The sequence below is a fragment of the Humulus lupulus genome, chromosome 2 (genome assembly GCF_963169125.1).
Source record: "Humulus lupulus chromosome 2, drHumLupu1.1, whole genome shotgun sequence".
NCBI lineage: Eukaryota > Viridiplantae > Streptophyta > Magnoliopsida > Rosales > Cannabaceae > Humulus > Humulus lupulus.
The window spans coordinates 271133582-271205670 of record NC_084794.1 but is presented as its reverse complement, the minus strand read 5'-3'; the positions used below and the strand labels follow the sequence as shown (position 1 = coordinate 271205670).

The 72089-nt window shown below is 34.7% G+C and overlaps 4 protein-coding genes across 8 annotated transcripts; 2 read left to right on the top strand and 2 right to left on the bottom strand.

Annotated features, from left to right (window-relative positions):
• Positions 1 to 23007: 23007 nt before the first annotated feature.
• Positions 23008 to 29759, top strand: LOC133819412 (kinesin-like protein KIN-13A). Of its 4 annotated transcripts, none has more exons than XM_062252669.1 (15): positions 23008 to 23262; positions 23358 to 23416; positions 23536 to 23819; positions 24278 to 24499; positions 24970 to 25158; positions 25281 to 25385; positions 25491 to 25568; positions 25749 to 25830; positions 26013 to 26175; positions 26646 to 26975; positions 27724 to 27942; positions 28040 to 28727; positions 28856 to 28921; positions 29050 to 29251; positions 29394 to 29759. In XM_062252669.1, the coding sequence occupies exons 3-14, from the start codon at positions 23592 to 23594 to the stop codon at positions 29230 to 29232; spliced, it is 2553 nt and encodes an 850-aa protein (XP_062108653.1). In that variant the 5' UTR covers positions 23008 to 23262; positions 23358 to 23416; positions 23536 to 23591; the 3' UTR covers positions 29233 to 29251; positions 29394 to 29759. The 4 variants fall into 4 exon arrangements, with proteins under 4 accessions (XP_062108653.1, XP_062108652.1, XP_062108654.1 ...); XM_062252668.1 differs by having other exon boundaries at positions 29050 to 29277; XM_062252670.1 differs by having other exon boundaries at positions 23008 to 23220; positions 29050 to 29759.
• A 108-nt stretch (positions 29760 to 29867) lies between these two features.
• Positions 29868 to 33627, bottom strand: LOC133819414 (ubiquitin-like-specific protease ESD4). Of its 2 annotated transcripts, XM_062252671.1 has the most exons (9): positions 32337 to 33612; positions 32178 to 32257; positions 32005 to 32098; positions 31761 to 31859; positions 31415 to 31504; positions 31202 to 31321; positions 30755 to 30858; positions 30556 to 30628; positions 29868 to 30381 (listed from the first exon to the last, which is right to left on the bottom strand). In XM_062252671.1, exons 1-9 carry the CDS (start codon positions 33105 to 33107, stop codon positions 30319 to 30321), a joined length of 1494 nt encoding a protein of 497 aa, XP_062108655.1. In that variant the 5' UTR covers positions 33108 to 33612; the 3' UTR covers positions 29868 to 30318. The 2 variants fall into 2 exon arrangements, 1 of the variants encoding a protein (XP_062108655.1); XR_009886337.1 differs by lacking the exon at positions 29868 to 30381 and having other exon boundaries at positions 30555 to 30628; positions 31020 to 31321; positions 32337 to 33627.
• A 1822-nt stretch (positions 33628 to 35449) lies between these two features.
• Positions 35450 to 40721, bottom strand: LOC133819411 (uncharacterized). The gene is made up of 12 exons (XM_062252666.1): positions 40324 to 40721; positions 39658 to 39841; positions 39506 to 39574; positions 39322 to 39420; positions 38960 to 39039; positions 38042 to 38867; positions 36931 to 37628; positions 36598 to 36682; positions 36348 to 36399; positions 36200 to 36249; positions 35995 to 36042; positions 35450 to 35898 (listed from the first exon to the last, which is right to left on the bottom strand). Exons 1-12 carry the CDS (start codon positions 40575 to 40577, stop codon positions 35722 to 35724), a joined length of 2622 nt encoding a protein of 873 aa, XP_062108650.1. The 5' UTR covers positions 40578 to 40721; the 3' UTR covers positions 35450 to 35721.
• A 21297-nt stretch (positions 40722 to 62018) lies between these two features.
• On the top strand, positions 62019 to 65904 carry LOC133819410 (pentatricopeptide repeat-containing protein At3g06920). The gene is made up of 3 exons (XM_062252665.1): positions 62019 to 62156; positions 62619 to 62699; positions 62802 to 65904. The coding sequence occupies exons 2-3, from the start codon at positions 62651 to 62653 to the stop codon at positions 65480 to 65482; spliced, it is 2730 nt and encodes a 909-aa protein (XP_062108649.1). The 5' UTR covers positions 62019 to 62156; positions 62619 to 62650; the 3' UTR covers positions 65483 to 65904.
• The last annotated feature ends 6185 nt before the right edge of the window (positions 65905 to 72089 follow it).

Sequence of the window (72089 nt, the reverse complement as noted above, 5' to 3'; positions counted from 1 at the left end):
GGTAGGAAATTGTGTCTTCCTAAAGAATCACCATGGAGAGAGGTGATGAGTAAAGGCAAGTTGAGCCTAGATTAGTATGACAGTTTGAGTCCTAGATAGGACTGATTAGATTATCGTTTGTTGGACCATGGTTTTGGTTTTGATAGTTGTACATTGTGTTATGTATTTCCCTGCAGTGGACATGGGTTGAAAGAACTCATGAGTTGAGTTGTGAGGTTCTGAGGAACCAAGTATACCTTGATTTAAGGTATGTTGCAGAAACAATGAGGTCAAGTGAATGACCTGGGAAACTGGAATCGATTGTGCAGAATTCTTGTTCCGGGCTGTTCAGATAAATTTCGAGGACGAAATTTCTATAAGGAGGGGATAGTTGTAATGCCCCAAATTTCCTAATAAGGTTTAGGACCTTGATTAGGAGGCCGGGAGGGCCATAATTGATTTATTATGATATTTAATGATTATATGCATGTTTATACGAATTATATTATTTTATGATGATGAATGCATGCATATGGGCTTATATTTTAAATGCAAGGGCATTTTGGTAATTTGGCCACTGTGGGCGTAATTGTATATTTTGGGTGCATGGTTGAGATTAAATATAATTTTACCACATTGTATGTGGATTGGTTCGAGCTTTTCGACATGAGACGATCATGAGATGTAAGTGTTCGGTCTAGTCATAACGGGCTTAAGTTCAGGGCTCGGGGTGAGTCTCGGGGTGATATTAATGATTAGAGCATTACCAGGAATTAAAGGGTAATGGGATATGATTTATTGGTATTTGAGAATATGGAGATTAATGGGAAATTGGGAAGCGTTAATTATAATTAACGGTATTGGTTTGAAATGACGATCTTACCCTTGGAGGTGTTTAGAAGCTTTTAGTGACCTAGGGGCACTTAGGTCTTTTGGCATGGGATAAGTATCAATTAGAAGGCTGTGGAAAAACAGAACCAAAACAGAGCCAATCTTTATCCTTCTCCCTTCCTTCCCGTACAAGTCTTTCCTCCCTCACCTTTCTTTGAATTTTGAGAGCTCAAATGGAGGTGTTGAGCTAGGAGATTAAAGGTGGCAGCTAGGGAACCTATAACAACCATCAAAGGGGATTCAAAGCTGTGTTTGAGGTGAGTTTTAGCCTTTGAACTCAGGTGTGCTCTGTTTTTTTTTTAGTTAAGTTTTGAGTTTCTTAAGTCTTTAAGCTTATGATTGGACTTTGTGAATTGTTGAGTTTTTGGTTGGTTTGAGCTTCAGGTTTTGGTGGTTTTGGACCATTGAGAAGTTTGGTAATATTGATTTGATGATTTGGAGATGTTTAGATGTGTTTTTGGAAGGTTTTAGAAGTGGAAAAACGAAGAAAAATGGCTGGTGCGAAGTTGGGCCGCGGCCCTGTTCTTGGGCGCCGCGGCCTTAGCTTGAAGAAGGTGGTGGAGGCTCTGTCAAGGGGGCGCGCCGCGGCATGGTCCATGTAGGGCCGCGGCCCTTAAGGGAAAAAAAATACTAAATGGTGGTTTTGTGATGGGAACTTAACTCTAAGGACCTAGGATCGATTCTACTACCTAGTTGAGTGGGATTTGATATTCCGGAGGCTTGGGTTGGGTTTGGAAGTATTTAATTACTCATTTTGATGAGGTTTTATATTTGGTTATGACTAGGTGACCGCTAATGGACTAGAAGTTGATCGTTCTCAAGGGTCGTTCTTTTAATCGTTCTAGCTCGACTTTGAGGTAAGAAAACTGCACCCTGTGTATATGTGACATGCATGGCTATTATGGATGCATGTTGGTTGATTATTGAGCATGACATGCATGGCTATTATGATGCATGTTGATTGGCTATTGAGTATGACATGCATGGCTATGATTGATGCATGTTGGATGTTTAAATGTAAACATTGTTAGCATAATGAATGCTTGATGATTTTGCCCATTTGCATATGACTGTTGTTGAGGCATGCTGGATGATTAAGTGTGATGCATGTAATGCACGAGAAACATGTGATTAAGGCGTGCCGTGAATGATGAATATGAGATTGGCCAGATCTTGAGTCTCTGAGTTTGTGCATGATCACAATTATGCTAGAAACTGCTTAGTAAGCATGCTGAATGCCCTATTCTTGGATAACTGGCATATGATACATATTGATAGCATTGCTTACTTGTGTATGGTACTGACTAACTAGTCAGATCGACAAAAGTGTTAGTATCAGCTGTGAAGCTGTGACTTACTTGTCAGGTTCGGCAGTGATACTGGACACAGGTCAGGAAGCGCTGACTTACTTGTCAGAACGGCCTTAGCGTGAATCACGCAAGCCAACAGAGATTAGATCTAATCGATTACTAGCATTGAATGACTCAAGGAGCATTAATGCCTGACCGACCCTGAGGGTCGATGAACAAACAGATCTTGAAGGCTAGTGGCTTACCTATCAGCCACTCTCTTGCTAGAAAACAGAGCTTGGAGGCTAGTGGCTTACTTAACAGCCACTCTCCCGCTGGAAAGAGAGCTTGGAGGCTAGTGGCTTACTTAACAGCCACTCTCCCTCTTGAATCATGCGATGTTCACTCATTGGTTTGGAAGCTTTATGCTTCGTTTGATTATAACGATAATCATTTAATAATGCTTATGTAAAGTGTTATGTTTTCTTGCTGGGCTTCGGCTCACGGGTGCTATGTGGTGCAGGAAAAGGCAAGAGGAAGCTGGACCATCCTTGAGTTGGAGAGCTTAGGTGATGACGTGTACATATGCAGCTGCTCGACCGCCACGGCCGAGGTTTAAAGTGGAACTAGGGTTGAACCCTGTTTTGCCGCTTAGAACGGCCTGTTGTAAATATTTTCTGTAATAAACTCTGAAATTTATATTTCCGGGATCCCAATGTATATATTAAACGTTCTAGTGAAACGTTACATCTTAACCAAAATGTTTAATCCCTAAACCGCTAATCATACTTAGATCACGATTTTGCCCAAATGACTCGATTAGCGAGTTTAGCACTGTTTACAAGGCACACCGTAACGGTCCCAGGAGTTGGGTCATTACACATATAACCAGTGCTCAATACTACTGTCGAACCTGACTAATGAGTCACAGCTTCATAGTTAATACAGACACCATTGTCAATTCTGACTAATAAGTCAATACCATTCACAGATAGAAAAGTTCCAAGCACTTGATATGCATTCTAGATATACAAATAGAGCACTCAACACGATACATCAAAAACCATGTATGTCACATATGGGGTGCAGTTTTCTTACCTCTGGTTCGAGCGAGAAATACGTTAAGAATGACCCTTGAGAACGATTAATCCTTTAATCGCTTAGCGGTCACCTATTCATAACCAAATATGGAATCCAATTAATGAAATCAACAATAAAAGGTTCTTGACCTAAACCTCACTCCCAGGACCTCGAATCATACCCAAACGGTTAGTAGATTCGATCCCGAGCCTTAGGAATTGAAACCCCGAGCCAAAAACCCTCAAAAGTGCTCAAAATATGATCAGGAAAAGTAGGGTAGTGCTACAGCGCTGCCCCCCTAGCGCCCCAGCGCTACAACCAGAACCGGTTTGCCCTAGCTAGCGCTGTAGCGCCCTCCCTTGGGCACTATAGCGCTAGAACCAAGCTGAACCAGCCCTGGTTCTTCCTCCTTCAAGTTTTCGATTTACAACCTTCAAAACATGCTCCCAAACTCCATCCAAACCCCCAAATGAACCCAAATATCTACTCCACATGTCCTAGGCATCATAACCCAAGCAAACTTTGCTAAAAACTCCCATCAATTCTCATCTATCCAGACTAAAAATCAAGTTGAAAACCAAAAAGAAAACATAGCATAAACCTAAGTTTTAATGACTAGAAACTCACCTCAATCTCAGTATCACACCCTCTTCAATGGTAGAACATAACCCTAGATCATCAAGGCTTGGTTCCCTAGCTTGAATCTTCAATTAGGGTTCAAAATTTCAAAGGGAATAGGAGAATAAATGATGAACGGATGAAGAAGATTGCTCTATTTTGGTTTCTATTTTCTACAGCCTTAACTAATATATATCCTTTAGGTCAAAAGACCAAAATGCCCCTAGGTCATTTAAAGTCCTCTTAAGGCCACCAAGGGTAAAACCGTCATTTCCCGTCTGTCTCGTTAATCATAATTAACGCCCTCCAATTCCCGTTATTCCTAATATTCTCAAATGCTAATAAATCATATCTCATTACCCTTTACTTTTCGGTAATGTTCTAATCTCAAATCACCCTGAGACTCACCCCGAGCCCCGAAATTAACCCCGTTATGACCAAATCGATTACTTGCATTCAAAGATCGTCTCATGCCGAATGGCTCGAAAAAATCCATATTATGATGTGGCCTTACTCATAATTCACCAACATACATGAAATTATACAAATGTGCCATCAACGGGCCAAATTATCAAAATGCCCTTATAATGAAAAATGGACCCATATGCATGCATTTATCATCATATAATAATATAATTCACATAAACATACATATAATCATTTAGTGGCATAATAAATCAATTATGGCCCTCCCAGCCTCCTAATCAAGGTCCTAAACCTTATTAGGAAATTTGGGTCATTACAACTATCCCCTCCTTACAGAAATTTCGTCCTCGAAATTAATCTGAACCACCCGAAAATATAAATGTCACACAACTGATTCCAGTTACCCAGATCATTCCCTTGACCTCACTGTTCTTGAATCATACCTTAACTCAAGGTGCAATTTTTCTTTTCAGAACCGTGTTCTTTTTGTTAAGATCTGAACTGGCTACTTCTCATGGATAACTTAGCCTCAATCTTCAAATTCTCATAACTCAACATATGAGTTTCTTCTAACCCATTTCCTCAACATGGAAATACAAAATACACTGTATACTACCGACAGTGCCAATGATAAGGCCAATCCAAAGGCAACCTAACTGATCCTATTCAGGATTTCAAACAATCCTTGTGAATCTAGGGCTCAACTTGCCCTTATCTCCTCACCCCTTTCCATGGTGATACTTTAAGAAAGATACAATCTTCTACTTGGAACCCCATGTTCCTGCTTTTCAAATCAACATAACTTTTCCATTTACTCTGAGAGTGAGCATCCAAGCTCTAACCTTTTCAATAAGATCATTGAGGCTATTATAGCAAACTCAGGATCTAGATATAATATCTCACTCATCTCATTGGATGCTCTTCCAATAATTGGATAACTCTCTCTCTCTCTCTCTAATTTACCATCAGTCTGAGAGTAATAAACTGTATTAAATTCCAACTGTAAATTCATTGTTTTCTGCAACTTTCCCCAAAACTTGGAAGTAACAATAAAGTCTTCGTCTAATAAGATGGACCTCGAATTCTATGAAGGCGTATTACCTTTCTCATGCAAAGATCTGAATATTGATTATCTGTGTTACTCATCCTTACTGGTAGAAATGAGCTGACTTAATATACTGGTCCATAATGACTCAATCCAAATCACACTGACCCACTATCCTTGGCAGCCCCACCGCGAAACCTATCGCGATGTTTCCTTATTTCCACGATGGAATACTCAAAGGCTACAATAGCCTTACTGGTTTCTGATACTTTGTCTTGACATGCTAACAGGTTAAGAACTTTGTCATATATTCCATTATGTCCCTCTCCATCCCAGGCCACCAATATAAAGCTTTCAAACTCTGGTACATTTTCATGATGCATAGATGAAGAGACTAAGAGAATAGTATGGGATTCATCCAGAATCTCCCATTTAATCCCAGTGTCCATCGGATTCCAAATCCGATCCTTATACCACAATAAACTCATACCTGACACTGTATAATCCTTAGCTAATCCAGCTAAGACATTCCCCTCAATTCTTCCCATTTATGGGTTAACTTAACTGGTTTCCTTTAATCTTCTCTGAAATAGAAATCTCAAATGTAAAGCTGGCCACCTGGCCCACCAGAAACTCTACTCTAGTTCTGGTCAGATCCTTTAACCAACATGATGCATAGGCAATCACTTTTCCTATCATTGAGGTGTCATAACACCCTACTAACTGATTATGATCTGTAAGAAGACTCAGAAATCTTCCACAAAGCACATGTAATATCCTGCCCATCCAAGGAAACTCCTGCCCTCTAAGGCGTTCCTTGATCTTGGCACATTTCCAACCAAGAATATATCACAACACCATCGATCGAGACGATCACAAATCCAATTCAGATAATCTTTGAATACTTTGTTCATCTGATTCATCAAAACAGCTTGGTATTAACCAAATCCTCAAAACATACTCAGCACTCTTAGTGCCCTTATCTAATATAAAAACAGTCTTCTGCATATCCTTTTCCCTAATCTCTAGCTGGTAATAACCAGATCAAAGATTCACCTTGCAGAATACTATCTTACTCAATAACTGAGTCCTTTAGTTCTTATAGCTTTACTGAAGTCGTTCAATACAGTGCCCTAGACTTGATTCCATTCCCGACACCAATACAATCACCATTTATCTTTTTATGTAAATGTAGCCTTGACAAATCCTCTGGAGATACATCCAGAAATTCATAGACTAATCTAGTCTGTCCTGATCCCACTGGCACAACCTAAGTGGTATCCACCACACTAGCTAGGAGTTCTATGCATCCCCCTGCAATAAATCTCCAGCTCTAAATACAAATGTCATAAGCATACAAAATCCATGCACAATGTCAACTATCACAAGGGTTTCCCACTCTCAAACCCAAGAGTTACTATCATTTCCTTGCGATCTATCATTGCCCACACTTGGCTAACCAATCCATATCCAGGATCATACTGAGGTCAGTCATAACCAACCCTATCAAACCAACTGATGAGTCCTTTCCACCATAACTGAAATCATCTCTTAAAATTTACCAATAGAGTATCACATTGTCTTTATAACATAACCATGCAATTTGCATATCATCTCTATGCCTATCTATATGCAACAAGCAAAGAAACAACATGGTACCAAAACTAGTCAGCATAATACAAAAATCAAAACTAGAAAGCTAACTTGCCACCCCTGAGGAACCAGCCTCAGTCTCAGTCTCCGACTCTGACTGCTTCGGAAGGAACACTCGAGCTGGAGTCAGTGCTAACTTTGCTAACTTTTTATATCGTACTCTCTTTGTAGCATATTGATGCGGCAGAACACATGCTTCGTATGCGTCGCAAGTATTTTCCCCATACATATCGACAGAATTCAGTTGTGATGAACATTTATTTCTCACAAGTGATACCTGCCCGATATGATCAGTACAAGAAAATTACCGAAAAAACAAAGTTCACGTGGGATTCTGACGTTATGTCCATGTTGACCGGCATCGAGCAGCAGTTTCTGGCATCTTGGGGAGGAGTTGAGGATGTATATTGGTGCCAGAACTATGAACAACAACATTGGTTTGCCATTGAGGCTTTTATTTCTAGTTGGACTCTCACTGTTTATGATTCAGACAACTCAGTGATTAGTGACGTAAAGCTGGAGGAAATCATGAATCAATGGTGCTTTTTGCTTCCTTCTCTGTTGGTGCAGGGTAAACTGTTCGCCGATAGCTTGATGTTGAAGATTCCTACAATAGGAAAGAGGCCGCATCAGTTCACATGGCGTCGCAAACAGAAACACGAGCTCACTTAGTCAAAGAGAAGGTAACAAACATCATCTTCATAATATATTTGTTTCTAACTAAAATTATAGTATTGTACACTTAATGTTTACATTTTTTCTTACAGTGGGGATTGTGGAGTGTATGATGTCAAGCATATTAAGCATCTCATGGCCGACCTTCCATTGGAAATCATCTGCGATGAAAATATAGAGGTGTTTAGGAACAAGTGGACCACAGACTTGTGGTATCAAAATTTGTTACCTTGATGATTATATATATACAGGGTCTTTACATGTATATTTTTTTGTTCACGTTTTTTTATAACTTTCATAGGATGTTATCGAGCTATATCGAACTAATATCAAGCTATATCGAACTGTTATCGAGCTTCAATCGAGCAATATCATTTTCATATCCATTATATAGTTGTTATCGAACTAATATCGAGCCATATTGAACCATTATCGAACTACTATCGAACCATTATTGAGGTACAATTTGAAGTCAGTTTAGAAGCTAGCATACATATTATCGAGTTCATATCGAGCTCACGTCGAGCTAAAATCAAGCTCATCGAGTTTACATCGAGCTTAACATAACTTTTAAGGAAAATCAAATAAAAAGGAAGGGAAAACAAGCTAGGTTATTAATACAACAAGTCCAAATGGGAAAAAAGAGTTTATAGCCTAGCTTTGCATGTAGCCCTGTTATGGCCAAGACCACCACACATGCTACACTTGCGCTCTTTGCAAATGATTTCGCCATTCGATGGAGTGCGGTTTGTCTTCCTTCTTCCCACCTTTTTCTTCTTCGGTCGACTAACTGGTTGTTTTTCAATGGGAACCCCAACTTGCATTTTCTCTATGTTCTAGGGAACTTCTCAATCATCCTCGTTGTCAGTTGGGTAAATTGTTTCTTTGTAAGACTCCCTCCACATCTCAGTAGTGTAATATGGGGAACATAGTGAGTAAATGTTGACACCGCGCAAGATGGCTGCAGCCACACCATGAACACAAGGGTAACCCATTATTTGAAACTAGCCACATGAGCATGATTTGGTCATCAAATTCACCTCACCATCACCTTCTGGGTCTACCACATGAAATTTGAACTATCCAAGAGGATTGACTTTCAAGTACCTTGCATCATCCACAATGCCTGAGACATCTTTCTCATATATTATTGCTAATTTGGATGTGCACTTCTCTACATCCTCACGACGCGCAGCAAACCATGACTGAATTTTGAAACGAATGAATTCCACAAAAGTAGTGACTAGGAAGGTTCTTGCATCTCTGGTTTTATTGTTGAAACTTTCAGCATAGTTCCTTGTCATTACATTGTATCGATTCTTAGGAAAGTAAGCACGAGTCCACTTATCGAAGCCAATACCCTCGAGATATTGAGCTATGACAGGATCCATTTGCTTTATATTGTTGAAGAACCTGTGAAATTTTGACTTCCAAAATGCATATGTCGCATTCCACATCTCCTTGTGACAGTGATCAGTCTTGAACTTAGTGATTACATTCATACTTATGTGATGGTAGCATGCATCATGGTAGGCATCAGGGAAGACTAACTCAAGAGCATGAATAATGCTAGCATGCATGTCTGATACAAAAGTCAGATTATCAACAGCTCAAATGGCTTCCTTCAATACTTCCAAGAAGCATGGTTCTCACTGTCAACAATCACGAACGCAATTGGATAAATGTGGTTATTCGCATCCAATGCGACAGCACACAACATGTGGCCACCGTACCTTGACTTCAAGAAAGTGTTGTCCACACATATAACAGGGCGACATGATGTAAATCCCCTTCTGCAAACTCCAAGTGAGAAGAAACAGTAAAGAAAGCGACTGTCATCTTGTGACAAAATCATTTATTGTACCTGGATTCTTTTGTTGTAGCATGTACAAGTAAAGGTAACTTGGGGTATGATTCTTCAGGTGTCCCCCTAACATAACCGAGTGTCTTCTCTCTGCATCTCCAAGCCTTCATATAACTCATATCGATCCCAAAATTATTCTTCATATTCTTATTTATGTTGTTTGCTGGGTAGCTAGTGCCATCAGTAGCATATTTGTTCTTGATAAGGTGCCCAATGACCCAAGGTGCTACTTAACGGTGGTCTTTCTGTCACAATAATAGTGAGCAAGTATGTACACTATTATAAACAGTGATCTCAAACATCTCCGATCGCGCTACTTTTTTCCCTCTTATTCTCCAACCACAATCAGGATCCTTGCAGGTGATATACAACACATATGTACCACACTTCTTAACCATAAACTCAAAATTATTCTTCATTGCGAAGAGAGCCGCTTTGGTTTTCAACTCCATCTTGTTCTCAAAAGTCTTCCCAAGGTGTAGTTCTCCCAACGGTACACCAGATGAGGGTGATTCAAAACGACGAAGCCATGATATCTTCATTTGTAAACATGGGAGCACTCCATTTTTTGGGATCTTCTGTTGAACATATTGGAACATTCCCTGTATAGTTATATTCTGTTCCACCAGGACGACTAGAGTTGGTGCCAGGTGTTCGACGTCCTTGACTTGGTGGGTCCGTCCGTGCAATAGGTTGTACTGGCTGTTCTTGTGCTTGTTCTAGTTGCAAATCATCAGACATGTCAATCAACACTTTTGCACTATAATATGCCTCTGAATTGTATCCTAAATCCTCATTATGTTCAGCTACTGGATCCTCATTCACATAGGGGTTGTACTCATACTGATTGTCCCTCAGGTCACCAATAGGACATCCTAAAGTACTGGCTACTCCCTCAGGTCCGGGAGTAGAATATGGATCTGCAATAACAATCTTTTTAACAAGAGTGACACACAAGGCTAACATTTCTTTATATGTTAATCCTAAGAATGCACGGACACCAAGATCACTTTCAACATGAACAGGTGTAAGCAGTTGGTCGCCGCATGTGTAAGGAACCTCCAATTTCAACCTATACATCTGTTTGTCAACTTTAAGTTCCTTGTGTAATATGTCAAGAAGTTGCAAGTACGTTACAGTATCCTCCCTCGGTATCACCATGCATTGAGGGTCCTTAAAAATCTACTTATTCCCTTGTAATTCTCAAATACCATTGTAGAATACAAAATCGTAGACAATGGAACTAGTGTTGGAAAAAAAACATTGAAATTGTCAAGAAAACTATCAATTTTTCAAAAATTCATGAAAAAAGAACATTATCAAGCTATAATCTAACGCTATTGAGTTACCATCAAGCCCATAGTCGAGCTCTTATCGAGTTAAAATTTCTTAAACCTAACCAAAACCTTCATCGAACCCTATCGAGCTCCTATCGAGCACATATCGAGAAAACAACTACACTAAATATTCTAGGGTCCAATCGAACCTTTATCGAGTTGTCATCGAGCACAATCGAGCTACAAAACTTAAAACTATCGAGCTATAATCAAACTATATCGAGTAGCATCGAGCTCATAAAAGAACCTTCTTCTACATACCATCGAGCCCCTATCGAACCGTTATCAAGCTCCTATCGAGCAAAAAAAACGTAGATCGCAGAATCTCTCCAAAAAAACCAAAAAAAAACACACCAATATAGGCTCAGATTTGTTCAAAATAGCCAAAAAATGTAAACAAATATTACCCAACACATAAAATGAACAATTTTATTTTCCATGGTTTTTCTCCTCCAAAAACCCTCAAAATGGATGTTGCCTTTGATATTGGTGACTTCACAGAGACAATAGAGATGTCTTACAACGATTTCAACAAGAAAATCATACAAATCTGTAGGTTTTAGGGAGGATTTCGTAAGAATGAAGAAAAAAAAGAGAGGGAAGAGATAGGAAGAGAAAGTTTTAGAATTCTTGATATAATGGGAGATGTATTTTGGGTATAAGATAAATGTTTAGCATCAAATTAAAAAGATTAATAGTACTACAATTTTTTGGTAATATTAGACATTATTAAGTATGAATAGTGAAATTTCCCATATGATATCTACTTAATTTTGATCTTTCTTTATTGTAGGTTCAAGTATTTACAACTATTGTAGAGTCAAGCATCTACAATATATATTTCTTTTAAAAAACTAAAATATAATTTGAATGAAGGATTTTATTGGAATATGAATATGTAATAACAACAGCAAATGTAGTAATGTTTTTATATTAATTAAAAATATGAATATACATTTGGAACAGGTTCAATCAATATAACATATATGTGCAACCGTGCCTTTATTCTGCCATAATCTTTGTTTCATGCCACTCAATTCGTTCCCTTTGCCTTAGTTATAGTGAAGTAACGTGTAACTTTATTATTTTATTTTGTCTATTCATTTCAATTAATTTGAGTGCTAACGCAATGTTTTTGTCATAAGCATATTTTATATATTTACACGTATATAATATGAATAACCACGTGTTAAAACTACTAACCATAATCATAATTCCCCATGACCCCCTAACTTAAAAATCTTTTATTGGACTACGAATATAAATTCAAAGGAGAAAAATGGAATCCTATTACAAATTTTCAACCCTAATTTAAAATAACAAAAAAAGTTTAATATATTTATTAAAGGGATGATTTAATATGGAAGGGATACAAAATATCTTCATCATATAGTTTAATGGATAACTTTCTAATTCATGTCATGACTTCACGTGAAGCACTTATGATAAACTGACTTTGTTTACTTCCATCTTATTTATTAATTTTTTTATTGTTATAAACTTGATTAAAATAATATAATATAATTTAAGTAATATGGGGGTCTACAAGAGCCAAAATATACGAATTTTAATTATATAAAAAGAACTCAAAAGTTGTGGTGGTGGATGTACAACTAGAAAGGATGTTAGAGCTAATTTTGGTCTAAGATATGATGAAACTTTAATTCAAATTACTACTTCCCTAATGAGGATCTCCACCTCACTTATATTCTTTAAGTTAAAGCAATGCCTTATTCAAAAGAAGTGTACCACAAGATATGGTTTTTTTTATTATATATAATAATTATTATTGTTTTTCAGATTGGCCCCACTTGTAGATCCACCAGCATCATCATCATGGTCCACAATGATCAAAAAAAAAAAAATTTAAATGAATATATCATAAAAGTAGTAAGTTAAAGCCAAACATGCCCTTAATATATGGTTTGCTTTTGTTGCATTATTAAGTAGAAGAAAGCAAAAAGAACATATAAATGCATAAAGTTAGAAAAGAGAGTTCTTTTGATCAGAATTTAATATGTATCGTAAAAGTTCATATAGAAAAATACAAGTTGATTTTACCTATTTATGTACTCATGTTTATATATATCTAACATTGTGGTCATAATCATTCTATCACTTAGTTTTTTGCATCATGATACTCATCCTTAAGTATTCATATATATATATATATATGTTTACTCTACATTTTAGACCAGGTATATTCCTTGCAATGTACCTAAGAGAAAAATTAACTGTCCTTTAGGTCAGTCAAAATATAAACCCTAGCACGCCATGATAAACTAAACTAACTAAAGTCAAAACTTTACAATAACATGGGTCATTAATTAATGTATAATTGCACAAAAAGGCTTGTGATATTATCATTATTTTATTTTATTTGTGATAAGAGAGTACAACTATATTATAAGTTATAGAAAATAATAACTAAAATAATATCCAACATTTCTGCCATTTAATAAAATTTCGGGGCCATTTCCAATTACCCTCATTGCCCCCATACTCTTTTTTTTTTCAGGGCCATTTTTGAAAAGGACCCCCATACTCTCTTTAAATTGCACAACTATACCTTCAGCAACTTAATTAATTCCCACAGCTCACTATCCATTTTTGCACTTCATGATTTCCAATTTTTAAACTTACACTTTTATTTTTTTCAAAATATTATATGCCAATTAGATTCCAACTATATATATTTATGTTAAAAAAATAGAGAAAAATGTTTAAAATTAGTTAACTCATCCTTTTAAACAATATTGATTCAAAATAATATTAATAGTTTAGAACAATATAATTAAGAATTTTTTTTGACAAATAATTAAGAAAATTTGATCATTATGGTTGGAAGATTATTAAAAGCTCATATTATTTTCCTATCAATTATGAAAATGGAGGCATACAAATAAATTTAATTAATGAATATTTTATTTACATTATAACTTCAAAAAATTATTTACAAAACAAGACAACATGTTTTCCATTAAACCACTTTGAATAAAGATTATTTTGCAAATTTCTAAGTGGGGCTTCAACCCCTCATTTATTTTTCTCTTAAATATTTTTAATATAGTAAAAACTTGATTGAGATTTGAGATACACGAAAGTCACATTCTAAATATGTGATATGGTTCTTTAAATTAAAACTACATTCAACTAAAAAGACATATCACAAGCTTGGTGCGGTGTGTGTAGATATAAATATATTGTGACTCAAAATTTTAACTTCAAGAACATACACATTAATCAATAAGGATCAATGGTGGTGAGTTTTATGAGTCATCACAGAATCCAAGACCTAAATTACAAAAATGAACCGGAAAGTAGACATAATTATGTACAAAGCTGCACAATGTTCTTGTTGCCGGCTGCTATATATATGCATGTATCATATATTATTACTAGTGTTACGTACGTGGGAACGATTCATTATATATATATATGAGCATAATTTTCAGAGCCAAGAGATAACACAACGGCAAAAACCCAAGCTCAAACTCTGAAACTAGAGCTTCTGTCTCTGATAGCTGACGAAGTGACTAATGAGTATGGGTTTCACATGCGTTTTGCTCCTCTTCACCCAAACAAAATCACCCCATTGCTGCCACCATGAGAATCCAAAGCGTATCTTTATCCACCTTATCAGACATAACTCAATTAAAATATAATTGAGTATATAGATTATTTATTATTGTATTAATGTATTTAATTTATATATATATGCATGTATTTCAGTTATAATTAAGATCCAAAATTGGATAAAATCTCACATGGGCGATTTGGTAATTAAGGTTGACTTGTGCGTAAATAAGACATGTGTCTTTTTCGCTGTCGTGCCCACCGTTGCTGCCGTCCACCAACGTGAATTCGATTTCTGTTGTAAATTGCCCCCCCAATTTATGTGTATTTACAGTATCTGCCATCCCTCCTAAATGTAATAAGTATAAATAATTATTTGGCATTTTTGTGTTTTATCTAATTATAAATTTGATACCTTATATTTTTAATATTGTTTATTTAGATTTGGTATCCAATAATTTGAAATCATACATATTTAGTATTTGATTATAAAGTATAAATATGTATAATTTTAAATTGCATGATAGCATATCAGTATTATTAAAAAAACATAAAATTATATAAGTATTTACCTATGTAATTATTACATGCAAATTATGCAATTTCAAGTGTTTTTTTTAAAGAATTCGAGCATATTATACAGCAGAGCAAATATTATATGATAACTAGTCAAATACATTTATATACAACTAGAAAATATAACCACGCTCCGCGCAGTCTTTTGTAATTATTAAAATATATATATTTTAAAATATTTTTTGGGAGACTATGGGGTGGTGATTCATTTTGACCATACTCGTACACTATGTTCTTTATATAGACACGTGAAGACATCTTGACCATAATTTTTTATTTCATGATGGTGTTCACTGTTATTGTATAGCGAACCTCCTGTAGATTTTTGAAAAATTCTGACAAATTTTAAAGTACTGAAAATAAAGTTCAAAAAGCTTGTTGTATATTTACTTTTATTTATTATTATTATACGCTTTGCGTAGTTCTTTTTATAAAAAGTCTAAATTATGTATAAGAAAATTTATATTTTGTGTAAGATTTATTTTGGCCAATTACCTGTTTGAAGTCTTTATTTTTAAAAATTAACTTTTAGATCTTGTGTTTTGTCAAAATAATAAAAATTGGAATTGATATATTGATTATTTGAACACTGTATTTTTGCTCATTACCCGTTTTGACCCTATATTTTTTAAAATGAACCTTTGGACCATGTATTTATTTAAAATGTTCAAACTTCTTATGAAAAATAAATTATATATTTATATAATTTTTGTTTTCTATAAGGGTTCACACTATTTTGAACTTTGTATTTTAGTCGATCACCCATTAGAACTTTTATTTTGACAAATTAACTTGTAGACCTCAAGTTTTGTCAAAATATTAAAATAGAAATAGATAAATCTATTATTTGAACACTATATTTTGACCGATTACTTATTTTGATTGTTTATTTTTAAAAAATAACATGTGGATCATATATTTATTCAAAAAGTTAAAAATTATTTATAAAAAGTAAATTATATAAATATATATAATTTATGTTTTCTATAAGGGTTCACACCATTTTGAACCTTGTATTTTAGTTGTTTACCTATTTTGACCATTAATTTTTTTTTAAATTAACTTGTGGAGCTTGTGTTTTGTCAAAAAATAAAAAATAGGAAAATTTGGTACGTGGGTTCTTTAAAATTCATATAGACAGTGTAAATCAATATACTCAGAGTTTACTTTCTTTAATGAAAATAATAATAATTAGAATTTTAAATAAAAATGACAGCATCAAGCGATTCAACACCCGATAATAAATTTTAATTCTCATTAATATTCGGGTATTATATGTTCTTACCAATATCAAGGTAGTTCTCTTTCTAAGGAAAAAAACTGCCCTGCAAAAGCAACATATTATTTTGTAACGGCATACTTTTATGGGTTAAAACTGAAAAAATGAATAAAATATTACAGAAAATAAAAAATTAGATACTTTAGATTGTAAATTGTTAATTATAAAATGATATAATAATATAATAAAATCTAATTGTGATGACTGTTTAGTTAAAGCATATGTGACCATTCTCATTGATATCTCTTTCATGCTATTATTATTAGATAACTATTGTTTCGTATGACTATATTAGAATCAATGTATTTTATAAGTATGTGTATTAATTTGGTTAATTCTGTTATATTTGTTGAAGGGTTGATGTACGTATATATGTATGCATATTTTTTTTTTGACACAATATAAATTTCTCACAAACTAGTAAAAATAGATTGTAAAAAATATAGGATGTCACCTTCTCATTTATATATAGATATAGATATAAATATTTTGTAAAACTATTCACTTTGGAATAAAAAAACATAATTATAATATAATAAGAAAAATAGATATATAGATAATCGAAAATTATTACGTAATTTTTAATTAATTTTTTTATATTTTTCAATAAATAAGTAGTTAAGATATTTAACTAAATAAATTTTTAATCAAATTAATATGTATATATTGATATTTTCAATTGTTAAGATATTTTAGAAAATAGAAAATGAATAAAAAAATTAGATTAAATGAGAAAATAGAAAGAGTGATTTGAAGAGATTTTAGAGTGCCACATAATATCCTTGAAGCTTTCATTTATATATATACTAGAAAACATAACCGCGCTTCGCGCAGTTTTTTGTAATTATTATAAAATATACATATTTTAAAATACTTTTAGGAGATTGCTACGATATGGATTTTTTTTCACCCTACTCATACAACATGTTCTTTATATGGACACGTGAGGGCGTATTGACCACAATTTTTTTTCATAATAGTGTCCATTGTATATCAAACCTCTTGCAAGTTTTTGAAAAATTATGAATAATTAAAATACCGAAAACAAAGTTTAAAAAATTTGTTGTACATGTGCTTTTATTTTTTATTATTATTATTATCATTATTATAGACTTTACGTAATTTTTTTTATAAACAATCTAAATTATGTATATGGAAATTTATGTTTTGTGTAAGACTTATTTTGGACGATTACCCGTTTGAACCCTTTAGTTTTAAAAATTAACTTTTAGAACTCGTGTTTTGTCAAAATATTAAATATAGGATTGGATATATCGATTATTTGAACATTGTATTTTGGCCGATTACCCATTTTGACCGTTTATTTTTATAATTTAACATTTGGACCATATATTTATTCAAAAGGTTACAAATTATTTATAAAAATTAAATTATATATAATTTATGTTTTTTGTAAGGGTTCACATCATTTTGAACCTTGTATTTTAGCCGATTACCCGTTAGGACTTTTATTTTTAAAAATTAACTTGTGGACCTCAAGTTTTGTCAAAATGTTAAAAATAAGAATAGATATATCGGTTATCTGAACACAATACTTTGGCCGATTACTCGTTTTAACTCTTTATTTTTAAAAATTAACCTTTGGACTATGTATTTATTCAAAGTGTTAAAAATTCTTTATAGAAAGTAAATTATATAAATATATATAATTTATGTTTTACTTAAGGGTTCACACCATTTTGAACTTTATATTTTAGCCGATTACCTGTTTGGACCCTTTATTTTTTTTAAATTAACTCGTGGACCTTGTGTTTACTCGTTTAGATAATTTATTGTTAAAAATTGACATTTGGATCTCGTATTTTGTCAACAGGTTATAAATAAAAATAAATAGATTATTTATTTATTTATTATTATATATAGATTACTCATAATATATAGATATAGATTAACATAATAGAATGTCTATGTTTTTTCCAAACTAACTATATATCACCACACCATATGATCTTTTATATACCGCTTCAAAAAATTTATTTTATTAGTATATTATGTAGTATATATTTGTAGTTTTTTTATTATTTTATTTTTTTGTTAGTTTATTAGGTATTTAATTCAAAAAATATCTTAAAAAAAACGTTTAATGTAGTTTTTGTTTTATTTTATTTTTTGTTTAGTTTATTAGGTATTTAATTAAAAAAAATATCTTATTTAAATATTTAAAAAAATAAAGTTTAAATAATTAATAATAAAAATGAATAAAAAAAATTAGATTAAAGGAGAAAATAGAAAAAATAGTTTGGAGTAATTTTAGAGTGACACGTCATTTCCTTGAAGTCTCATATATATATATATATATATTAAAAAATATCTTATTTAAATATTTTAAAAAATAAAGTTTAAATAATTAATAATAAAAATGAATAAAAAAATTAGATTTAAGGAGAAAATAGAAAAAATAGTTTGGAGTAATTTTAGAGTGTCACATCATCTCCTTGAAACTCTCATTTATATATATATATTAAAAAAATATCTTAATTAAATATTTAAAAAAATAAAGTTTAAATAATTAATAATAAAAATGAATAAAAAAATTAGATTAAAAGAGAAAATAGAAAAAATAGTTTAGAGTAATTTTAGAGTGCTACATCATCTCCTTGAAGCTCTCCTTTGTATATATACTAGAAAACATAACCGCGCTTCGTGCAATCTTTTGTAATTATTAAAAAATTATGTATATGAAAATTTATGTTTTGTGTAAGAATTATTTTGGGCGATTACCCGTTTGAACCTTTTATTTTTAAAAATTAACTTTTAGAACTCGTATTTTATCAAAAGGTTAAATATAAGATTGAATAGATCGATTATTTGAATATTGTATTTTGCCCGATTACCCGTTTCGACCCTTTATTTTTATAAATTAACATTTGAACCATATATTTATTCAAAATGTTAAAAATTCTTTATAAAAATTAAATTATATATAATTTATGTTTTTTTTGTAAGGGTTCACATCATTTTGAACATTGTATTTTAGCCGATTACTCGTTGGTGTCTTTATTTTTAAAAATTAACTTGTGGACCTCAAGTTTTGTCAAGATGTTAAAAATAGGAATAGATAGATTGGTTATCTGAACACTATACTTTGGCCGATTACTTGTTTTGACTCTTTATTTTTAAAAATTAACCTTTGGACTATGTATTTATTCAAAGTGTTAAAAATTCTTTATAGAAAGTAAACTATATATACACACAATTTTGAACTTTGTATTTTAGCCGATTACCCATTTGGACCCTTTATTTTTTAAAATTAACTCGTGGACCTTGTGTTTTATCAAAATGTTGATTACTCATTTGGATAATCTTTTATATACCGCTTCAAAGATGTTATTTTATTAGTATATTATGTAGTATATATTTGTAGTTTTTTTTATTATTTTATTTTTTGTTAGTTCATTAGGTATTTAATTCAAAAAATATCTTATTTAAATATCTAAAATAATAACGTTTAATGTAGTTTTTGTTTTATTTTATTTTTTGTTAGTTTATTAGGTATTTAATTAAAAAAATATCTTATTTAAATATCTAAAAAAATAATGTTTAAATAATTATTAATAAAAAAAAATAAAAAAAATAGATTAAAGGAGAAAATAGAAAAATAGTTTGGAGTAATTTTAGAATGACACATCATCTCCTTATTAATAAAAATGAATTAAAAAATTAGATTAAAGGAGAAAATAGAAAAAATAGTTTGCAGTAATTTTAGAGTGCCACATCATCTCTCTCATTTATATATATATATAGATATAGATAGATTAAAAAAAATATCTTAATTAAATATTTAAAAAAATAAAGTTTAAATAATTAATAATAAAAATGAATAAAAAAATTAGATTAAAGGAAAAAATAGAAAAAATAGTTATTAATAATAAAAATGAATAAAAAAATTAGATTAAAGGAGAAAATAGAAAAAATAGTTTGGAGTAATTTTAGAGTGACACGTTATCTCCTTGAAGTCTGTTGACGCCGTTTTTCGTCAACAGATAAAAGAAGAGCACAAAAACAATGAATGACAATGGCCAAACGAAACAAACAAATCAAACACACGATTTTTTACGTGGTTCAGTAGTTAAATCTGCCTAGTCCACGAGTCTCTATTATTAATCTCAAGATTATCTCTGAAAAATTCTTTAGCATGAATTCTCCAGAGTTTTCTCTCAAGGATCAGAATTTCGGTCATTTACAATGGTGCATGGCTTCTCTATTTATAGAGAATGATGCAGAATACTATCCCACATATTTTGGGTAGTTACTCTTTTGTGAATAAAATAAATGGCTTTAAATGCCTATAATCAGATATAAAAGGAAACGTCCCTGAAGACCAGGAAACGCATAACTGACCAAATAATATCACACGATTCTTGGGGATTTACATTAATAAATGAGGATTACATCTCATATTTATAACACTTGTAAATATTCAAGGTGATTATCGCGTATCTCTAAGGCTTTAGCATCTCAGGTCTCACGTCATTGTTCGAGCTAATGGCATCTTCCGAGATCACGTGTCTTTCGAGATCGTACGTACATCTAGCTCGAGACCCCCGGTCCGAAGTCGTCCCCGAAGATGAGTGTGTTCTCGGAGCTACCTTTCGAGATCGAGATCGTTTCGAGCTCATATATTCGAGGTCATATATCGTACTTTGCAGGCTCGATATACAATCCTGGAGCATACTTCAATCCTTACGAGACCATTTGTTGCGAATCCATCTTTCGAGGTCATATTTATCATGGCTCGAAATCTGGGTATAACAAAGTCTCATATATATATATATATTAAAAAATATCTTATTTAAATATTTTAAAAAATAAAGTTTAAATAATTAATAATAAAAATGAATAAAAAAATTAGATTTAAGGAGAAAATAGAAAAAATAGTTTGGAGTAATTTTAGAGTGTCACATCATCTCCTTGAAGCTCTCCTTTATATATATATTAAAAAAATATCTTAATTAAATATTTAAAAAAATAAAGTTTAAATAATTAATAATAAAAATGAATAAAAAAATTAGATTAAAGGAGAAAATAGAAAAAATAATTTGGAGTAATTTTAGAATGCCACATCATCTCTTTGAAGCTATCTTTTATATATATATATATATATATAGATTTGAGATGAGACATTAAAATAAGAATTATAAGAAAAATTTAAGTTAAAAAATAAAATATTTAAAGAAATATATATAAATTATATATAGAATTTTGTATGAAAAAATTTGAGGATTTATATTTTTTGGATTTTATGTTTTGTCTAATTGCTTATTTAGACCATGTATTTTGATAAATAATTTTTTGGACCCTGTGTTTTATAAAATGATTTAAATAGAATCCTGAACTCGATTTTGATCAAAAAATTTCGAGCTAAAATTACAAATAATTTATTAAATCAACAATTTAAAATAAAAATGAAATTATTTTGCCTAACAGTTGTGTTATTATATTTAATTTTTTTCTTTATTGAAATTGAACCATTTTACAAAATACAAAATCAAAAAATAAAATTATCAAAATGCAAAGTTTAAATAAATAACAAGATAAAACACAATATAAAAAAAATATAAAAAATATAAACCTTATGTATATAAATTTTATATAGAATTTTGTATGAAAAAATCTGAGGGGAGAAATTGCGCCGCCCACCCTCGAAGTCGGGACCATGATTGTTTTCAAGGAGTAGAACCATCATTATTTATTGCAAATTCATACATTTATACCAAACATATATCTTGGATCATTGACAAATGAGACCAACATGGAAACAAAAAGGAAAAAATATTCCAATAATGAACCCCAATTTTCCTCTTTAATTTAATACAAAATGTCAAAGAACCAAAATTTTAAACTAATTTACCAAAATAATTCACAAGAAGCCTTTTAGAATTATCAAATTAACAGCTTTTGCAAAATCAGAAATAAATAGTACACAAAAATCATAAGTTAAAAATGATTTGAGTTAGGAAAAAAAAATAGATGAGGATTACGGGAGACAAGAGAGAAAATATTTTTAAATGATTTTTTAAAAGTTTAAATACCAAACTAAGACTCAAAAAGTCTAAGAAAAGAAAAAAGTAATAATATATGCACAAAAAATATGTGCCTAAATATTATAATGTGACAGTTTAGATTAGTCAATCATATTTATAAAAATTATGATTTACTGTTTTAAAAATTAGTGTTACGTTACTGTGATGTTTGAGTGCATATTTAAATGCACGCATCATTACTGTAATAAAACATGTACCTAAATATTATATGTAACAATTTATTCTAACTAATTATATTTATCAAAATAAAAATAAAAAATAAAGATGTAAAAATTAACCAAAAATAAAATTGAAAAACACTTTTAAGCTAGCAACCAAACACGCCCTTTGGCTTTTTACTCGAACATTGTTCGTTTCGAGTGGCTTTTACGTCCACAAATTACCGTTTCGTCTGTAACAATAACAACGAAACGGCTACATTCTCTATTTTATAAAAAATAATAATAAAGAAATTTCGAAACGACGTGCGTCAGAAAATTAGAGCAAGAACGAGGGCAAATTAGTAATTTAATAAGCGATGTAAAATTGGCCGTTTAATTAATTTGAAAATTATAATATGACCTTTTTTTCGATAATATTATAATAGTAACCCCACAAAAAAAAAAGAAAATTATAATATTACCAAATTTACAGTGACGTATATCTTAATCGATTTTTAGTTTTATTTTTTCTCAACACAAAGTTTATTTTTATTATATGAAGGAGGCGTATACACCTCTTCCGTGGAGCCCCAGCCATCATCTCCAAGAAAATATTGGAAGAAAATTTGTGCTTTGTTTGTTTCCTCAGCAAAATCTTGTTAGGGTTCCGCTTTATCATATGCTGTTAGATCCGATTGCAGTTCCAATTTTTGAAGAGAAAATTTCAGTTGCGTAGATCTCGATTGTTCTATCTTCATTTCCTCATTTGGTATATCTGATCGTTGATTTTTTTTATATATTTTTTTCTTCGAATTTTTTATTATTCTTTTTTGAATTTTTTGGATTCTGAATGCTGTGTTGCAGATTCTGAGAGATTGTAATCCTTTTTCATGTTCTGTTTTGAATTCAACTTTCCCTCCATTGTGAGTAATATTCCTCGTTTTTTAGATCGTGGCTTTCTTTTTATGATGGATATGAATAAATGTGAATTTTATTTTTATTTAAAAATTTATGGACTTTTTATGGGGGTTTGTTTGTGAAGTGATTGTTGATATTAGATCTTGAAAATTGGCTCCCCAAAGACGTTCGCAGCGCCACATGGGCGGCCAGATGCAGCAGAGCAATGCCGCAGCGGCGGCGGCTGCTCTGTATGATCATGCCGGCCCAGGCACCGGTGGTGGCTCGCTGCACAATGCAGGTTCCGCCAGTGACGCCGGCGATGCGGTCATGGCGCGATGGCTTCAATCCGCAGGGTTGCAGCATCTGGCCTCTCCATTGGCTAACACCGGCATCGACAATCGCCTCCTTCCCAACCTTCTTATGCAGGTTAGTTCCTGTCTCATGTCTTTAAACACTGCCTCACATACATTCTTTAAATCTTGTCCAAATTTAGTATGTGGATTTTTTTATCACTTTACTCATAACTGGTTGGTTGGTGCCCATTTGATTAACATGCAAAATTTACCTAGTTTTTCTCAAAAAACAAACTCCAATGCATATTCAGAAATCATGTTGTTATATGAACATGATCGTTTATTTTTGTGTTATACGTAGTTTGGTGGGTAATTTTTTCTCTGCTAATTTGTTATATGTTCAATTTATTTCGTTTTCATCCACATTTGGGTATATAGGAGCATTAGTCTGTGTATTCGCTCAATTTTTTTTTTACAATGTCTTTATTGACTTTCTCCCTCTCAAGTCTTAAGTCTCAAGTCTCAAGTCTAACCGCATAGAATTACTTTGTGAAATACATAACAAATAATAAGTGAGTGATTTTGTTGAAGGGTTATGGAGCACAGTCTGCTGAAGAAAAACAACGGCTTTTCAAGTTAATGAGAAATCTCAATTTCAATGGAGAATCTGCTTCTGAGCCTTATACACCTACTGCCAATACTTCAAGTGGAGTGTCTGCGTCAGATGGGTTTTATTCTCCAGATTTTCGAGGGGATTTTGGAGCTGGGCTGTTGGATCTTCATGCTATGGATGATACAGAACTTTTAACCGAGGTACGATGAGTTTTTCTTATAAAGTTCTGCCTGCCTTTATATGCTTAGACTTTTACATTAGTCTGCCTGCCTTATAAAGTTCTGCCTGAATTGGTTTTTTCCCATGCAAATTACTCTAGTTACATTTATCTTGGGTGGTTTGTAAGGAAGCCAATTTTTAGTTTTTATCCTATTTGTTGAAGGAACCGGTTCATTTATCTTTGAGGATGCTTGGAAACCTAAGTTTTGGTTACCTTCTCTCTTCTGCTAGTTTCGACTTATGATGTTATTTATCTGAATACGGGTTTGAGAATTTTATCAGCGTGTTTGGATGTTGAACTGCTGCGACGACAAGGAAATTTTATGTCATTTATTATTATTACTTACTGAAATAAAGTTGTTAAAATGGATATGTTCAATATAATGATTTTTCCATGGATAGGTTTCCATTTTATCTTTTATCATTTGTTGAAAGGTTTTGTTTTGTCCAGCATGCCATGTCAGAACCTTTTGATCCTTCACCATTCATTCCCAGTGGCACTAGAGCATTTGACAATGATTCGAATGTAGCAACTGGCACTCAGCAAAGAGGACAACCGGAAGCAGATGTGCCTGTTTCATATTCTACAAATGAAAAAGAGATTCCGAGGGAAAACAATGTGGCTAAGATTAAAGTTGTGGTATGTTTGCTATAACAGATAATGTAGTGGAAGTTAAATCTTTCCGCCATTTTGATAATTTTACATGGGAATACCACTGTGATATATATATATATATAAATAAATCTCTTTGAATGTTGTAGGTACGAAAAAGACCTTTAAACAAGAAGGAGCTTTCTCGGAAAGAGGAAGATATTGTAAATGTGTATGATAATGCTTATTTGACCGTCTATGAACCCAAGGTTAAGGTATGGTTTTTTGATTTAATGTTGAAGTGTTTCTGGCTTTATCTACATCCTACATCCTGTTTGATTTACTGTTGTACTATATAAACTTCTGCCATGATATTATAGGTCGACTTGACTGCTTATGTGGAGAAGCATGAGTTTTGTTTTGATGCTGTTCTCAGTGAGCATGTCACCAATGATGAGGTATTGTCACTGTTTTCATGTACATTGGCTGATATGATTTATATGAAGTTTTCTATCTAGATAGTCTTTCATGTTGCACTTGGTACTTTGGAATTTTCTTATAAAGTTCATCTGTTCACCTTGATTTTATGTTATTTTGTGTAGCTATGTATTAATTACATTACATTCTGATTGAGACAGGTATACAGGGCTACTGTTCAACCAATTATACCTACCATTTTTGAACGAACAAAAGCTACATGCTTTGCTTACGGTCAAACAGGTATTTTGTTCTTCCCCCTCTTCTCTTTTGAGTACTTGATCAAGTCATCTCTTTTTAGATGTTTTACCAATATACGAGTCTCCTGTTCTAAAGTTCATTCTGGCACGCTGCTGGTTGTCTCAGAGGTAGACATTTGGATTTTATTGTGAATGATTGAAGTGTTGATAACATCTTGATTACAGGCAGTGGTAAAACATACACAATGCAACCATTACCTCTCAGAGCTGCAGAAGACCTTGTTAGATTGTTGCATCAGCCAGTCTATCGTAATCAGAGATTTAAATTGTGGCTTAGCTACTTTGAGATATATGGAGGAAAGCTATTTGATCTTCTCAGCGACAGAAAGTTAGTGCATCTCATTCATTATCAGTTTACTCTGCTTTTTGTTGTTCAATCACCACTTTATTGTGATCTAAAACTTGATTCTTTGCCCCTAATAAACTTGGTGTATGATTGTACGTGTTTATTTTTTAACTTTGACTTTTCCTTCATTGTTTGAGTTCTTTGGAGAAAATTTTAAGGTATTGAATGTGAATTTTCAAGAAGGCCTGAATTCTGATTTTTTTACCTGAGCATTTTGATCACATGTTTAAATTACTTGAAGTATCTGCCACTTTTATACATGTGTGTGGTCTTTTTACATTCATCTGATCATGCACTATGTTTGATTTATGAGAACATCAAGTATTTATTAGCATGGATTTCAAGGTGAATATAAACATGTGCTCACATTCACACGAGGAAAGATATGTTTGAGTAATGCAGTTATTCTTTTGATTTGTATGAATTTGCTGAATGCATTCTTTTTCCAATAGAAAACTTTGTATGAGAGAAGATGGAAGACAACAAGTTTGCATTGTTGGTTTGCAAGAATTTGAGGTTTTAGATGTACAAATCGTTAAAGAATTTATCGAGAGGGGTAATGCTGCTAGAAGTACAGGGTCTACTGGGGCCAATGAGGAATCTTCGAGGTCACATGCTATCTTACAACTTGTTGTGAAAAAGCACATTGAAGTAAAAGATTCAAGGAGGAAGATTGATGAAAATGATTCTAAAAGTGCGAGAGTTGTCGGAAAGATCTCTTTCATTGATCTAGCCGGTAGTGAAAGAGGTGCTGACACTACTGATAACGACAGGCAAACAAGGTAATAAATCTTAAAGACGAAGTCTCTCTTCTTTTATTTCCATTTTTACAGAATGAGGCATTCTAAATTTTTGTAACAGAGTATATATGCCCACCTGTTTTTTTTTTCTTTTTTTTTGTCTTCATAATTTAGTGTACCAAGTTATGTGGCAGTTGACTTGCCCACTCTCAATTGTGTAAACACAAAATGTGAATATCTAACTTAAATTTTATTTACCAAATATATAACTACATAATAACATATTTATTGTCACATTCTTGGTATAGAAAATTTGGAACCGTAGTTTATATAGTTTGTGCCTTGAGTGTTTGCGAGGTTGAACAAACTGTGTAGGTTGGAAATTGGAATAGGTCTAAGTCAAACTTTACCATTTAGAGGTTTTTTTTTTTTTGGTGGGTGGGCTACTTAATGCATGTGCATTTTGGGGTCTTTGCTGTGAAATGAAATGTTATTTGTTTTCTGTTGTTTCAATGAGATAGATATACTTTATTGACCGTATGGTCCTTGGCAATTGTTAGAGATGCAGACATTATTAAGATTGTTTGCTTCTACACCTTTTTTTAATGAAGTATGGGACCTGGAACTTGCTGGATTGAATTATATGAAGACCAATACTTGTGTTGGGTGATAAGTAGATGCCTTCTATGCTGTAGCAGCTGTATTTTAATATTAGTCCAATGTGCGTAGTGTTCTGCAAACTGTATTCCAACTTCCAATTGCTTGATTACTGATATTTGGTTCATTGCAGAATTGAGGGAGCAGAAATCAACAAGAGTCTTTTGGCTCTTAAAGAGTGCATCCGTGCTTTGGACAATGATCAGATACACATACCATTTCGTGGAAGCAAGCTTACAGAAGTGCTTCGCGACTCTTTTGTTGGAAATTCAAGGACAGTTATGATCTCTTGCATTTCACCAAATGCAGGGTCATGCGAACACACACTCAATACTTTGAGATATGCAGATAGGTTATGGCACATTCCATTTCTTTGTCAGTAGTTTCTTCAGGTTTTTATTTATTTATTTCATTTTTTAATAAACAGCAAAATATTATTTCTCGAGCAGGGTAAAGAGCCTGTCTAAAAGTGGAAATGCTAGAAAAGATCAAGCTACAAATATACCTCCTCCAACTAACAAAGAGGTTATATCAGCTTCCCAGCAGGTATCTGGTGACACAGAAGATGTTTACGAGCAACGTCAAGAGGTGAAAGTGGCAGATACAGGTAGAAGAGTAGTAGAAAAGGATAATTCCTTCTTCAACTCTAGTGCTGATTTTGACAAGCAATCAGGAAGTCTGCCATCCAGTTACCCCCTCAATGGAAGGGATGAAAAGGGGGTTGCTTCTGGTTCAATGGATCGGGAGCGGTTTGAAATGAAAAATTCGTATGGTGATTCTAATAGCCAAAGAATGTACCCTTATTCCCAAAACTTGGTTGATGCAGAAGAAAAAGTGCAAAAGGTATCACCACCTCGTAGAAAAGTACCCAGAGAGGAAAAATCTGAAAAGTTTGGAAACTGGCTGAAAAAAGATAGTGGTGGATCAGATGTATCTTCGACAGGTTTAAAGCCGCCACATAACATTGGCAATTTCAACTCATCAGATGCGTCTTCGACAGGTTTAAAGCTACCGCATAACACTGGCAATTTCAACTCAACTAATGCACATAACATTGGCAATTTAAACTCAACTAATGCTGGTTCTAGGCGATATGAGCATGAAAGTGCTGATGGGAATATTAATGCCATACTGGAGGTTGGTTTTTAATGTCTCACTTGCGTCGCAGTTGTCCTTATGTCACACGTGTATATATATTTATGCATACAGAGAGAGATTTCTTTATACTTCTTGTTTGTCATCTTAAGCTATTTGGATTCTTACAGGAAGAGGAGGCCTTGATTGCCGCTCATAGGAAAGAGATTGAGGATACAATGGAGATCGTTCGGGAAGTAAGTGATTGTATCTTTTCTGTAGTTTCTAGGAGTCTTGTTGGTTACAAGTAGACTAAGTTTCTTCTGAAATGTTTATCAACTGTGATGAAATGTTCATTGAGATTTCTATGGTTCTTGATCATCAGGAAATGAAACTGTTAGCAGAAGTGGACCAGCCAGGAAGTCTCATCGACAACTACGTGGCTCAGTTGAGCTTTGTTCTGTCTCGAAAGGCTGCTAGTCTGGTTAGCCTCCAAGCTCGTCTTGCAAGGTTCCAGCATAGACTTAAGGAGCAGGAGATACTTAGCCGGAAAAGAGTACCTCGCTGAGGCAACACTTTGTGTGCATGTATAATGATGGCTTCATACTCTCTTGTAGTTTCTCATCCCAAATTTCTTTAGTGTTCACATCTCTCTTTGGAAGAAGGGATGGAAAACAAAAACAAAAGCAAAAACTTAAATTTTTATTTTTTATTTTCGCCCTTGCACAGTTAGGAGCAAGAGGAGGAGCCATCCTAGAATCATCTCTGGGAGAGGAGAGTGCAGACTTGGGCTGTTCACATCCAGGCGGCTGTTCATTTCTCTTGTAGTGTTGTTGTAATTCGTTTATATTTTGAAGATAAGTCTGATGAGTTCTTGCCAGGTTTTATGGGTTGTGTACTATGGGCTGTTGTTAAATGCCGACTGAATTTGAAGTCAAATATTTTTAGGAAAGAAAAAGAAATTCAATAGATTCGTTTTTTCATTCTCCTGACCCTTTGTATATGGAAATAGTTTGGAAATTCAATATTTCAACAATGCCATTGGAGATTCAATGACATTTTATTTGGTTATGAGAAAAGCTTGTAATCTTATCATGTACTAGCGATTTTTTTTTTCTTGTTACGAGCATAGACTATCATAAAAAAGTTGTACTGTGGTTTTAAATGATCATCTTTCATGGAAGCAATTAATCACATTGGAAATTTATTGAGAATAAACACAATAAGCATATGATTAAGCAGAACAATTGTGACTCATTTCTTTACACTACAAATTGCTAATTTCACAAAAAGGGCAGGTGAAAGAAAAGGAAAAGAAAATAGGTAAAACAGTTTGACAGGAAAAGAAAAGAAAAAATCAATCCTCCAAAACTTGTTAGTGAGCTCTCAAGGCTTTGAAGATGGTATATAACATGAAAAAATACGGCCTAAGATGCCTCATAAATCTTAGCCGGTCGAGCAATGAGGAGCTAAGTATGTTTAGCATCCATTTTTCTGACAAAGTTGCATGCATCTTCGGTTGAGCAATGCTGACAAAAATTATTATTTTGCAACATATATTTGAGCATAGGAACGTGTTCTTCGCTAAATTTGCTAGCTAATTCTTGATGGGCGTCACTTTAGTTGTCAAACTAATAGTAACTTCAAAATCTACTTACTCAGCTCTCAATCTTAGAATCTCCTTCACTGTCCTCAATCGAAAATAGGGCATGTGTTCCTACAAGGACAAGAGAAACATATTCAGTAGAATGGTACTAATTCTTCAGTAACACAACTAAGAGAATAAACCAATTATAAACAACCAAAGTGTGAAAGATACTTTTATAAAGAGGCAAAATATAAAAAAGTTGGTGGCCAAGAAAAAAATCTCTTTCAATGTAATATCCATTACCTGGTTGAAACAGAGCCCCAAACCTCTGCTATAAAAGTCTGCATATTTGATCATAAACATACCACAATCATACCTGTATATAAAGAGAAAGTTGATAAAATCATTTAGAAATCCATTCACTAGTTTTATGTCAGAAATTACAAAAATAAATGCGGGGAAGATTGAATGATACAACTAGTCAAATAAAAGGACGGATTACCCATTCTCTTGCTCAGGAAGATCTTCTACAAATTCTTGTTTCCAAGAACTTACATTAATGTCTTTTCCACTCTTATCCTTCACTTCATCAACATAGTATTTGGCCTACCACATGACAACAGAAAATTTCAACAAGCCAGCTATCTTAACGAGTTAAACAGTTGTAAATTACTCAAATTGCAAGTTTGAGAAACAACAGCAAGCATTTACACCTTGGACATACTGTCAACTATGGAACCAAATAAATTTTGTGCAACTATATTTACCCGAAATCAACATAATTCCACAGCAGGGAGATAAGAAATAGTTCTTATTCAAGTGAAACCCAATAAAATTTTCTATGGTATATGGAAGAGAATACAATAATGTTAGGGGAGAATCCAATGTGACTTGTTATGGTAGAGACACTTCAAGTTAAATGTCCAACGAGACAGGATCAAAAGAATACCAGTACTTTCATCACCCGAGTATCCTTTCCTTTCAGGGAATCAAGGTACTGGAATTTCTCTTCTTTCTTATTGATTACTGCTAAGCACCAATGTATCTCTTTGTGGACAGGGACAAAAATCTGAGAACAGTGAAAAAGACCAGTTTGAACCGGTTAGCAAAATTATCACACAAAATATAGTGTGGGAAAAGGTTTGTATAGAAAAAAGGTTACTTTGTCACAGTCAGCAAGGCTGTATCCCAGCTTCCTTTGGGTTGTCCATCTTCTGACAGATTTATAATCATAACCATTCCCGCTTATTAACTGCAGAAATACATATAGACTGAAAATATTAACCAAGAAGGAGAAAAAATTCGTTGGCACTGCAGAACTTCCACTAGGAGCAACACCAAGGACAAGTAAAACCATAAAAGAGGCAGCAGAAAATGAATCCCACATTAACAAATGTTTTATGAAGCAACAAAACAAAACAAACAAATAAATATTTTGCATGAACAAAAACTTAGATGTGGGAGATCATACAGAGAAAGAATGAAGGTAAAAGGTTATAGTAAGCAACCTTCTTGTAGAAAAAGGTGTTAAAGAAATGGCATTTCAAAAACTTCTTTGGATCTCTCTTCTCCCGCTCCTTCAGCAACTCCATGTAGAGATTAATAACCTAAAGTAGTAAGAACCCAGAAACAGAAAAGAATTTAGAATACCAGCTCAACGAATCCAACATAACAAAATCTTAGAATCAATCAACTACATCAAACATTGTCACTACCATCAAAATAAAAATTATACTTTACTAAAAAGCCCACCTCATCATTTAACCAGGCACCTGGTCTAAGACACTGCAAAATTTGACCCGTAATCTCCAGATTTGAGTTCTCGTGAACAACCAATACCCTCCTCCTGCAGCAGGGAATCACAACATTGTTACCACCAATACCAGTTTCATAGAAAAAAAATATCACAGGCATCAAAAGCATACCGATTAGAAGAAGAAAACGCTTGAGCAATCTCAGCTTCTTCCTCCTTTGTGAAAGGGATAAAAGGTTCACTAGGGACTTCCTAAAACAGAATTAAAGTAACTTATCAAGATAAAACATTGCAAATTCAAGTGTAAACCAAAAGAAGAAGAGAATGTTACCTCAACTGCTTCTGCTTTCTTTGTAGGACGCAGAGCTCGAAATCTAGACCGGCTCTTCTCAGCCAATTCAATATCTGAACTTAATCGTGTCAATTTGGAAGTCCGCTTCGAATTCGAAGTTTCGAGTAACTTCTTGTATACAGAAACGTACTCCGAATCAGAATGAAGCGACAAAGAGTCCAACACCAGCCCCGCATTCTCTACTTTCGAAGGGGTGTCTGACAAGTTTGAAACTTTCGAAGGAGTTGTCTGGAAGCCACTTTCCAACGCTTTTGCCTCCAATTCTTCAACAATGAACACATTCGGTTCTTCTCTCCTGTCATCATCATCTTCTATAACCTCAACTTCTTCTATGCTCGAATCTTCTTCAACATTTCCATCTAACTCAATAACCTCCTTCTCCTTGGGTAGATAACGAAACGTCTCCAACGCGAAGTTCTTGAAACTATTACATTTGGCATACAAACGATTGAACATAGTATCACCGGACTCCTTTCCCTGACTCAAATCACGAATCGAAATGGAACCGAACTTGAGCGTTCTACAAGGGGCATGGACTCTAGGCAACGGAGGCTTCGCTTCGGGGTACCTGGAGACCCTAGCGACCGCACTTTTGGATGACAACGCAGGTGCGCGGTCCGGGCTCGACTGCATGGATGAGAATCTGGGTCTCTTTGCAATTTGCAAATTGGGCGAATTCAGAGATGGGTGTCCGTGGTTCAAACTCGAATACTCGTCTCCGCGCTTACGGTTGCTGGTTAGGGCACCCATTGATAGAACCAGAACTCCAAAACCCTATAAACACGCATCGCCTCTAAGAAAAATCATGCCGGGCAGGAATCATGAACTCGAAAATTCGACCAAATCGGGAAAAGTTTATCGTTCTTTTTTTCGTTCCACCGGCAAAAAAATAAAAGACTAATAAAACCAATTGGATTCAAAACTTTTCTAGGGTTTTGCTTAAACAAATCCTCTCTCCCTGATAAGAGAGATAGAATCTTGGATTTGGGAAAAATTAAACCCTTGAAAGGCGATTGATCAAACTGAAGAGTAGGAATAATAAAGTCACGAGCTTTTCACGGATTGGTTAAAAAAAACAAAGTACGAGATAGAGAGAGAGGAGGGGACAATATGAATGAATGTCAGTTCGAGGAATTTGAGGAAGGAGAGAGTGAGTGAGCAAGTGAAAGGGATTTTCGTGGTTCTTTCTGTTTCTGTTTGTGTATTTTTGTGAAGAAGTTTTTAGTCATAACTCATAATAAATAAAGTATTGGCATTTGATAGCCTGCGCTTCGACATTCAATCCCATCAAACAAACAATAACCTCTATCTTTTGCAAAAATAAAATAAAATTCATTCAAACATAAAAATTATTATTTAAAAAAAAAAGAACGGACAAAGATAATGGAATTTATTTTAATAAAAGAAATCTAATTGATAGTAACTTAAAATGTATGATTTATATCAGTAGTTCTCCGATCTTTCTAAAAAATAAGTCTCCAACCTTATACTAAATGTGTATTATATAAATTCTTTATGTTGGAAAACAATTTATGACTAATAATTAATGACCCAATTTTTTTTTGTAATTAAGTGATTCATAAGTTGTTATCCCTTACTTATTTTGTAAATCATTTTCCAACAAAAATTACTTATGTAATACATATTTTAAAAAGTTTGAAAACCTAAGTGAAACAAAATAAAATTTAGAAATCTAAATAATTTTTTTTTTAAATTAAAGACATTTGGTGATATAAACCCTAAAATATAATAACTTAAATTTAATTTTAATTTTAAATAATATCAAAATACTATTTTTTTTTATAAATAATCATATACTTATTGGACAGAGTCAGTGAGTACAATAGTCAGAATACAAGGTAGAATTTTGTCTAACCAAGTAAACTTACTATGCATCGTAAGTGCATATTTAGTCAATTCATGAGTCGTCTTGTTACAACAACGTAACACATGAACTAAAGTTGCACCTGGAATGATAGATAATGAGTGCCTAATATCATATACAAGAAAACACCATTTTGAAGAAATAAATTGTTGAGAAAGGACAGCATTAACAACTGCTTCAGCATCACTTTCTATTATATCAACAAAAATATCTAGACTAGCAATCCAATGGAGGCTAAAGCTAAGGGCTAAAACTAAGGGCAAGTGCTTCAGCTTCTTTAGGTGAATAGGGCCCTTCCAATTTCTTAGGAAAACATGCCAAAGGGAAACCATCAAATGCCCTCACAATTGCTTGCACCAAGACCAATAAATCCAAGTTGAGAATCTAAGGCAGCATCCACATTCATCATCATCTTGAAGGATTGGAATGGTGGAACGGTCCAAGCCACTGACTTCTCAATTCAAAGTCTTTGTACGTAAATTGGATGTTCCTCTATCATGCAATTTTACAATATTTGTTATATATTTTTATAGTCTCTAAATATTATATTTTATGGTACTTAATATAAGTACCAAAATTAATGTCAACACATACTTTGATGATATTTGATATACAAGTATAAAAAATTATACTAAAACATTTTAATTAAGACATATTTATTTTACACCTTTAAAATATATATAATAATGCAATAATGTGACAATGTGACAGTATTTTAAATCAGACATAAAAATAAAAAGTGTGTTCTCACTCTAATATATTAGAATAATTTAAATTATGCATATCATATTATTGAGTGTATAACTAGACTTGTTTTGAAATCTATGGAGAAAAAAATATTTATGTTAAATAAACTCAAAACAATATTCTAAAATTGCTTTTTAGTCATAAAAAAAAAAACAAATATACAGAATACTTAGTTGAGATATCACGAGAGAGGAAAATCTGAAGCAATAAAAAACGAGAGGACAAGTGTGAGAGTAACTATTTCGATTGGGATTTGAGAGTAAAGAAATGAAAGCAAGTGAGAGTCAACGAGAGAGTAATAGAAAAGTGGATGACAAATTATTATTATTATTTTAAAGATAAAAAGTTGTGGTAATGAAAGCATAAAACACAACTATTTATTAACTGAATAATATATTTCAACATCGGTAACGATTGAATCAGAAAAAAAAAATCAGTAACGATTGATGCTTACCAAATATCCACTAAAGTAACACTATTTAAAAACTCAAATGTGAAGACGAACCAAATTTCAGACACTGTATGAAATCTTACTCAAACAGCCATGTATGTAAGTCGGAGTTCATTTGTAAATAGAGACATTATTACATGTTGATGACTATAGATATGCACAAACTAACTAACAAAAAGCCATTATTTTTCTTCTTGTTATAATAAAATAGATTTTTTGGGAGCTAATGTTAACATCTATAGAATTAAAAGAATCATATCGTGTGTTTGTTCTTGTTTTTTTCACACAAGCTGCACAACAGCAGCTATTCTCAAGACCCCATTTTGGAGAAGATCAGACAGCTCATCAAACAACAGCGCTGTTCTCCAGCCCCATCCCTTGGGAGCTTTAGGTAAAAGAGTGCCTGCTTGCTTGAAACTTCCAAAAAACATAACTTCTCTCTTCGACGGACAAATCAACTATAAGATAGATTAAAGCAGAACAAGGGATCATAAACACAAGATTCTGGATTAAGTCAAGTTCAACGATTCAATTGATCATAGATTGTTTAGTACCTGATAACGAGCAGTGACCTTTTCGCGAGAGTCCACATACATATGAACCTGTACACATGAGATTGAACACAAATATTGATGAACAAATTAACCAATCACTGGACAAGTATAGGTTGCCGAAATGAAATCCAAATTCCAACTAATTTAATAAGATAAAAAAAAATTCTTAACTTTCTCTTGTTTACCATACAAAGAATGAGCTGACCTTTCTAAAAGAATCTGTAATTTCTGCCTTCCTTCGATGAAGAAATAATCCTGAAATACCAACAGACAGTTCGTTTTACTTTAGATGGGGCAAGAAGAAAAAAGAAAAAAAAAAAGAACAAGCAACATAGATTGCTTCTGGAAAGTACCAAGTGTCCGGCGCCCTTGAGGATCTTCATCATTAAACGCCTGAACGCTTACCTACATATTCAATCAAATAAATCAAATCTGTATCAGAAAACAATTGTAGGAATAGGAAAAGCATATCATTTATTCATTATTGAGTGATGATTTTTTTAATACCTTTTAAAAAAGAAACAGCATATAGAAAACAGATACAGGAATATGACAGGCATATCATTTATTCTTTGTTTTTAAAAAAAAACTTTAGACTAATACCTTCCAAAAAGAACCAGCATAAAAGACTTCGGGAGAGTGTTTGACCTGGCCATCACTTAGCCTATGCACATCCTCAAATTGAACCCTGTGGAGAATGCAAGCACATGACATGTTTTACATCTAAGCAGTCAAATTAAATTAAAAAGGAAATAACAACACAAGAAATGATTCTTAAGAAAGTACAGGGAATAGCAACTGGTCAAAATAAAGTTGCTACTGTTTTCTAACACTTAGTAGTCAAGTCGAAAGGATAAAACCACAAAAGAGATCCTTTAAATGTTAACCTACGCAACCTGATGTCAATCATAGATAAGAGAAATAAATTAAACATACCCAAACCGGAAAGGAGGGAAGTGAGTTAAAGGTGTTTTCATATCCAGTGATATTGAGGAACTATTCGTATTTTCCCACTCAGCTCCAATTGCATGCTCTGATGACTGCACCATTTGCACAGGAATACCACTAGAACTTGATGGCCCAGTCATGGAACTTCCAGACATTCTGTTTTGCAAATCCATCTCATAACCTCTCTCTATTTGCTCTCCATTAATATTAGCCAAGTTGCTCCCCCCTTGACTTAACCCAACCAAAGCTGTCAAGCCATCACCAGATATGTCTACGTTGTGATCATTTCTAGTCTCTGAATCATCATTAGCAAGAGACTGCTGGCAATTTCTGTTTCCCATGCCAAAAGGCACACGGGAGAAAACAAAGCGTGTTGGAGGCCAAGCAGCTGCAGGCACAAAAGTAGTTCCACGCCCAATACCTGCAAGCCCATCGATAGGCCCCCTAACATGTACTCGTACAGGCCTAAATAGGCCATTCCCTTCGCTGGGAGCAGATTCAGCAACATATACATTTCCTATGTTGCTTGGAGAGTTATTTTGATCGTGCTCTTGCATGTAATATCCAGAGGTTGCAACCCCATGGTTGAATCCAAATGGTTGTCTGCAGACGCATGCCATACTCACAAAGCAGCAACTTTTGCATGTATCAGCACCAATTTCTTGCACCCGCTGACTCAAAAGCATCTATACATGGTTATACAACAAAACAATATTAAAAATAACTCGTCAAAGGCACAAGCAAAGACACCATTTTCAAAAAATTATTAATTGATTTGGATGAGAAACAAGTTTAAGCATCTAATATGTGGCAATGACAAATGCACACTATATAGAGCACTGCAGATTATAACCAGTTTGAAAGGTCCCGTGAAAGTAGATTTCTGAACAACCTACACTAGTCCACTAGATTCTCCAAAAGTCTCCAATAGCATAGAAATCAAACTTCAACAATCGTATTTGACTAGCGGAGAACCCTTATGTGAGTATCATGTACAAGACAGATCAAAGTTATTGGCACTTGATATTCCCTAGTTATATGCAATCATATTACTTGAAAGGGAGCAGACACAAAGATGTCACGCATATCAACAACAGACCTGCAGCCAAAGACCATCATTTACAGCTTTGCATGGGAATCCCAATTCCTCAAGCTGCTTCCTCACATTCAAAAGTGCCTCAAAAGACATGTTGCAATATAAGAGGGACCCCCCTTCAAATATATCAATGAAGGAGTCGTACATCTCTCCATGAACCCCAATGTTCCCATTAGCATGAACTTTAAGCTGTGTTCTGCCAACAGTTCTGCCGCCCCAAGAAAGAGAAGGCATGCCACATCTTCCCCAGTCATTTGGAGTTAAATCATTAGTGGAAGTGTTCATTGAAGTGCAATTACTTGAGTATTCATCCCTGGAAAGCCATCCATTGTTGTTCAAATGGAAGCATGATCCTTCATCAGATGGACCTTCTCTAGTGACCCCCAATCCACTTGCTCCTACACTAACTGGCATTTCAGGATAAGAACATGAGGTTTGTATTGAATTTCTATCTGAAAATGAGTTGCTCGAGGAAGACCCCCCTGTGTTGCAAGGGTACCCTGACTCCAACTTTGACTGAGGGTATGCAACTTGCCGAACCTGTTTTCTGGAATTGGAAGTTCCCACCTGGAAGTCGACTACACAGTCTGCAAGCTCGACAAGAAGATTATGAGATGTATTATGGCCCTCCATACCATCTTTCAGAGACACACTTCCTAGTTCAGATTCCAAACTCTTGTCAGTGAAACAATCTGTCAAATTCTTTTCCTTTGTACTCGAAGAATCAGAATGAGAATCCATTCCTGCCTCAGAGTTACTTTCCTGCTCAGAATTTTCTTGTTTGGAGTGAGCACATTTTTTGAGATAAGTGAATAGTGCCAATTCAAACCTTATGAAAAGAAAGAAAACACAGTCTTATCCATCTCGTTTAGTCCAAATCATGCACAACCAAAAATGAGAAAAATATTTTCATCCCCTTACCTTTTCTCTTCACTAGGGACCCATAGTTCATTTGATGTCAATAAAGCATGCAAGGTTTGAGCAGATAGTCTGGGAAGCACCTACCATTGGAAGCAGTGTGGATTTTTCAAATGTAGAGAATACACATGCATAAATTATTAAAATAGAAGTGAGTGGAATCTTAAATAATAAGAAAATATTAACATTTATTTTACAAACTTCGAGACAAATATACATATCTGCTCCGCTCACAATTTTCTATTTTAAATCAATCTGCTTATTTTATCAAATCAAATCATAAACTGCAAAAATAACGAGATAAGAAATGACAAGATCAACTAAACAAACCTGCAACCTAAACTACATAATAATGCTCCTTTTACCTCTTTCAATTCCATGGCACCACTTTGACAAAGATATCCCCAGCAAGCATTTCTCACACGTTCTCCATGTATACCATAATCTTGACTCTCTGCAAACACCTGAAACACAGGTAGGAATCTCAATAATGAAGCGAATGGATACCATGTTGGCATCATACAAAGAGTCTGCACAAGCTTTTTAAACCTGGTAGGCTAAGAAGTTTGAAGTCCACAACTCAGATATAATGAAATCCGTGCATATTGCACATAAATCCTGAAAGGGAAAGTTATGACATGTAAGACAAATGCACATTAACACGAACTAACATTGAACATGCTTAGTGAAAAAGCATTAACCTGAAGGTCAAGAAAAGAAGCAGCAGCTAGAACACGAAATGCATTATTGTCATTAAGCTTAGGGTGGTGTCCATACAGATATGCCAAAGCTGTCGCAATTGCCTCTCCATTAACATTCTTATCATCTACATGTAAGGTCACAACAGGAGCATTGGCTTCTTTCCAAGGACCATGAAGCATGTTCCTGACAGTACCAGGCATATTAGATGTCTAATGAAGTAGCAAAAAGCCAAAAAGTGAACCATAACTTCCTACCCAAGTGTAAAAATCCATCGTACAAAAAGCCACACTCAATCAGGACAAACACTAACATTAAATCAAACTACATAAAGAATCTACCATAAAGAAAAATCCAAAGTGAACATTGAAACCACCGTGATCATCAATCAAATACAATTCATTCTATAACCCAAAATAATTTTACTCAAACAGTTCAATTACTTCAAATCAAACACGGTACAGAACTGGATTAAGAATTTTCAAAAGAAAAATTGATCAACCCAATCCATTTCAAAACATACAATCTCATTCTCATCAAATTCACTCCCAAATTATATAAATTAATAAAATTGATCAAAACCAAACCTGGTAGCCAATTAATTACGAAAAATTACAATTTTGATGACCATTTTTTCCCCATAATTTTCGACATATGCAAATTGATACCTGAAATAAGGGCTGCGAGAGAGAATGAGACGGTGAAGATGGTAGGTGGAGCCCATGGCATTAACGATGACGTCGGAGAAGGCGCCGGAGTTGAAGCCTTCGATTTGGATGTGGTCGCAGAGGGAGGTGAGATTACAATCCAGGGCACGAAGCTCGCCGCTGCTCCGGTCGTTGTCGGAGTGCTGCGAGGGCGGAATCGTCATTTTCATTTGCGGTCCGTAAGAGCGATTGGTCTTGGGATATTGGCCTTCCATGTTCTTCAGAACAGCACAACCTCAAAAACCACCGTTTTGATCCACCACATTGCTTCAACTGTACAGTATAGCACCAGCACCGACTTTCCGAATAGGTGTCCCTTGTTCTCTGACTATGAGACTGAAAACTGGTCATGAAAAATAAATTTAAATTTTTTATAAAAAAACAATTGAAATTATTAAATTGTATTGGGAAAGAGGAAAGTAATGAAACGCTGCATTTAAGTGTATAGGGATAAATTGGTAATTTCATCAGTTTTATTTTATTTGGGACATTATATTTAAACCACAAAATTTGTTTAATTAATACATTTTATTTTTATTAAAAATTAATATATATTATATTTTTTTCCACGTGCTTACATTTTTTTTTCATATTTTAAAAAATATATTTTAAATATTTAAATAAAAAAAATAAAACAAAAAATATATAAAAACTTTTTTTTTAAATTATAAAAACAATATAAAATAAATTTATTGAAATTAAAATGAAAATTAAATAATGTAAAAAAATATTGACAAAAATTGTAAGAAATAATTTTAAAAATTAATTTTTTTTAATTAATGGAGTCCTTTATCTTTTCTATGTAAAAAATACTATATTTTATTTTTTTAATGTTAACTTTAACATAATATTCTTATATCTAACAGAATATTTTTATATTTAACAATAGATTGTAAACACTACATAAACTTAAATAAAATAAAATAAATAATAAAAAAATTAAAATGTGATATTTTATAATGATAATTATTTTAAAATAATAAATAAAATAAATAATTAAACAAATTAAAATATGATATTTTTGAGATATTTTTCAATGATAATTATTTAAAACATAATAAAATCATATATTTTATAACTTAAATAAAATTTAATTAAACTTAAACTCGTGTATTAGAATAATATCATATTAAACATATAATATAATTTACTATTAATTAGCAACAATTTTTTTTTAAATAGCAAAAAACTTAAATTTAAAATCCACATTTAATATTTAATATTACATTAAACTCTCAAATTTAAAAACTAGAATAAACATAAACTTAATCAAAAATAAATCAATTATTTAATTAAAATAGAATATTTATTTAAAATTTATATGACATTAATATAAATTCAATAAAAATAATTAATAAATTTTATAAATAAAACTAAAGAAAATGTTGCTTATATATGATATATATATACTAGGTAGAAGCAACGTGCAATGCACGTTTGTTTAATTTTAAAGTTGCAAACATTATCTATAATTTTAATAAAATCTTATTATCTGTTTTTATAAAATATATATCTATAATAGAATGAATTATAGTTATATAGTATATATAAATATTTATATCAATAATCTCTACATATATGACATCTAAACACAATGTTGACATAGATATATATATATATTTACATGACTACATGACATATATATAAAATATAATAATATTTAAAAAAAATTAATAATAGAAATAAAATAAAAATAGAACAAGTCATAGTGTAGACAGTAATGTACATGCATTAACTATTTTTTGTTCTAATGTATCTAACAATGTCCTTTGGTTAATTTGATAAAGAAAAATAGCTCTAATCACTTGATAAAAAAAAACTATCATACAAATATATAAGATAAAAAAATGATGTATGTCTTTATTATTTGTAAATAAATATGATTTAATTATTTAAATTATCATAAAATATCTTTAAAATATAATATTTTTATTTATTTATATTTTTTTATTTAAGTTTATATTTGTTCTAGTTTTTTAATTCGGCAGTGATAACAAAAAATTATATATTATATATTTAATATAACATAAAATTTAAGTTTAATTAAACTTTATTTAAGTTATAAAATATATAATTTTATTATTTTTAAATAATAATTATTATAAAATATCTTTAAAATATATTTTTTTAATTTATTTAAATTTAAAACATATTTACAATCTATCATTAAATATAAAAATATTAGTTAAATTATCTAAAAAAAACATTAAAATAAATTTCCAATTCTACACACTTATATATATACTAAGAAAAAGCAACATGCAATACATGTTTGCTTAGTTTTAAAGTTGTAAACATTGTCTATAATTTTAATAAAAACTGATTAACTATTTTTTTTAATATATATATATATATGTTACACCCAGATTTCGAGACCAGAAGTTATGACCTCGAAAACTGTGCTCGTCAAGTGTGAGCTCGAAATGTATGAAAACATTGTATGGTCCAGCTGTAAAATCTGTTGGGGTTTTATGCCCTAATTAAAACTCAAATTCTTTGTAATCTCATTTTATTATCAATAAAAGATTAGAAATCATTTTTTGACTTGGTCAATCACTTTGCTTGCATGTTTTATTTTCATGATTATTTGTTTAATATAAACTTCTATTAAATCCCGAGCATATAGCTAATCTTATTTATAGTGACGTAATCACAGTGGAATATAAATATGATTATATGTTCAAAAATAAGTTAGTCCTAAGATTAGTCAGTGCACTGAATTAACACTGACTTGCCAATCTACGATATGATCTACTTACACATTACAGTGTCATGTTCTTTCCAGAACATTAGCAAAGTAGATAAGATCGGATGTATTTGTTACATCGGACAGGACCGATATTGACAGTTGATAAGATAAGTAAACATACCGTTATTATCTATTCTAGTCATATCATATAGTTGACCATAGGTCAATTCAATCTCAATTCTGAGTGGTTAGTATTCTAACTGATTGTATTATTTGAGTTCTTTGACTTGTTCGTTACCAGCTTACCCTACGGACTAGCCCATACTTACATCTTGGGAACTCGGTAGTATAATTGAGTGGGAGTGCTAATCATAGATATGAACATCTATAGCTTCTGATGAAGAAGTGAAACGATGGTTTCCTTTTAGTTTGGTTCAAGGTTATAAATGATAGAGATCTCATTTCAGTAATTAAATTAGTTTACTGAAATATCATTTACAAGGAACTAAGTGTTTTAAGGATAAAATACAATGAGGGGTAAAACGGTATTGTTATACCCAAAAAATGGAGAATGCATTCTAGAAGAGCTAAGGGGAGTGGTCCTAGGAGACCCCAAGGAGGATGTGGTCTTAGGAGACCCCAAGGAGGATGTGGTCCTAAGAGACCCCAAGGGTATGTAGGAGGCAAGCCTCCCAAGATTTCCTAAGTGTTGGCTCGAACGTGTCCAAGGTAAGTAGCTAAGGAGGAGGAGTCTCATGCAAGAGGAATGAGACTTAGATTTTGATAAGGAGAGCTATACAATGTTCGATCGGACATGTTTGGGGATGCTAAAGGAGGTTGCTTCAATGTTGTCCAAGGTGAGGTTGCCTCAATGTTGTCCAAGGTGAGGTTGCCTCAATGTTGTCAGAGGTGAGGTTGCCTCAATGTTGTCCAAGGTGAGGTTGCCTCAATGTTGTCCAAGGTGGGGTGCCAAGGAGGTTGCCTCGGACCACCTTGGTACGAGGAGAAGCAAGGAGATTGGTTCAAGGAGGAACATGGCATGCTAGAGGAGAGTGTCATGTTAGAGGAGAGAAGTGCATGCCCTACCACCATGCACGTCCAACCCACCAAAAATATGTCCTACCACCATGCATATCCTACCACCATGCATGTTCAACCAGCACTTGCATGGGTAGTGGGTAGGAGGTGGACCAACTAGCTAGAGGAGACTAAGTCAGACACAACTCCAACAACATACGCGGGAATCTCTCATTCTTCCCACAAATGGGGGGTTTGTTACATTTCGAATTTTGAATGTTTAAATGTAATAAATATAATAAAATATCCCTATCATAAGGGGATATCAGTTGAGGATCCCAGGCCTATAAATAGAGAGTTTATGGGATGAGAGAGGGGCTTCCTTCTGCTTCTTATTTCTATAGAGAGAAAATTGGGTCCGTCTATTCTAGAGAGAGAAAGTGCTGAAATAAGAGAGAATTCTTGTATTTTTCACAATCTGTACTGAAGAAACTCAGTTGGCTCAGTCCATCTGATCTTGAGTATAGGTCTATAAATCACAATTCTAAGTGGATTAGGCTATTACCGACAATCGGGGCTGAACCACTATAAAAATCTCCTGTGTTATTTACTTTTCTTGTTTATACCGTCTGTTGTCGTTTTTATTTCTCTTGAAGGCTTGTCGTTATTGACGTTCTCACGTCGTTGGCTAAAAACGCAGTCAACAGGTATTTTAGTCTTATCTCATTGTAGACCGTCTATAGAGGATTAAGTGAAAATTATGGTTGTAACAATGGTTAATTAATAGCGTATCTATATTTGTTATAGAGCGTTCTATGAATTCAAGAGTGCAATTCCAAGTCTATAGTGGAGTCACGAGGAATTAATAAGTTAGTAAATTTATTTGTTAGATTTATGATAACTTATTGGAGCTTGATTTCATAGGCCCATGGTCCCCATTGTACCTTGGATAAAATCATCTAGATAGTCTCAATTAATTGATTTAATTATCAATTAGAATTATCAAAGTTGACCAGGTCACTTTTGGATAGTCTCACAGAGTTGTGTAATTTTGAGAAGAAAAGAGAAATTATGGCAGATTTATTAATTAAGATAAATTGGTATCTAAATTAATAAATAAATTTAAATCAATGTTCAAATTATAAATAATTAATTTGATAAAGGATTTAAATAATTATTTAATTAATTAAATCAATAGGAAATAATACAGGCCTTGATTTTAAGTCCAATGGGCTTATAATCAAATGGGAAATTTCACGGGCCTATAGCCCATGATAATTTCGACCTAGGGCTTCAAAATGGCTGTTATTTTATTGATTTTTTAATTAAATTAAATGGCCTAATTGAGTCTATAAAAGGAGTGCTTAGAGAGAAGATTTCTGAGACGACAGATAAGTCACAAGTCAGATTTTCTGATAGTTTTATATTCTCTCTAAACACAAGTCATTTTCTAAGCCACTTTGTTATTTTCTCTTCTTCTCTCTATATCTATATCATGTGTTGAGAATTGCCCACACTAGTCTAGGTGGTTCTAAGGATACATTGGAAGATCGTGAAGAAAATAGAAGATCGGTTCAGTTTCTTGATAATACTCTGCGACAGAAAGGATACAAGAGTTAGAGAAACTGAAGGAAGGACTCTTAATTCCGCTGCGTATACTGTAAGTATTATATTATTTGTTTATCTTTGAATTCAATTTTAGAAACATGTGTTTAGGCTATCTTGTATTAATTTGTTTAATATTAGATATACATGAAAATCAATAAAGATCATGTATAAGCTTTTTCCAACAAAATCTCTGAAGTAAAACAACGACCTCGAAGATGTGTGACCTCGGGATACTTTCTGAGTTCGAAATGGCACGACATTGGGATACATCAGTTATCGATTGTCTTCAGATTAAGCAGTCCGGGCTTGGGAAGTGCAAGCTCGAGTGTGATAGCTTCGACAGTATTTATCTACTCCGAGCATGTCTTGAAGTGAGGTGGCAAGTTCGTAACAGTTCCATAAGTCTTGACAGTCACAATGTTGATTGCTGATCTCGAAGATCCGATGAGTCACCTGGGATAGCGCGTTACGTATGAACATATTTATTGTTGTATAATCCCAATATTTAAGGGGTACCATTTAGACTGTTATTTGTTCTTGATTCTTATGGGACGTTTCTATGTATATAGGAGATATTGCATTTAATGTCATTATTTGAATTGATATACAAAATATGTGAGAATGAACTCTGTAACCTCCCCTATAAATAGAGGAAGAATGACCACTTGTAAGGGACCGATTTCTGAAGGCTTGAGAGAGAAATCTCTGGGTAATTCGTCTCTGAAGAATTTCCAGAAAACTCAAATTCTTAATAACACAGACTCGTGGATTAGGCAGAATTAACTGCTGAACCACGTAAAAATCTTCTTGTTCCTCCTTATCATCCATTCGCTTCATAGTTTACATTGTTTGATTGCTCTGCGATCTAAGTTGACGAAAAACGACGTCAACAGTTTGGTACTTTCATTGAGAGCATTAAGCAGTACGTACGTGAGTCTATTCAGTCGAAGAAGCCTCCCTGAATCAACTATGGTCGCGAATGATCCCAATGTTCCTGAGGAGGAAATCTTAGAGGAAGCTGACTACCCCCAGTGCCCTGGGAAGCAGTCGATGATGAATTCGGACCCTGATGAGAGGAGTGGGTCCTCTAACTCTCGAGGACCACCGGCCCCCAGGGACGACGAGGACATGTACTACAATCTTGAGCGATATGTCCCTATTGTGGAGCTTGAAAATCGTCAACTGCGAAAGTAGTTGGCGGAGGCCAAGAAACGTAATGAGGAGCTGGCCAGATTGGTTGCCGAGGCATAGGCGGCTCAGTCCCCACCTCTGCCAGAAGCCCAAGCTCCGCCTCCACGAGATGTTCATGTTCCACCACGCAGGCCTCGTGGGCGACCTCGCATAAATGCTGCCACCTGAAGAATGGAGCAACCTCCGCCACCTGCAGAACAGCCTGCTCCCTCAAGGCCCCAGATAAGTACCTGGGCTGGAGCTCCTGCCAACTCAACTGCTGAGGTATCGGCCAAGATCAGGAATAACCGAGCCCCCACGGAGGCTCGGACCCAAAATCTTGATAACACGCAGAACGTTCCTGAACCAGCACAGGCAAACTCGGGACCTTCTAGGCCCCGTAATGGATGGCAGCCACCGTCACCCATAAGGCACCCACCATCGCCAATAAGGTATCCTTCACCAACTCGGAGAAACACGCAACTGACTCGGGGTGATAGGGAAAGGCGAGCTGGGCAAAAACATGGGAATGAGGGGACTGCTAGGGGGCATAGAGGTACCCAACCCACAAGAAGCCAAATGTCTCGATCTCATACTATTGAGACAAGGCAACCAGAAAGGAACCCATCTCGAAACAATCGCGCAGCGAGCCATGCCAGTGAAGGCTCAGGAGACACAAGATCGGTCAGTATGTATGACCAGGGACACAGAAATAATGGGAATCGAAGAGATCGCCCAGATTTACGTGAACACCTAAACCACAATCGGGGGAGCGGTAACCCAGTGAATCCCGACCTGAGGGATCATCTTAATGGACGCAAGAACCCTGTGCCGAGGCGCGAAACTGGGGTTGTGATCAACGATAACCAGTTTCCACTGCTTCAGGTTAGACCCCCCGTGGATCCAGTCCAAGAAAGGATTGAACAGCTGGAAAGAGAGTTCAGGCTCTTACAAAATGAACGGGGTCGGGATCGGGACGAAGAGTTTGACAAAGAACTTGAGCCCTTCGCCCCCCATATTTCCAACACCCCGTTCCCTCAAGGATTCTGAATTCCTCATGTCCCACCATTTGATGGGAATTCTGATCCATATAGTCACTTGAGTACATTCAATACAATTATGAGAGCGAGTAATGTGGGCTACGAGCTCAGATGCATGCTATTTCCAGCCTCGCTCACAGGACCAGCAAAAACTGGTTCGAAAAATATAAGAGGCATTCGATTGCTTCTTGGGATCAATTGTCTAGAGATTTCAAGAAGCAATTCAGAGTCATGATTGGAATAAGGCCTGAGGCGTCTTCCTTGACCAATGTCCGACAACAACTGTTTAACGCCCAAACGTGACTTCCACTTAGCGGTAGTCGTAGTATAGATGGGTGGTCGATTCCACAAGGAGGTAAAGAAACAAAGTTAATCAATAAATAAATGTTAGAGATAAATAATATGAAGAAAATAGAACAAGTGATATTTTTATTGTTTTTGAAATTTAAAGATTAGAAATGAAAATAGAATAAAGTGTGATGTAACAATAGGTAACAAATAGGAAGGATCAAGAGTCACCATTATGCTTACTTATTTATTTGGATATTTGATTCACAAAAATTACACAAATGGATAGTTCACATCCCAACTATTCATTTGGAAGACTTAACATTAAAGCACAAATATATTTCACAAAAATGCATTCAAGTGATTAATATTTTTTACCATGAAATGATGAGATAAATCTTATGAAAAATCTAAAAATAACATTATACCATTGGCAATAATGCAATAAAAGATTGGACATAAAACCTAACACAAATATTACTTTTACTATTTATAAAATACATAGAAAGAGCATGACTAATTCTATATAGATTTTAGCAAAAGTACATATATATGAGTGAGATGGAGAAAATGATAAAGATATTATCTATATTATTTTCACTAATTTGATAATACATAGAAAGTGCATGACAAAATCTATATACTATTAGTAAACATAAATATAGATAATAAGAGGAAGAAGTAGAGATGAAAGAAAATAAATCACTAAAATATATAAACTTTAAGCACATGGTGAATCAAAAATACCAAACAAAGTCATAGTGCATATATGATCATTCTAACCTTCCTAAGAAGGTTAGCTTATTATGCTAGACATTCTCATGAAATTCTAGAGAGAAAATATGAGAAATAAGACTAAAATTTGGTAGAGTTTTGCTACCTAAAAATTACATGGTAAATATGAAAGAAGAGTCCCTATTTATAGAGGGAGAAAATGACTAAAAAGAAATTAAACAACAATTTGGGGTTTACAAAATAAATATAAAATATGATTTTGAAAAATCAAATCTTATTATAAATATTAACCTAGTTATTTTGGTGTATGGTCAAAATACCCCTTTTCAAAAACACCAAAAAAGATGAGCTTTAAAGCTCAAAGTGGTAATTTGCAAGGCCCGAAGTGCACAAAACATGGGCTGAAAGGTGGCTGTGGCAGAGGAGACTTTGACCAATTTCCAACCAATGGGAGTGCGACACGTAGGCGGCTGGCTGGGGTGAATTGGGCCTTGAGGATTACATTGGGGTGCTGGGTGCATGGGTGAATTGCTGAATGCTGAAAGAGGCAAGTTGCTTTGGGTGAGGTGTGAGAGGATTGGGTCTTCGTTGGTGTTGAAAGGTTCATTGGGCCTGGTTGCTGGGACTAACGTATCAATTGAAGGGAAAGGAGGATTGATGCTGCTGGGAAGGAGACAGGTGGCCCAAGCAGACAGGTGGCAGGCGAGGAGCGTGCAAAGTGGCGCGCTGGGGTGCAAAGAGGCTGGCGGGCCTGGGCCGAATTCTGGGCCTCAATTTTGCAAAAATGCCAACTTTTCCTCCTTTCTTCAACTTTATTTATTTCTTTCTTCTTTCTTTTCTTTATAACAAAATGCATATTTAATTCCTACAAAATAACAATAAATTAAATCATAATCAAACATTTTCATTTATAAAATAAATTATATTAATTCAATGAAAATGTTAATTAAACTTAATTTATTTTGGCCATTAAAATCAATAAATATGCAATTTTCACCACTAATCACAACCCCAAACTAGCTTATTGCTAGTCCCTAGCAATTCAAGCGGATAAAAATTAATACCAAGATGAATTAGTAAGCTAAATTATGCAAAATCATTTAACAAAATATTTAATGAGAATTTAGAAAATGCTATTTAAAACTATCAAAGTTGTAATTCAAGAGTTTTGTGTGTGTGCATCAAACCATATTGTTCTTCCCAAAATTAACACAAACAATATTGAAAAATCACCAAAGAATAAAGTCTCAACTCCAAATCCTCACAAGGGTATTGAAAGTATTTTTATGGAAGATAGTTGACACTCTTGGAGTTGGAAATTTATCGATTAACGCTAAAAAATGGATGTTATCATTTTAGGACAAACAATGTTAACGAATATTGATCAAAAGATAGTTTAATCAATTAATTGGAACCTAAATGACATTAGAACATTTGAGATTTACAAAATGATATTAAGAGCCAAAATAAAGAACAAAACAAAAAATAAAATACACAAACTTTTTTCTTTTGTTTTTGTTTTTGATGACATAAATTGAAAACAAATGTAGTAATGTTGATTTTTTTTTATTTGACAATTTTTTTTCAACAAAACTACAAAAGATAAAGGTGAAAAATGTTGCTCTTGTTCTTTTTTTTTTCATTCATCTTTTTTAATATAATTTGTTGACGCCGTTTTTCGTCAACTTAAAATGTAAAGCACGTAAACAGCAAAAACTATGGCAAAAATAACACAAAAAACAATGAGAGTTTTTTTCGTGGTTCAGCAGTTAACTCTGCCTAGTCCACGAGTCCTTTTTATTAAGACTTAGGAAATTTATGAAAATTCTTCAGGGATGAATTCTCCAGAGATTCTCTCAAGATCCCCAAATTTCGGTCCTCTACAAAGGTACATGATCTCTCTATTTATAGAGGAGATCTCAGAATACAATCCCACACGTTTTGGGAAGTTATTCTGTACATTAATAAATTAAATGACTTTAAAGTTCGTAACTCCTATATACAAGGAAACGTCCCCTGAAGACTAGGGGGCATATAACCGACTAGTTAATATCCCTTTATTGTAGGGAAGTTACAACAATAAATATCTCTTGAATGCATAGACTGCGTCTCCTCAGGTGACCTATTAAGTCGTTCGAGATCAGCAATCAGCATCATGCCAGTCTAGGTCTCTGAATAAATTACGAGTTGCATTATTTTCCCAAGACCAGCTCAGAGTGGGTAAATATCACCGAAGCCACCTTGTTTCGAGCTCACACCTATGCCAAGCTCAGACCTCTTGATCCGAGGCCACCCGAAAATGGACGTCCTCTGATGTTCTGTCTTTCCCTTACATTCGAAATTTTTTTTAGAGAGAAAATACCAGAGCCATTCTTGTCCGATTCTTGCATGTTCTCCAAGCCGAGATGTAACGACTCAGATTTTCAAGACTCGATAATGCGGAAATATAAATGTTTTCATTTAACAAAATGTTTCAAAAACCCATAGAAAAAAAAACTTTTTAAAAAGTCGTATGGCCATACTTAACATTTAGTTACAAACATGTTTTATAAAGAGTAGAGTGAGCCTAGTTTAGGAAAATTACACAACATTTCCAAAAATAAAACGGCTTCCCAAAAGGTCGGTCCACATGTACATTTGCAAGGAAGACTCCAGCGCTCACTGCTCTGCCTTGCCCGTGCACTTATCTACAACATGAAACAACTAGGTAAGCGAAAACGCTTAGTAAGATCAACTTTCAAACAAAGCATAGAGAATTAGGGTTCCGGACCCTACACAATCAATTTCAAGAACGCTAAAGCGTCCTGGCAAACTTATGGTCATGCCTGATAACCAAGGATAAATTAATTCATATCTAGATAAAATCCTGCACTCAGAAAAATCCCAGAACTAGCAGATATATTATATCACAACTATATCTTATCAACAATTATATCCCTACACTCAGAAAATCCCAGAGCAAGCAGATATATTATATCACCATATAATTCGAGACAAACGCTCGACAATTTCCAACAATTCAGGCGTAACGCGCCCTCCAACATAATTGCTAATCTGTAAAAGAGAACCGAGTCTCCACACTAAGATCTAGCCAATAAATATTCTCATCAAGGGTAACTATCGTGTTACCTAGGGCATCGCTACTTATCCAATAGTGTAATCCAATTTACACGGTTTTACGGAGACTTCTATGTTAATCAGTGGTGCTGGTGAGCAGTTGCCCCTAGGGTGTTCAGCCTCACTCAATCTTGGCAACCCCTAGTATCTCTAAGCACTCTCACTGAATGGCCAATATTCACGGCTGCTATCCGGGAATAACTTATCAGAGCACTTGCTCGGATTCTAACCGTCCAATGATTAAGTAAGCATGAGGGCCCCTAGGTCCCATTTATCTTGGCGCCCCTATGTTTAACCAGTTTATCCTCATCTCATGGCCACTCGTCGCGGTAATGAACCAGACATAAATAAAATCAAGCAGTGTGACGGGGATCAACCGTCTAGGATATGACGGACTTCTACCGTTCATATTTTCTAATTCAGCACTCACTAGACTAACGTCTCTAAGCAACTTTCTATGACAACCTATATATATGCATGTATCCCTATACTAACATACAAGACAATAATCATTTCATGTTGCAGCCATACAATATAAGTTGACTTACTTTGAGTTCTTAGCGCTCAGCAGGTTTTCACCCTCCAACGTTCAGTCCAGTTATGCTTAGCCAATACTGTAGTTATCCATACAGTATACTCGGATTAATTATGGCACTCATAATTCATTATTATTATTTTTGGCAGTTTGGTCATTTTAATAAAAGTCATTTGTAAGGATTTATAATCCTTATTTGGTTTTAAACCTATTAAGGAAAGTCATACAAAATATTCGAGACTAAACCCTAAGTCTCGGGGAGACCTATCCTAAGGTCTCGATACCTAGGCTTGGGTATCACAATGGTATTTCCCCATAACCCGCTAAAAATCTTATTCTTTCAAGGTATCGCTATTAATCCGCACTTTCGACTAGTCGGTTAAAATATGTAAGATTTTAGCCGGTATTATATCCAGAAAATACAAATAAATTCCTTAATTATTTTTAAAGAAAATAAACTCTTTAAATTTTCCTTTTATTTTTCTTAAGGTTTTAATATCTAAAAATCGTTTTAAGAAAATTGCCTAATTTGTCTTAATTAGGAAAACCGTTAAAAATTTCCCATCTTGACTAATTAATTTTCCAAAATCAATTAATCAATTTTACTTACTAGAAAAATAATTCATTTAATTATTTTATTAAATTATAGGGTTTTAAACCCTCTTTTAATTTATTAACTATTAATAAATTAAATCTCTTATTTTTAAAAAGAATAAAAACTCCTTAATAAAAATAATTCATTTAAACTCAAAGGGGTAATTTTAGTGAAAATATGATTTCAAGACTTACCATTTTATATCTTGAAATAAACAAAATTTTACTTTTTACCTTATGTTCCAAAATCTCATTTTTACACTAAGTGTGAAAAACCTATTTTTCACATTTTTAACTACATATTTCGTTAGTTCATAACTTGAAATTTACTTACCCAATTGTTACCAAAATTTCCCAATTCCATTTTTGTTATGTCATTTAGGTCTTTGTAAAATCTTAGGTCAAAATGAGCATTTTTGATTGGTGAAATCATTTTCCAATAATGAGGTAAAAATGACCTTATTTTCAAGTCCTTATTTTTTCCAAACTTTTATAGTTAATAACTTTCAAACCGTTTAATATTTTCTTACCAAATTTTACAGTGGACTAATAGGTTATGCTAGAAATATGTCCAATTTTTTTTATAAAAAACTGGGTTCATTTGCCCTATACAGTGGCTGTCCAAACTTGGTTCCGAAAATAAGAATACGAAAAACTGTTTTTTACCTAAACTTTGAAATAGCATAACTTACTCATTTCTAAACATTTTTTAGTGTTTCAAAAGCTCAATTTTATGTACTCAATCTCAACAACATCACAGTACAATTTAATTTTACAAAACCAATATACAGTGGCTGCTTGACCCCTTGGAAGTCACAGCTCAAAACATGTTTTGTTTTAGGGTATCCTACAAAACCCTTGGGGGTTTTGGTTCCCATTTTCAAAAATCAATACACATGCATCATAAAAATTATTAAACAACTACCATAACCTTATTACATCACCAACAAGAAACTTTAAGCATTAGATATACAAAATAATGCTTAAAACTAAAAACTCTACAACAAAATCATCAAAAGTAAACATTTTACCTCTTTGGTGTTCTTGCTTAAGGTTTGGGCCTTCCTATTAGCTTTGGCTCCTCCAAAACCTTTCAAAAACCGTAACCAACTTCCCCCAACAACATAGTTAATTAGCTATTTGAAACTCTATGCTTAAAACTTTACAAAAGCCTAGATTAGTGAAGCTTTACCTTAGGGAAAATACTTCCTAGACCAAGACTTAGCTTCCAAGTTTCTTTGGTGTTCTTGGGGTTGAAAACGGAGAGAACACTTGAGAGAGTCTTCAAAAATCAGATGAGAGTGAATGAGGGAGGGAGAGTGGTCGGATTTGGGGGTTAGAATGGCTCACACAACTCTTCAAAATATCACAAAACACTTGAGTGATTTTCTACCCACTTGCCCACTTGATTATATCTCAAACCTTTAAATAAATGGGATTTAAACTAAATTAGTTAATAAATGGGGTTTCAAAACATCACTTGGCCGGCCAACCCTTGCTATATATATGATCATTTCATTTTTTTTTTATAAAGGTTAATAAATGTTTCATAAGAAGAAAAGTCCAAATTGGCTTTTGACACCTTTTTCACTCTTATTAAGTTTTAATCACCAAACTTAACATTAATTAATTAATTTAAATGTCTCTCACATTTAATTTAATTGATCACATAATAAAATTTAACCTAAGGTCCATTCATGGAATAAAATTCCCCATTTCAGCAAAATTAGGCATTTACCACAAAATGCCTTAAAATTTCCATTTTCTTTTAGGTTTATTATTTTTGACCAAACTTTAACTTTTATGAATGTATTTTATGCCCAAAATATAATTTCCATGATTTTTCGTTTTATTTTCCGAGATTTTTACCCGATCAGGGTTTTTGTGTCGGTCCAGGACCAAAAGTCTTATCTTGACTTTTAAAATCACAAAATTCATATTTTGGCTAGCAATAACTCATGGAATACTTACAAACAAAATATAATAGTATTTAAAATAATATCCTTAACCCGGGGGAAAAATCCCGACCCGAGTCGTTTAAAGGTACCCGAAAACGTAGGACGTTACACGAGAAGACAAAACACGGTTGGACTTTTTGAATCGATGAGATCGTACTTGCAACCACTTGTCCAGTCGTCCATTTCTATGTTCCCACCGATTACATTGTGTAAGTATTTGATCTTGGTTTTATATATATTTTTTCTCTCTTACGTGTGTTTCTGCCTCCATTGCATCTTAGTCACTGGAACTGTGCTGGTTCATTCTTTAGTTTAATGCACTAGGATGCTTTGATCGATAGATATTAGGTTTAGGTTTCCACATTATTGGTTTTAAATCCAATTCATATGTAGGAAGACCCAAATATGGTCTTTTTTCTGAGTTTAAAAATTTTTGAGGCCCTATCTTGCACACCAAGACATCGGGTATAAAATCTGGGTTTTAAGGAGTGCACGATTCTAAAAAATATCACTTTTTTAATAACCGCCATCGTTTTTCCCTGATATTTCGGGATTCCCCACAACATGTCCACCTTCTTTCCTTTCGGTGGAAGACACGCTCTGAAATTGGCCTCATCCTTTGGATCGAGCTTTCCTTGTAGCCTCTATCATTCGAGATTAGGTATTATTTCTCATTATTTCTTGCTCGCTTGGCCCTCACCCTTTTGCTTTCTTGTTAGATGCCACAGAATTCGGAAAAGTGGTGGGGGTCAAAGCTCGCGATTCCTTATTCACCAGTAGCTCCAAGTCCGAAGTCTCCTTTTACTCGGAACCAGTGTTTAATTCGGGAGCACGAACTTAGGCGTGAGCAAGAGGACACTCGAGATCACTTCCGACGTCAGATAGACGAGGTCGAGGAAGGGAAAAGGAAGAGACTAAGGGTCGCCCTTCATCCAGACCCTGACACTGAGCCTAGATCGATTCCCCTCGACCCTAAACTTAGAGTGACAGTTGCCTTCAAACCAGGTGACCTGCAGTTTTCACTGATGGGGGAGCCCACTACCTCACAGCCGAGGAAGGAGTTTTTCGAGGCCGAGCATTATTGGAGCTCGGTTACGTCACTAGGCCAGATAACCGATATCCTGGCCTTTCATGGTATAGGACTACCAGGCTCGCTAAGGTGTCGAGCCCCGACCTCCCACGAGCGAAGCTGCCGCGCTCCAGGAGATAGAAATCCTGACAACAAGCTGAGATATGCGGCTTGGAGCCAGGAGCACATGAAGGCAGGAGCGATACTGCCTTTGAAGTCTTTCTTCAAAGACTTCACAGACTTTGTTAGGTTGGCCCCCTTCCAGCTCAACACCAATTATTACAGGGTTCTGTCTGCCCTGAGGTCGGTATACCACGAGCTGAAGTGGGAAGGACCATCGCCAGAGGAGATCTTGTATCTCTTTTGTTTGAAAAGCAATCCCTCCCGAGCTCAGGGAGGAGATGGCTTCTATTATCTCTCGAGCTACCCCAAGGAGAAGAAGATGTTTGAGGATCTTCCCAATCATCCTCTTGACTTCAAGAAGGCCTTCTTCTGGACAGATGGCCTCTCCGTCTCGATACTACTCGTTCAGACGGATTCGTAAGTACCTCAACCTCCTTCTTTTCTGTGCTCGAACCCTGATTTTAGGCCTGTACTTAGTTGAAATGCGTTTGATTTTCCAGCCAACTATCATCGCCCTGATCCCACTGATGAGATGAAGGAGCATAGAGAGACTCTGCTCCAACTCCCTTACGGCAGGAGATCCCTCTTATATCTTTTGCACGAAGACAAGCTCCGAGCTTGTGGGCTCTTGGGAAAGGATCAGTCCACCTCGGATTGGTCCAATAAAAAATACGACCACTGGGAGCTCATGCCTCTGCCAACGGGCATCCTCCTCCCAAGGAGAGAGGTGAGGCCTCCGCCTCCAGTTCACTGAAGGAGTCCGCAATCAGGGAATGAGGCCAACGACGAGGCCTCAAGCTCGGGCTCGGATGAGCAAGGTACAGTCATCCTAAGCTCGAAAATGTGGTCCCCCTCCCTATTAAAGCATAAACCCGATAGGTTAGTATTGTGTGAAGACGATAGAAACCATTTTTATGTATGGTCTTGGGTAGATGAACGGGTTCATAGGTTCGATAGTTGGCTCGGGAAATACGACATCATGTATAGCCTGAACGAGGTATGGAACAGAATAGCCGTCCAATACGGGACCAACGACTATAGGGACCTTTCGAGGTTGACATCCACCTATAAGGAAGGTACTCCCCCCGCCTCTTCTGAAGATGGAGGAATTTCGTGGTCGCCGAGCTCAAGCTCAGGGGAGAGTTCCAGTTAGGTTTTTCTCCACTTGTCTTTTTATTCTTTGTCTATTAGCGCCATGCTAAATCTTAATTGCTATTATGTAGGTGCCATGGATTCTGACCTTGATGTTGTGCTCGCTATTGGCGAGGGGGCTCAAAAGAGTAAGCGCCCGAGAGGCTCGCGGAGGTCGGACCGACCCTCCAAAATCCTCAAACGCACTGAGAAGACTTCACCAGCTCCGACTACTGCGAGCACAGCCGAGGACCTGACTGCCCAGGTCGACACATCCATCTCGGCTGCTTCTTCCGTGCTTCCCCCGGTCACAGTCCACCCAGTACTCGGCCCACCCCCGAAGAAGCCCTCAACTTCCAAGTCACATATGTTGTCGATCTGACCTCATGTTGATGAGTTCGCGATTGACAATGCTGTTGGTGCCCACGGGGCTATACTCAGTTCGGACATCCTGTCTTGGGTGGGTCAGAGCCTTGGTGGTTTCGACGCTGAGCATTGGGAGTTTGTGAATAAAGCTCGGGATTGCAATACTCTTTATCATAACTTACTTTTTAATTGTTTATGTGCCTTATCATACGAGCCCCGAACTTAATCCCGTTATGACCAGACCGAACACTTGCGTTTCATGATCGTCTCATGCCGAAAGGCTCGAACAAATCCACATATAATGTGGTACCATTCATAACTCACCCACATGCACGAAAATACACAATTACGCCCTTAACGAGCCAAATTACCAAAATGCCCTTATAATAAAATGTGGACCCATATGCATGCATTTATCATCATATAATAATATAATTCACATAAACATGCATATAATCATTTAATAACATAATAAACTAATTATGGCCCTCCTGGCCTCCTAATCAAGGTCCTCAACCTTATTAGGAAATTCGGGGCATTACACTTATGAATTCGCATGAACGAGTAGTGTCTGGTAGGAGCCAAGCCATCCGTCCAAAAGAAAGCCTTCTTGAAATCTGGGGGATGGTTGGGTAGATCCTCAAATATTTTCTTCTCTTTGGGATAGCTCGAGAGGTAGTAGAAGTCGTCACATCCCCAAGCTCGGGAGGGATTGCTTTTCAAACAAAAGAGATACAGGATCTCCTTTGGTGAAGGTCCTTCCCACTTTAGCTCGTGGTAAAGCGACCTCAGGGCGGACAAAACCCTGTATGAATTGGTGTTGAGCTGGAAAGGGGCAAGCCCAACAAAGTCCACGAAGTTCTTGAAAAAGGGCTTTAAGGGCAGTAAAGCCCCTGCCCTCATGTGTTCCTGGCTCCAGGCTGCATACTTCAACTTGTTGTCGGGGTTCCCATCTCCCGGGGAATGGCAACTTCGCTCGTGGGATGTCGGAGCTCGACACCTCAGCGAGCCTGATATTCCAATGTTGTGGAGGGCCAAGATGTCGAAGATCTGCCCTAATGAAGAAATTGAGCTCAAGTAGTGCTCGACCTCGAAGAACTCTTTCTTCGAAGTGAGAATGGAGGTTGATTGCGAAGTTGAAGGGGGGTTTGATGGTTCTCCCATCAGTGAAAATTGAAGGTCCCCCTACTTGAAGGCGATTGTCACTCTAAGAGTGGGATCGATAGGAATTGGTCTGGGCTCGGAGTCTGGATCTGGGTACGCGGCGACCCTAAGTCTCTTCCTTTTTCCCTCCTCGACCTCGTCGATTTGACGTCGAAAGTGATCTCGGGTATCTTCTTGCTCGCGCCTTAGTTGGTGCTCCCGAATCAGATGCTAGTTCCGGGTGAAAGGTGACTCGTGCTTGGAGCCTTCGGTGAATAAGGAATTGCGAGCTTTGACCCCTACCTCTTTTTTGAGTTCTGCGGCATCTAGCAAGAGAAAAAAGGGTGAGGGCCAGGTGAATAAGAAATTAGGAAAACTCGGTCCAAAAGACGAGGCCAGTCTCAGAGCGTATATTCCACGAAAAGAAAGGAAGGTGGATTTATTTTTGATGATCCCGATATTTCAGGGAAAAAAGTTGGCGTTTACTCAAAAAATGATATTTCGGGAAACGTACAATTTATAAAACCCTAATTTTGTACCCAATATCTAGGTGTACAAGATATGTCATCCGAAACCCAAAAACTCAGTAAAAGAACCATGTTTGGGTCTTTTACACAGAATCTGGGTTTGAAACCCACGATATTAGAACTTAAGACTAATATTTACTAAAACACTCTAATGTGCAAAACTAGCGAGGGAACCAATAGTGCAACAATATAAACACGCATGAAAAATATACGGGCATACGAAGCTATGAACAGAGACTTACACAATGCAGTCGGCGAAAACAGAGAGATTGATGACCGAATAAGCGGTTGCAAAAACGATCTCACAGAGTCGAAGAGGCGAACGTTGCTCTGTCTTCTTGGCTTGGAGAACATGCAAGAACTGGGTAAAATTTTCTGGTTTTTTCTTCTTTTCTCTCTGTGAAAGCTTGAACGTGAAAGTAAAATGGGGAAGACGAGTGAAGACATATTTATAGACCCATGGGAATGCAAAAAGCCGAATTAATCTGGGCCATTGGCCAGATTCCGTATCAGATATGACGGCCAGGGACAAATGAGAAGATGGTACCATAAAGTTGGCAGGTGAATGAACGTGGGCAGGTTTCCAAGGCACTAAAGTACTTTGATTGGCCAATATCCGGCTGACGCGTGTCCACACTTGAGTGTTTTTTATGATACAATTTCCAAGATAAGCAGTTCAAAAGTTTCATTCTCATAGGATTCGAACTGATAGTTTTGAGGGGGGAAAATGTTACACCCAGATTTCGAGACCAGAAGTTATGACCTCGAAAACTGTGCTTCTCAAGTGTGAGCTCGAAATGTATGAAAACATTGTATGGTCCAGTTGTAAAATCTCTGAAGTAAAACAACGACCTCGAAGATGTGTGACCTTGGGATACTTTCTGAGTTCGAAATGGCACGACATTGGGATACATCAGTTATCGATTGTCTTCAAATTAAGCAGTCTGAGCTTGGGAAGTGCAAGCTCGAGTGTGATAGCTTTGACAATATTTATCTACTCCGAGCATGTCTTGAAGTGAGGTGGCAAGTTTGTAACAGTTCCATAAGTCTTGACAGTCACAATGCCGATTGCTGATCTCGAAGACCCGATGAGTCGCCTGGGATAGCCTGTTACGTATGAACATATTTATTATTGTATAATCCCAATATTTAAGGGGTACCATTTAGTATGTTATTTGTTCCCGATTCTTATGGGACGTTTCCATGTATATAGGAGATATTTCATTTAATGTCATTATTTGAATTGATATACAAAATATCTTCCCGAAATATGTGAGAATGAACTCTGTAACCTCCCCTATAAATAGAGGAGGAATGACCACTTGTAAGTGATCGATTTTCTGAAGGCTTGAGAGAGAAAGCTCTGGGTAATTCGTCTCTGAAGAATTTCTAGAAAACTCAAAGTCTTAATAACTCAGACTCGTGGACTAGGCAGAATTAACTACTGAATCACGTAAAAATCTTCTTATTCCTCCTTATCATCCATTCGCTTCATAGTTTACATTGTTTAATTGCTCTGCGATCTAAGTTGACGAAAAACGGCGTCAACAGTATAATAGATTGAATTATAGTTCTATAGTATATATAAATATTTATATCAAAAATGTCTACATATATGACATCTAAACACAACGTTGACATAAATATATATTTACATGGCTACATGACATATATATAATTTAATAATATTTAAAAAAAAATTATTAATAGAAATAAAATAAAAATAGAAAACTCACAGTGGACAGTAGTATACATACATCAACTACTTTTAGTTTCTAATGTTTATCAGAATGTCCTTTGGTGAATTTGATGAGGAAAAGAGCTTCAATCACTTGATAAAAAATAAACTATCACATAAATTTATAAGATAAAAAAATAATATGTATGCCTTTATTATTTTTAAATAAATATGATTTAATTATTTAAAATATCATAAAATATCTTATTTTAATTAATTATTTTTTGTTTAAGTTTATCTTTGTTCTAGTTTTTTAAATTGGCAGTGACAATAAAAGATTATATATTATATGTTTAATTCAATTTTATTTAAGTTATAAAATATATGGTTTTATTATTTTTAAATAATTATTATTGTAAAATATCTAAAAAATATCATATTTTAATTTGTTTAATTATTCATTTATTTAATTTTATTTAAGCTTAAGTTATATTTAGCTAAATATAAAAATATTATGTTAAATATAAGAATATTTCGTTAAAATTAACGAAAAAAAAAATAAATCAGTAAAATCAATAATTTCTGTTATAAATATGAAAGATTCCTCAATTATTACTATTCATAAATAAATACTAACAATTATGATGATGTGACAACATAGTACCAATATATAAAAATCAAATTTTAATATATAATACTTAAATAAGATTTTTTTTTAATTCTTTAATTTAATAAATATTTGACGTAATTATATAATTTTTTCAAAAATTAAAAAAAAATTAAAATTTAATTTTAGAAAATTAAAAACTATAAATATGCAGTATTCATCTTAATCTAATTATTAATATTAATGCCTTTTTATTTTATGTACGGATTACAACACCTTACTGAACTGGACTGTGCAAGTTCATTGGCGCCGGCAGTGACTGTCTTCGTCTTCCCTTCTCTTCTCTCTTTTGATTCGCGTAAACCCTAACTGTCAAGTTTATTGCTTTTCAAATTACAGGTACGTGGATTATGATGCCATTACAGTGCTCTTTTTCTTTTAAAAATTTCTTTTTATTTGCTTGTTTTGAACCTTAATTGAAAAGCTTTTAACAGTTTAGCTCAGTATTGGAGCGAAGTGGTTTCTTTTATCTCTGCTTTATTGCTTTTGGTTTCAATTTCAGCTGGTTATTTTTGTAAACGAATTTTTTTTAGGTTTATGATTTTTAGTATTTTAACTGGTTTGATATGTGTGAAAGTTGTATGCCATTCTTTAATTTTTCTTATATTATTTTGGTTATCTCCATAGACTGAGTTGTACGGATGTGTCTTCTTGTTTTGTTTTAATTCCATATGGGTATTAGTACTTGCTGCTTTAATATTTAAAGGGAGCTCATTTTTAGCCCTTTTTGTGTTTGTTTATAGGTATAAATATGATAATATGCTAACTCAAAAAAATGATAATATGCATTTTGTGCATCAGTTTTATGAAGTAAAACTTCACTGTAGCCCTGGATGGTATCAGCTGGACGTGTATACATGAAAACACTCCTAAGAAATTATGGTAAGTTTCAACCTGTATTCTTTGGTGGCCGTGAAAGCATTGGTTTTATGGTTTGCATCTTTGTATGTTATTTATCTGCTTAACTTTATCTGGGTTGTGCAGGAATAGCGCATCGTTTCGATTTCAAGTTTGGTAAGATTTACAATTTTTTGCAAAAGTGCTCATTTTCATCTAATGGGAATTTTTCGGAGCCGGAGGGGAAAGTTATTCCCTCTGTGGATGGTGGTAGTTTCCCTGAAAGTTCATTGAATGCTGAGTGTACAAGACAGGTAGTTGATGAAACATGCAATTTATTAGAGAGCAGTCCTTGGGGACCTTCCGTTGAGAATTCTCTGTTGATGCGTTTTGGGAAGCCTCAACCAGAATCAGTCATTCGAGTGTTGAGGAGACTGAGGGATGTTAATCTAGCAATAAATTATTTTCGGTGGTCTGAGAGACAAATTGACCAAGCACATTGTCCGGAAGCATATAATTCACTAATTATGGTCATGGCTAGGAGTAGAAATTTCAATTGGTTAGATCAAATTTTGGAAGAAATGAGTGTAGCAGGAATTGGTCCATCTAATTATACTAGTGTTGAATTAGTTGTGAGCTGTATCAAGTCACAGAAACTAAGAGAAGCTTTTGATCTAATACAAACCATGAGGAGGTTTAAATTCCGCCCAGCATTCTCGGCTTACACTAATCTGATCGGAGCACTATCTACAGTGCCTGAAGCTGATCTCATGCTCACTCTCTTTCATCAAATGCAGGAGCTAGGTTATGAAGTAAGTGTTCACTTATTTACAACTGTCATTCGTGTGTTTGCTAAGGAGGGAAGGGTTGATGCTGCACTCTCTCTGTTGGATGAGATGAAGAGCAACTCACTTAATGCAGATATTGTTCTTTATAATGTATGTATAGATTGTTTTGGTAAGGTTGGTAAGGTGGATATGGCCTGGAAATTTTTTCATGAAATGAAAGCGAATGGTTTGAGGCCTGATGATGTTACATATACTAGCATGATAGGAGTTCTTTGCAAGGCTGACAAACTGGAAGAAGCAGTTCAGTTATTTGAACAGATGGATCTTAATAGGACGGTACCATGCGCATATGCTTATAACACCATGATTATGGGCTATAGTTCAGCTGGAAAATTTGATCAAGCATACAGCCTACTCGAGAGGCAAAAAATAAAGGGATGCATTCCAAGTGTGATTGCATATAATTGCATTCTTACGTGTCTTGGGAGAAAAGGGAAAGTGGATGAAGCATTAAAGATTTTTGAGGAAATGAAGAAAGACGCAGTGCCCAATCTTCCAACATATAATATTCTGATTGACTTGCTTTGCAGGGAAGGAAAGCTTGAGGCTGCTTTGATGGTTCAGGATGCCATGAAAGAAGCTGGCCTGTATCCTAATGTTATGACCATAAACATAATGATTGATCGGCTTTGCAAAGCTCAAAAACTCAATGCAGCTTGTTCTATATTTGAAGAAATGGATTACAAAGTTTGCACCCCAAATGAGTTTACATTTTGCTCTCTTATAGATGGCCTGGGCAAACAAGGAAGAGTAGATGATGCCTATAAGCTTTATGAAAAGATGTTGGATACTGATAAGATTCCAACTGCTATTATTTATACATCTCTCATTAGGAATTTTTTTAGGTGTGGCAGGAAGGAGGATGGTCACAAGATATACAAGGAAATGGTACATCGGGGCTGTCCTCCTGATTTGATGCTTCTTAATACCTACATGGATTGCATTTTCAAAGCGGGTGAAATTGAGAAAGGTAGAGCTTTGTTCAAGGAGATTAAGGCTCAAGGATTCAATCCCGATGTGCGGAGCTTCTCAATCCTAATCCATGGTCTTATAAAGGCCGGATTTGCTCATGAAACTTATGAGCTATTCTATGCAATGAAGGAGCAAGGCTGTGTTTTGGACACCCGAGCTTACAACACTGTTATTGATGGATTCTGCAAATCAGGAAAGGTAAACAAAGCATACCAGCTGCTCGAGGAAATGAAAACAAAGGGTCACCAACCCACTGTTGTTACCTATGGCTCTGTCGTTGATGGGCTTGCCAAGATTGATAGACTTGATGAAGCTTATATGCTTTTTGAAGAAGCTAAGTCAAAGGGCATAGAGTTGAATTTAGTCATCTACAGTAGTCTTATAGACGGGTTTGGGAAGGTGGGTAGAGTTGATGAAGCGTATCTTATAATGGAAGAGTTAATGCAAAAAGGTTTGACACCCAATGTTTACACATGGAATTGCTTGCTTGATGCTCTCGTGAAAGCAGAAGAAATTGATGAAGCCCTTGTATGCTTTCAGTCCATGAAAGATTTGAACTGTGCTCCCAACCAAATAACTTATAGCATTCTCATAAATGGATTTTGTAGAGTTAGAAAATTTACCAAGGCTTTTGTGTATTGGCAAGAGATGCAAAAACTTGGGTTGAAGCCCAACACAATCACCTACACCACCATGATCTCTGGACTTGCAAAGGCCGGGAACATAGCAGAAGCTAACAGGCTGTTTGAGAGGTTAAAAGCTAGTGGTGGATTGCCTGATTCTGCTAGCTATAATGCTATGATAGAAGGGCTAAGCAGTGCAAATCAAGCAATGGATGCATATATGCTTTTTGAAGAAACTCGGTTGAAAGGTTTCAAAATTCATAGCAAGACTTGTGTTGTCCTCTTAGATTCATTGCACAAGGCCGAATGTCTTGAGCAGGCAGCGATTGTGGGTGCTGTCTTGAAGGAAACAGCGAAGTCTCAGCATGCTTCAAGGTCATGGTAACATTGTTGTCTTTGCTTTGATTGGAGAAACTGTTGTAGCTTACACAATGGCAACAGAGCATTATTGAGGGCGATAATGGACGTCTCTTCGAAATTATAGTTCCTCTCATCAAATTATGATGTTGTGCCCAAATTGTTGTCCTACTGGCACAAGTTTCATGTATTTTCATCTGAAAAAAAATCGGATTCAGCTTTTTGGTGTGCTGAAGCGTAAGAGTTGGACATTTTGTTGGGAGAAAGTAGAGGAAGAAAAGAGAGTTTTTGGCCTAGGAATAACATTTTTTTTTTGTAAAAGTTAAAGTTTGGAATATAGACTAAATATTATACCCATTCTTTTGCATTTTCCCCTCTCCTTTTCTTAATCAATGACTATCAACAATTGATTTCTTCGCAAGGAATAGAGTGCTCTATGATTAATGACTATTTTATGTTTTTTTGTGGCAGATGACTATTATATGTTGATTGCAAGGGATATTAAGTATCTTCAACGACATGTGGTTTAAATCAAATGTCTCAATGAGGAATGAATGAAAATAGGAATAGGAATTATAATGCCATGATGGTGCACTTTAAATGAGTGTCTTTGCACTTCCAATTTCAGCTACTATACACACGTATGACTTTACTTGCACTCTAAATGAGATGTTTGGGAGAATTTGCTATTCTACCTCTATGGGGGTGTTGTGTTTGGTATGGTGATGGGTATGGTTGGAGTAAAGTTCTCAGGTGTGTTTGGTATGGAGAATGGGTATGTGATAACTCTTGAATAGAGTTGTTTTTATGCTTTTTAAACTTGTAAATGTAGAATTAGGAAGAGTGATATTTGTTTATTGTTGTTATTTTTAGTTAATTTCTTTTTTTTTTTTTGCGTTGTGAATTTATTATGTTTTTTTAGATTTTAAGAGCTGAAAGTAGGAAATCAATGAATTTACGCATGAATTATTTAAAGAGAAAGAGGAGTAAAAGTAATTTGGTTTCTAAGTTGTCTTATTTGTGCTTAATTGAGTTGATAAAGAGTAATGAAGTGACGAAATCAGAGGTATTATGCTGTATATGGGAGCATTTTCAAGAGTGAAAAATATGGGTTCACTTGTAAGAAGGAGGAGGGGCAATTTTGTCCTAGGCTTTGAAAGATGGGTACCCTAGCATCATTAAAAGGAAAGGCCAACCGCCATTTGAAGGGGAGAGCTGCCATTATAGAGAGAGGGAGATGAAAAATGAAGAAAAAGAAGAAGAAGATTAAATTACAAGCTTAAAGAGGAGAATCAAAGAAAGAAAATGAAGAGGAGGAATACAAGATTATTGATCCATCATCTTTGACTTGTTTTCTACTCTTTAATCTTATCTAAGTTTGTAATTTCTATAACTTTTTCTATTTGACTACCTATGGGCAGTTTTGATTTTGGATTTGTGCTTTTGAATTTAGCCATAAACTAAATCTTTTGAGGCTTGAATTATTAATGAACTCTATGTCTTAGTGTTTAAATTTCTAGCACTTTATTTTAGCAAACATATCCATTGTACATTCAAGTGTGTTTAGTGATTAATTCATGTTGTTGTTTGGCCATCAATGGAAAGATATTGAGTTATATTTGTTGTTGGTAAGTTTGAATATAATGAATGACACAATAATATAATTTTTATTAGGTTATGTTTAGTGAATAACATAAGAATGTGTTATTTGCCTTGTGCAACAATTGTGAATTGGAGCTTATAAATGTATTCTTAAATCTGATTGGCATAAGAATATATTTAATTAGGTGAAAGAATTAATACCGTAGGATTTGGGAAAGTTCTATGAACATATTTTGAATTCTTGTTAACTCTGGGAATTTTGTTGCAGTAAATAGTACAAGTTACTTGACATAGACAAATTTAATAGTTCAAGCTCATTTCATTAAATTGATTTTCTCTTGCTTATTGATTGTCTTAGTTTATTTTAAGCATTTTAATTAGTCAAAATTAGTTTTAGTTTACAAGAGTCGATCCACTTTATTTTTCACCACGATTAAATTATTTGGTAGTTGATTTGTGCACGATTATTTGCTAATTCAATCCTTATGGAGACAATACTCAACTTATCATTATATTTACTTGTTTTGTGATTGTGTACACTTGCACATTATTGATCAAATTAGATCATAACATGTTTTTGGCGTCGTTGTCGGGGATTGAATTTAGTGAAATTTTATGCGTTAAAATCAATTGCTTTTCAATTCGGTTTTGTATTTTTAATTTTTCTTTGTTCTATTTTACGCTTTTGTTTGCTGATTTCTTGCGAGGTACTTGAGTATCTCATATGCAAGTCCTCATGAATTTTGTTCAAGACGACTTGAAGCCTTTATACAAGACATGGTGGTGATACAAAGTGTAACGCCTTGGATAGCCAAGACCATTACACTGTGTATTTTAAATAATGTTGGACTTGCTAATCAAGTCATTTGAATATAAACGTGTATCTAAGGATAATTAACAGATTATGGTTTGAATATTTACATCATAGGAATAGTCGTTTTCATTAAAAAGTTGAGTCTATACATGGGATCCAAAAAAAAAAGATAAGTGTTTACAGGGCATTTACAACTTCAAAACCAATTACAACAGAAGCCCACCTAAGCGAAAAAATGTACACGTCGCCCATAAAGCTCTCCAACTCATGGATGGTCCAACTTTCCCTTTCCCTTACATGCACCACATAGCACCCATGAGCCAATGCCCAATAAGAAAACTCAAATAAAAAAATACAATAAGCAATAGAGTATAAACAATAAGCTTAGCAATAAAAACCAACTCAAACAAGCACATGTTCCAAGTTAACAATCAATAAGTTAAACAAGTGCAATCAACACTTCTGATTATTTAGGTGAAGTTTAGGCCCGACTCTCTTAGGTCGAGCCCTCAGATCTTATTGTCGACCCCAACTCTCTTAGGTCAAGCTGTGTTCCACACGCTTAATTTCGGCCCCGATGCCCTTAGGTCAAGCTTTCAAATTAGATATAAATAAGTATATAAATTGCATAACACAATTAGATGTAGCATATGCAAGCATGCCCAATCGAATAATCACAGTCATATCCATTTACAGGGGTCCAAGCCCCGACCACAACCAGGGTGCAGTTTTCTTACCTCGAGTTTCGTGCAAAAAATAATACGACCTCAAGTACGATCCTGATCCCGAGCCTTACGATAATCTAGTCACAACATAAACATATTCTTATTAGAGATTAACTTCAAATCCCGAACCTCACCCCAGATCCTATTCTTAACATTACTATTCCTAGTTGTCTGGATGTTGGAAACGTCCCCCGAGCCCCCAAGTGGGCCATCAAAAGGATTCCCGAACTCCTCGATCCTTAATCCTAAAATCAGCAAAGCCATTATTCGGGACACCTGGTGTGGTCGCGCCTACAGAAAGTTTGGGCTTCCTGGGGTACTAGCACGGTCACACCCTAGCTCGACGCGGTCACGCCACTAACTTTGAAACCCAAAAATAAAACCAATTCCTAAGGTTCTGGGGCCTTAGCGCGGTCGCGCTAGGTTGCTAGAAACCCCAAAAAACCCAAAATTTATAGTGTTCTTCCTCAATTCTTAACTTCGTGATTCCACTGCATACCAGACCCAGAAAATCGACCCCAAACAGACTCTCCGACAAGTTTATAACCACAAAACGCCCTATACAACCCTAAAAACCTAATACCAATATTAATATACCACAAAAATGCACTAAAACATCAAGAATTCCAGCATTCAATATGTTGAACTTGAGTTTTAGGAACTTACCCAAATCCAAAAATCAGTCTGAATTGTGAGTTTGGAACTTAACTCCCCAACTTGATACAACCACCAAACGTTTCCCTCCAACAACACTAGCACAAAACCTCCTAGAAACCTCAAATTATTAGAACTTGCCTTAACCCCATCTCAACCAAGAACACCAAAATCTGAGATGAAAATTAAGCTATAAGTTCTTACCTCTTTGATTCCGAATTCTGAAAAGCTAAGTGATGATCTTGGCAGCTCAATCCATTCCTTAGGACCTTGAATCTCCTCAATTTTCACCAAAATCCTTCAATTTGCCTATATTGTGTTTGAGACCTTAGCACAAGTTTTAGAGATAAGCTAAGAGGAGTGAAGGGTGCCCAAATGTGGGGTGCTAGGTGTGGACCCTTGTTTTGGCCAACGACACGGAGTCAAGTATACGACAGGAAATTAGTACGATGCTTGAGAATACAATCTAATGGAAAGTAAATAACACCAAGAATTATAGTGGTTCGGCCCTAGTGATTGGTAATGACCTACGTCCACTTGATACTATTATTAATATTGAGCTTCAAAGGTGTGATCAAAGAACTAGGGTTTCTGAGTTTCACAGACCTTAGAAGGAGAAACAACACAGACGATGGATAATAGCAATACAATTCGGAAAAAAATAAAAAATCCCCCCTTGAGCTATTTCTTGTATATTTATAGGCTCAAGGAGGGTTACATGAGTCAATTAATCATATCTTTCCTTAATAAACGGATATTCAGGTTATAATGAAGAGATATTCTCGAATATCATTACAACTATATGAATTTACACATAAATAAACGGAGTATACGACCAGGCTGGTCGTATATAAAACTTGAACGCCGCATATGGAAGTATCTCTGGTCGATAGGTGAGCAGCATCTCTGCCACGTGTTGAAAATTCTTGCCACATCATCCACAACTGTTTTTTGGATAAACACTAGGCTACTGCTGCTGCCTTGGTCTATCCCTTGGGTCAAAATGACCATATTACCCCTTTCTTCCAAATTTTCCACCAAAGCCTTTTAAGGGCGATATGGTCATTTATCCTAAACACCGCTAAACCTCAAATTACACTTCTAATTTCCAAATTAGATTACTAACCCTCCAAATATGAATATTTCCTCCAATAATGATCCACTAATTCCCAATCTACGCAAAATTACCAAAATACCCCTTGGCTCACCCCAAGCCGGGTATAAGTCCTCATTGTGACTTTTTCGCCAAATCGCTCTAAAGGATCGACTTAAGTCTGTCATCGCAAATATATCCACATAATAATGTGGTTCCAATCACATAACACATATAATTACAATTATACCCTTAACAAGTCAAAATTACAAAAATGCACTTTTTCACAAAAACGGGCCCACAATTACATTTAATGCACGCAAGCATGCATAAATATTCATATCGTAATATAACTCATATATTTCACATAATCACACATATATTCAATTAAATCCATATATAAATCTATTTATGCCCTCCCGGCACGCTAATCAAGGCGCTAAGCCTTGTTAGCAAATTTGAGACATTACACAAAGCTTTGCTAATGAGGTTCCCATACCATGGTTTGTCCAAAGAGTGTCAATTAGAGGTCTTCATCAATGGGTTGAATGTTAAAACTAGAGAATGGGTAGAAAGAGGAGATGGTACCACCAACTTCTACCAAGTATCTGTGGATGAAGCCTATTGGATGTTGGAAGACAGGACGAAATACAATGAATGGCGAAATTGGAATTGTTCAATGAACAACCAAGGGTAATAGAGAAATTACAACAATATGGAACCAACTTTTGACACTTGCACTCAAGAACAAAATGAGGAGAATTAGGAGGATTTTCAAGAATTCAACATAGAAGAGGAACCTCCCCAAGCGGCTCAATCAAGTTCATTTGAGTTATTGATGATGGAGTTTGTGGCTAAAAATGATGCCTTGATTCAAAGCTAAGCTTCATCCTTGAGGAATTTGGAAAATTAAATTGGGTTATTGGCCAATGAGTTGTGTAATATACCCTATGGTGATGTGCTAAATGATTGGGAAAATTCAAGGGGGAAGCAGTAATGTCGAATGCTATCTCTACCCAAAATGTGGATAAATTGTTTGAGAAATGCTAAATCCACCAGCACCCATCATGCAACAAGTACTCGATCCTCAATATAGTGAGCTAATGGTAATGGAAGAGTACACATATGATGATCTTTATTGTCCACCACCACCTCCACCTCCATTAGCATTGTTCCTTGGCATCCATCATGCACATTATTCAAAAGCAAGTCAAGTTGATCATTTAGGCTTACCAATTCCACATATCGCCAAGCTTGAGGGCATCCACAATGAAGACCCATGTGTGAGAGCATATGCCAAACTCTATGGGCGGAAACCTATCTTTGATGTGTGCTTCTCCATAAAGTCAGGCCGACGACTTTAAATCAAGCGCTTCTTGGGAGGCAACCCAAGTTTCTAAAATTTGTTTTAGTTTACTTAAGCTAATTGAACTTCCTTTATTGAATATTTTTATGTTTGAAAAAAAAATTAAAAAAAAAAGTGAGAGAGAAAAGAAAGGCAAAAACATGTGTTCTTTATTTAGTTATATTAATTTTATTTTTTGTTATTTTAATTTCATTTTTGTGATGTTTTTGGAGTGGTTTTGTGTTTGTTGATGAATTTCAGGTGCTAAAAAGCAAGGAAATGGTGTTTGGGAAGTAATTAGAGGGTCTGATGCTTTTGCGCAAATTTTGTTGAAGCAATTTGGGGAGCAAAATTGGTGATATTTCCAAAAAAATGAGAGTTCCACCTGCTGGAGGAAAATTT

Excerpts from the sequence above, each read along its gene's own strand:
- LOC133819412 (XM_062252670.1), top strand. The coding sequence starts at position 23,592 with ATGGGCGGCCAGATGCAGCAGAGCAATGCCGCAGCGGCGGCGGCTGCT. Across the intron at positions 25,159-25,280 it reads TGGCTAAGATTAAAGTTGTG|GTACGAAAAAGACCTTTAAA; the intron begins GTATGTTTGCTA and ends TGAATGTTGTAG. Across the intron at positions 25,831-26,012 it reads CTTTGCTTACGGTCAAACAG|GCAGTGGTAAAACATACACA; the intron begins GTATTTTGTTCT and ends TCTTGATTACAG.
- LOC133819414 (XM_062252671.1), bottom strand. The coding sequence starts at position 33,107 with ATGGGTGCCCTAACCAGCAACCGTAAGCGCGGAGACGAGTATTCGAGT. Across the intron at positions 31,505-31,760 it reads ACACCTTTTTCTACAAGAAG|TTAATAAGCGGGAATGGTTA; the intron begins GTTGCTTACTAT and ends GTATTTCTGCAG. Across the intron at positions 30,859-31,201 it reads CTCGGGTGATGAAAGTACTG|GCCAAATACTATGTTGATGA; the intron begins GTATTCTTTTGA and ends GTCATGTGGTAG.
- LOC133819411 (XM_062252666.1), bottom strand. The coding sequence starts at position 40,577 with ATGGAAGGCCAATATCCCAAGACCAATCGCTCTTACGGACCGCAAATG. Across the intron at positions 39,575-39,657 it reads CTTCTTTTCTTGACCTTCAG|GATTTATGTGCAATATGCAC; the intron begins GTTAATGCTTTT and ends TTTCCCTTTCAG. Across the intron at positions 39,040-39,321 it reads GTGCCATGGAATTGAAAGAG|GTGCTTCCCAGACTATCTGC; the intron begins GTAAAAGGAGCA and ends TTCCAATGGTAG.
- LOC133819410 (XM_062252665.1), top strand. The coding sequence starts at position 62,651 with ATGGTATCAGCTGGACGTGTATACATGAAAACACTCCTAAGAAATTAT. Across the intron at positions 62,700-62,801 it reads AACACTCCTAAGAAATTATG|GAATAGCGCATCGTTTCGAT; the intron begins GTAAGTTTCAAC and ends TGGGTTGTGCAG.